At 54.9% G+C, this 60,948-nt stretch overlaps 1 protein-coding gene across 2 annotated transcripts; it reads right to left on the bottom strand.

The window, feature by feature from the left end:
* Positions 1-463: 463 nt before the first annotated feature.
* NFAM1 (NFAT activating protein with ITAM motif 1) lies at positions 464-39,859 on the bottom strand. Of its 2 annotated transcripts, XR_005987702.1 has the most exons (7): positions 39,699-39,859; positions 23,415-23,744; positions 21,893-22,005; positions 13,452-13,550; positions 4,214-4,300; positions 1,597-2,869; positions 464-612 (listed from the first exon to the last, which is right to left on the bottom strand). XR_005987702.1 is itself a non-coding variant. In XM_041754258.1 (6 exons), exons 1-6 carry the CDS (start codon positions 39,796-39,798, stop codon positions 2,810-2,812), a joined length of 789 nt encoding a protein of 262 aa, XP_041610192.1. In that variant the 5' UTR covers positions 39,799-39,859; the 3' UTR covers positions 870-2,809. The 2 variants fall into 2 exon arrangements, 1 of the variants encoding a protein (XP_041610192.1); XM_041754258.1 differs by lacking the exon at positions 464-612 and having other exon boundaries at positions 870-2,869.
* Positions 39,860-60,948: the final 21,089 nt, after the last annotated feature.

Raw genomic sequence — 60,948 nt, 5'->3', positions numbered from 1 at the left:
AACCAAGGCTGAGGAGGGCATGGCTGCTGGGGGTGGGTTGGGGTTCAAGGGAGGCCAGCAGCCACCCAGCCCCGAAGGGCTTCTCTCCTCCTCCTCCCTTACTGCCGCCTGCACCCCCTGCCGCCATCAGCCACCCCTTGTCTCCCTACCAGCCCATCGGGCTCTCAGTCCCAGAGGTGAAGGGACAGAGGGGCCCAGTCTTCCTTGCTCCACACAGGGAGCCCCAGGATATTCCTTCCCCACCCTCCCTCATGTCAAAGGCCCCCCAGGGTCCCACCCTTCCACCTTGACCTTCCTCCTCCTCCCTGCCTCTCTGCTTGCTCCTTGGAGACCCCTTCAGCACCCTCCCAGTCTTGCCTCGAACCAGACACAGCCACTATGCTGGCAAAGGCTGTGTGTACAGAAGGGGGTCAGGTCACTCCTGAAGGGCCTCATAGGTCTCGGGGAGGAGTTAGGATTTTATTCCAAGTGAAGTGGGAACTGTTGAACGTGAGGAAGGACACGATTCTATGTAGGGTTTTCGGTTTTTTTAAGGACTATTTGAGAGAGAGAGAGAGCAAGTGAGTGCACAAGAGAGGGGCGGCAGGAGACAGAAAAAGAAACTTTAGCAGACTCTGTGCTGAGTGTGGAGCCTGACACAGGGCTCTATCCCATGACCCTGAGATCACAACCCTGAGATCAGGACACTGAGATCTCAACCTGAGCCGAAACCAAGATTCAGATGCTTAACTGACTGTGCCACCCAAGCACTCCGATCCCATATAGGTTTTTTTCTCTTTTTAAAAACAGATTTTATTTATTTATTTTTTAAGATTTTATTTATTCATGAAAGACACAGAGAGAGAGGCAGAGACACAGGCAGAGGGAGAAGCAGGCTCCCCGCATAGAGCCCTTATGTGGGACTCCATCCCAGGACCCCAGGATCATGCCCTGAGCCGCAGGCAGATGCTCAACCACTGAGCCAGCCAGGTGTCCCCCACCACCACCCCCTATAGGTTTTATCTGGATCCCTTAGGCAACTTTGCAGAGAAGAGGCAGTGGGGGCAGGGCAAGGGGATGTGGTCCCTTCAGGCTTCCCTTGAGGCTGAGTGATGCCCAGCGGAGCCCCAGGGGCTGGCGTCCTGAGGCCAGGACAAAGAGGCCCAAGCCCAGCAGGTAGCCTCCTCTTGGTCTTGCTGGCTTTCATTTCCTCTGGGGAGGCTCCCCGCACCCTGAGCAGCACAGACCACCTCACCCCTACCACAATCCTGGCCTCTGCTTCGGGCTGTTGGGGAGTCAGGAGCGTGGAAGGCAGTTTTGCTCCAGGCACAGGCAAGGAATTCAGTTGACTCCAGCCTCTGGGGGAGCAGGGCCCACTCCACTCAGCCTTATAATCCAGCTCAGAGCCCTCCTTGCTGTGTGCTCACAGGCCAGGCTCAGAACCAAGCTGGGAGGCTGTGGGCTGTCCTGTCCTGGGTGGCCAGGGAGGCTGGGTGCCTCTTAGCAGAGGGGCTGGGATTTCCTTTGGATGTCAGGCTATTGCTCCCCCCACCCCAACCCCCAGCCTATCTGCCCTGAGGGAGGGGCCTGGCCCACAGACAAGTGGCTGCCCACGACCTAGTGGCCCAGTACTGCTCAGGGGTGAGGGTCGGGCCTGTGCCTTGGGCCCCTCACTGTCCCGGGGACACGTCTGTGTGTGAGGGCCCCTCAAGGACTTGGCGGCAGCCTGGGTGGTACAAATGAGATCCTGGAAAGCAACAGAGATGGAGGAGAGCAGAGCCCCACAGCCTGGATGATTCCCCCACCCTTAGCCCCTGTCTGTGAAATGGGCTCCAGCAGAGATGCTGAGAGGAAGAAATGAGCAGTGGGAGCCTCAGAAATGGCTCTGTGTGAGCACTGAGGGCCCGAGCTCCTACACCATCCAGGGAGCCCCAGGCACCAGGCCCTGCAGCTCGACCATTTGAGGAGAGGTCCTCAAAGCCCTGGGACAGGTGCAAAATGTGAACAAATAGAGGAGATGAGTGGGATCCAGGGAGGCCAGACTGAGGCTCTGGAGAACTGGCCCTGGTGGAGAAGGTGGGTGCAGGGGGAGGGAGGAGGAGCTGAGGCCTGGAGGGTGGGGAAGGGCTGCAGAGGTGACAAAGCAGTTGGCACAGGGATGCAGAGGGCCAGGCTGATTGGGCAAAAACCATCCTTGTTGGGGGATGGAGAGCTTAGGAGGTTCAGCTCCTGTGTGGCCAGCATCTCCCCCTCCCCAGCCTCAGGACCTCCCCTCAGCCACCTCTCTGATCTCTAGCTCTGTCCTCGAGCCAGGCCCAGCCACCTCTGCACAGTTCCCATCCTCCCCACCCCCATACGCCCCTGCCCCCAGCTCCTTTCTCCACCTCACATGGCTGCCTTGCGCCTCCGGCCTGGCTGGGCAGGGAGCACTTGCATGGTTGGTCCCTGTTTGTCCCCGCTGGTGCTCGTGCTCACAGCACTGACCAGGGTGCCTTGCCGGGAGCCTCCTGAGGAGCTCCGTCTGGGGTGCAGGCTGGTGCCAAGAGAGCCCATGGATCCTGAGAAGGTGAGGAGGGCCTGGGAAGGGGCGGTGTCCTAGAGACCTGTGAAGGCTGAGCTAGGCCTGGCAGACGGAGGAAGAGTCCGGGCAGAGGCCAGATGCAAGGTGCTCAGTGGGTAGGCCTGGCACACAGAATGGGGGGCTGGGAGCACCATGGATGCGGGGGCGAGGCGATGGGGCCTTGCTCCTGGGTTGGCAGGCCAGTCCTTGGAGGGAGGCCCTGTGGGGCCGCTGATCCGGGGCCAGACTTAGGGGCCAGTGGAGCTCGTCCTAGAGGTTTTCATAGACGAGATTAAATTCGCTGTCATCCAAAAATCTATTCAGTTTTTCCTGGGAAAAGAAAGAAAACACAATAGGAAGAGAACAAAGTTGAACTGATACAGTTTCAGGCAGAGGCGAACAGACAGCTTCCTGCATGGCTTTCAGAGGGAGGCCTGTCCTTGTCCCCAGGGCCACCCTGCCAGCCATTTCTCCCTCCATTCCAACCACCCTCACTCCTGCCCTCCAGCCTCCCCGGGCCTCCCCACATGCTCTTCCCTCTGTTTGGGGTGCTCTCCCCTCCCCACCTGCCCCCCAACGACATCCTACTCACCCTGTAGGGTTTGGCCCAGCGTGCCTGAGAGCTCCTTCCCCTGCCCCTAGTCTGGTGCCTCCCCACAGCACCCCCCTCACAGGGGCCTGCAAACGCCCTGTTTGTCGGGTCAGCGCCTGGCCCTGCAGGCCTGAGGCTCCCAGAGGGCAGGGCCACGTCCAGCTGTCCTGACCAGCACTCAGGGCCTGCCACAGAGTGGTCACTGCCTAGGCTGGCCCAGACGTCCTTGGGGGGCTCAGCACGGGGAAGCCCTGCTTCCAGTCAGAGTATAGTTCGGGGCTGAGTATAGAAAGGGCTTTGAGGAAAGGAGAGACCACTAACAATGCCAGCCTGGGTCCCCTGGGCTGGGGAAGGCCAACCCCCTCACTTCCTGACGCTTCTTCCAAGGTGTCCACAAACCCACCCATCACCCCCATGGGCTCCGGTACCGGTTTCATAACCCCTTGCATTTTATGATGCCCAAAGCTCTGGTGTAGATGTTAACCTGGAACTCATTTGAAATCAGGGCAGCTGGTTTTGCAGGAACGTGTCACTCATCCACTTTACAGATGAGCAAACTGAGGTTTAAGAGGGAATCATAATCGAGTGATATGCCTCAGCCCCCGTCATGATAAAAACAGAGCTCTGACCAGGCCAGGCCACGCTGGCCCAGCCCAGACTCTAGCTTCCAGCTTTAGCCCATGTCAGCCTGGGGACAGCTAGAAGCCTAACACCCCTGGCCTAATTGGCCAGCGTAGACACGTTCACATTGCACAAGTGCCTACTGGGTCCCAGTACTGATTCCCATGGTGAATCCATGAGCTGAGGGCTGTTAGGCCCCTCGGTTTACAGAGGAGCGGACTCAGGCTCGGAGTTGAGCCCCTCAGCCCAGGGCTACACAGCCAGTAAGGGATTGGAGCCGCACTTCAAACCCTCCAGTCCTCCTAACTACTAGGCCATCTGCTCTAGAGAAGAGGGCTCTGATTGAGCTGCAAGTGGCTCACTCCCTTGGCCTAGTTACCCCCCATTTTACAGACAAGGAGAAGGGTGGATAAATAAGAAGAGGAGTCAAGCATGCTCCCCACCCTCACACCCCTACATACCTGGGAGAGAAGGCTCTGGGTGGGGGGCAGGCTCCTGGCCTCGTTCTGGATGCACGAGTACACTTCAGTGTCTCTATGCTGTAGGACCTGCAGGAGAGGGCAATGGTTAGAGAACAATGAACTGAGGGTCAGGGGCTGGGTCCCAGCAGCTAGGCTTCTCTGACATGATCACTCCTGCCTGCGGGTGCCCAGGGAACAGTCAGAGCCCTTTGGGGTGTAGCCTGTGACGGGACGGCCATGCACAGCCACGCCACTGCACCTTTGCACCTGCTCTTCTCTCATGCAGAGCCACCTTGCCCCTTCCCACTTGTTCAAGGCGACTCCTCCCTGTGCTCATCCCATCTTGAGGCTCTATTAGGGTCTTATGCTTAGCTCAGGTGGGCCCTCTCCAGGCTTCCACCTGGCAAGCAAGAGGAGGGACCTAAGCTCACACCCATAGTCTCTGCCTGTCCTGAGGCCTCAGGAACCTGGCTGCCAGCAGCCCCAGGACAACCCATGGCCGTGGCTCCAATAGGATGGCCTCCTGGCATGTGTCCTTATCCCTCGGGTCCAAAGCTTCTGACCCTGTGAGAATCTTGGCCACCCATCCTCCCCTCTAGGACTCCTTAGACACCCCCACCTCGGCCTGTGCTCATAGATGGCTTAGGCACCCGCTAGGGTCACCTACCTCTCCAATCAAGCTATACCTGGTTTGCCTCTGGGTCACCGAACTTACAGCTTGCTTGGCACACTTGAGACAATGGCACCATACGATCTATGAGGTCCTTGCTCACCAGGCTGTGTGTCTTGGGGCCACACTCACTCTTGGCCCAGCTATAAGCAGCCTGATCAGAGGCCTCAGGTGGTAGAAAGAACCAGGCTTTGAAATCAGACCAGACTAAGTTCAGCTGTCAGCTCTGACAGGCCAGCCTGGCAGGCAGCCCCTGAACCTCTCTCTCTCTGTTTCCCCATCTGTGAGATGGGAATAATTATATTTATCTTGTCTGTTCGAAGCATGATTAAATGAGATATTGCCAAGCACAGGGCTTGGCAAACAGTAGGTGCTTAATAACTGCGGAATGATCATCAGTTGAATGATCATCAAGGGAGGCTTGTTGCCTCCCTCCCCTGTCTGCCATCGCAGCCTGGCCCCTCCTTCAGACTCTGTGGGGCCCCTGGGTCCCACGAGAGGAACAAACGCTGCTCTTTGGAGTTGCCAGAGCAGAGCCACCAACAGCCTAAGCAAGAGGCAGGAACCTTCCCTACCCGCGTGTACATGTCATATGGATGCCGGCTGGTTGCCAAGGAGGTGGTTTCCCTGGCAACAGGCAAGCAGGGGTTGCCGAGGCAGGCTGGAGAGACAGGTGGTGCTCAGAGGCAAGGGGGGGTTGGGGAGGGGCGGAGGGAGGTGCTGAGAGGTAGCGGTGCATGAAAACCCGGGTAATAAACCATTGGCGCTTGGGCGACCCGCACTTCAAGGGCATCACACACAGAGATGGCTCAGCAGCCCTGGGGCTCAGCTAAGGTGCCCTGAGTCAGAAAGAGGGTGGGTCTTGGGAGAGGGGCTCTGACCTCCCTCGGGGCAGGGAAGGGGGCAGGACCGCCCTAGGGAGAAGCCCCATCTTCAGTGGAAGGCAACTTTCAGGGCCTGATCTGGCCTGTTGGGTGTCCGTGCCCACCCAGAGCACCTGCACCCAGAATAGGCATCCATTACTTGGTGGCCCTGCACCCCCAGCCCCTGTTCACCCAGACCTGGAGACAGCCCCTCCAAGCTGGATCTTTCAGGTCACAGAGGGGATGAAGGGGCCTCCTTGCTAACATCCCAGCGGGGGAGCCAGTCTGGGGTCCCACAGGTGGTTCCCTTCTCCCTCATGTCCCGCTCACAGGGGCTGCCTGTCACATTAGCCCAGAGAGGCTCAAAGATGCCTCAGGTCACACAGCCTCTCACTGGTGGAGCAGGAGTGAAATTCAGCCTCCTGCCCAGCCCTGCGTGCTCCCACTGGACCAGCAGCAGCTCGGAGACTTCTGAACTAGTGACAAGCACCCGGCCCTGGGACCCCGCAGGCCTCTGAACCACACTGGGGGTTGGCTGTGCTGAGGCCCAGCAGCTGTGAGACTGAGGCAGGGGAGGTGCAGAAGCTGGGGCCCATTAGCAGCTGCAGAGTGAAGCCTTTGACAAGGCCTGACCCGCTGGGCTGCATTTGCATTCAGGGTGTGACCTGCATCACTGGGCTGTGACAGGCCTGGCGGCCTTGTCAACAGGACACCCTCTGAGGCTCTGCATGGCCCTCCTGGCTTTCTGCGGTGGTGATGGGAACTACCTCCCTCAGGGTGTGCTTGCTGGGCGAAGACTGCCCTGGCCTTTGAATGGGCTGCTGTGGGCTGGGCTGGATGGGGCTGGGCTCTATCAGGCTGTGCTGGGCTGTGCTGGGCCGTGCTGGGCTGTGCTGAGCTGGGCTGGGCCATGCTGGGCTGGGCTGTGCTGGGCTGTGCTGCGCTATGCTGGGCTATGCTGGGCTGGAGTGTGCTGTGCTGGGCTGGGCTGTGCTGGGGTGTGCTGGGCTATACTGGGCTGGGCCGGGCTGTGCTGTGCTGGGCTCAAGCTGTCTGTCAGGGACCCAGGCCCCCCAAGACCTTCACCTCGAGCTGCTCCATGGGTGACAGCGCTGTTACCCACGTAGTTGTCGGCCCTGCAGAGGTGTGAAGTCAGTGGCAAAGCCTCCCCCCAGCCCAGCCCAAGCCAAAGCTTGGCCCAAGCTGCCTTGGGCCAAGACCTAATCTGGGGGTTCTAGACAGTGGTCCCCCTGTAAGACCCCCCCTCCCTGTGACCAAGGAAACACAAGAGCTGTCCTCTCATGCACCTCTGCATGTAGAGACTTGTACAATGTACTCTGGGGGAGGATGGGTGCGATATGGGGTGTTGTTCAGAAAGGAGTGGCACCCAGTGGAGAAGTACCTCTGTGCAGGGTAAGGTCGAGGTGTGTCTGAAGCAAGCTGCCCCCGCGGGGACAGCATTTGGGGAGGCAGGTTCTGGGGAAGCCCTCTGATGAAGGCTGCTCCGGCCAGGTGAAGAGCTGCCAGTGGGGAGCCCCCGCAGGTTCCTCAGTGGGAAGCCACGGCAGCGGTGGCGTGTTAGTGAAGGCACCCTGCTGCAGGGAGCAGGAATAGGGCAGCAGAACAGGCAAGGCTGGAGCAGAGCTGAGGGGATGTGTCCAAATGCCTCCGAGGGAAAGTGACACCACAAAGCTGATGCCCTACAGGTGCCCCGGGTGCCCACTCTGTGCCTGGCACTGAGCCCCATGGAAACCCCAGCATCTGGAAGGTAAGAATGGTCCTCTGCTTGTCCGTGTGGCACTTAATGCTATGTGAGCAGGGTGCCTGGGTGGCTCAGCGGTTGAGCGCCTGCCTTTGGCTCAGCGTGTGATCCTGGGGGTCCCGGGATCGAGTCCCACGTCGGGCTCCCTGCATGGAGCCTGCTTCTCCCTCTGCCTGTGTCTCTGCCTCTCTCTCTCTGTGTCTCATGAATAAATAAATAAAATCTTTTTAAAAAGTACTGTGTGAGCAAACCACAATTATGAAAGGAAGAGGTGGCCATATGGGCCATGAGGGACAGGGGGAGGGAGAGAGGGAAGTTGGGGTCATGGAGTGGGTGGGAAGCTTGCAAATTTGAAAGGAAGGTCAGGAAAGACCTCATTGTGAAGGTGCCATCCCAACAAAGTGAGGAGGAGTGAGGGGTGGGCCCCACGGACAGCACACACAGGACACTATGAGCAGAGGGCATCGCCAACACCAAGGCCTGCTGTGGTGAGGGCATGCCTGGTGTCTGGGGACAGCAAGGAAGCCAGTGTGATCAGAGCAAGTGGATGACAGGGCGAGATGCGGGGGTGCGGGTGCGGCTGGTGGAGGCCCTGTGGGGGCTCTGACGTTGACTGAGGGAGGCAGGAACCTTCAGAGGGTATGCAGTAGTTGTGAGGATGTGCTTCACAGAGCTCCAGCTCCAGAGACCAGTAGTGACCAGGGGTCCCAGCTGCTGGGCTGTGGAACCCATCATCATGGGCACATGGAGGCCCTAGGCCCCAGCCAGGGGGTGCCAGCACAGCCTGCCATCCTGGGAGACAGAAGTCTCCCCTGGCCTTGCCCAGCCTTCCCTACACTGTGTGGCATCCAGGCTTCCTCTCTGCCATCCTTCCCACTTTCCTCACTCAGGACCAGCTCTGCATTGGTGTGACGCTCGCCCAGCCTTCCCCATCTCCTCTCGTAGGTTGATTTCCCCAATAAGACCATTTCAGGCTCACCCCAGCTTAGTGCTGCTTCTCAAAGGCCTGGACACAGCAAAGGCCTCTGAACAGAGGGAATGTAATCTGTGCTCGAGTAAGGTCACTCTGGCTGCTGGCCAAGGGCAAGGATAATAATAGGCCAGCTGAGGGGCACCTGCATGGTGTAGTCATTTAAGCTTCTGACTCTTGATTTGGGCTCAGGTCTCGATCTCTGGGTTGTGAGATTGAGCCCCATGTCAGGCTCCGTGTTCAGCACGGTCTGCTAAGGTTTCTCTGCCCCTCTTCTCTCTCTCTCTCTCTCTCAAATAAATCAATTAATCTTAAAAAAAAAAAAATAGGCCAGCTGATCAGAAACCAATTATAGGATCCAAGGCAAGAAATAGTGGTGGCTCCCACCAGCTTTAGCACTGGAGGGATGCGGAGCAGTGGGGAGGGATTCCAGATTTGCTTTGAAACAAGAAGTGCTGACAGAGCAGATATGAGTAGTGATAGACAGAGGGAAGGAAAGGACAACTTCAAATGCTCGGCCTGAGCAATTAGAAGGATGGCACAGTCAGTCACTGCAATGAAGACTAGGAGTAGAGGCTCCCCAGTGGGTAAAGAATTAGAGCTGGTCTCAGAGAGAAGCCAGTGACCCAGATGGAATGACTCTGGTGTTCAGAGGAGGTGTCCGGCCTAGAGATAGAAACATGGGAGTTGTCAGCATGTAGATGGTCTCAAACCCTGAGGTTGAATGAGATCTCCCAGGGAGAAGATGAAGATCAGAGAGGAAGGGTCCCAGGACTGCACTCCATTGTGAAGAGGTCAGGGTTCTACTGGTTCTTAAGGAGGAATCAGTTGAAGGAAGCCAAGGAGGCCTGATGGTAAATCGGGTGCACGAGGTCAGTAGGGTGTGGAATGTTCCGGAAGCAAGTAAAGAAAGTATGTCAAGGTGGAGTGAAAGCCTGCTAGTGTCAGATGCTGCTGATTCATCAAAGAAGATGAGGGCCAGGAAGTGACCATTGGATTTAACAATGTGGAGGTCGATGGTGACCTTGAGAAAGATTTTGATAATTACATGGGCAGAAAGCCCAACTGAGTGGATCAGAAAGGAGAGAGGAAGCCTGAAGACTGAGAGTTGTGATATCTGTTATGATTTGTGGAGAAAGGGTAGGGTCACAGGAGAGGGACTTGGGCTCAAGAAATATAGGATGGGGGCAGCCCGGGTGGCTCAGAGGTTTAGTGCCGTCTTCAGCCCAGGGCATGATCCCCAGGATCGAGTCCCACGTCGGGCTCCCTGCATGGAGCCTGCTTCTCCCTCTGCCTGTGTCTCTGCCTCTCTCTCTCTGTCTCTCATGAATAAATAAATAAAATCTTAAAAAAGAAAAAAAAAGAAATATAGGATGGAAGAAATTGTAGCATGTTTGCAAGCTGTAAATGCAATATTCTGTTGTTAAGCCCTATTTTAGGGATTATAGAACCAAGACTCGGAAAGTTTAAGGAACAGAACCCGTGAGCAAAAGAACTAGGCTTTGAACTCCAGTCTCTCTGACACACTCCAAATCCATGCCCCTTAATAAATCACTTTTAAAAAACAAATTGGCAGTGACACAGTTTTCTTTTTTGTGTCACAATATGTCATGAGTATTTCCCCACATGAATAAAAAGTAAAATTTGACACAATTAAGAGGAGAGATATACAAATCTACAGTTATATGGACAGATTTAACTCACTTCTCTTAATATCTGATAGACCAAAAACAAAAAAATCAATAAAGGAATGAAATATTTTAAACAACATGATCAACAAACTTGACCTAGGGACGCCTGGGTGGCTCAGTGGTTGAGCATCTGCCTTCAGCTCAGGGCATGATCCCAGGGTCCTGAGATTGAGGCCCACATCGGGCTCCTCTGTAGGTAGCCTGCCTCTCCCTCTGCCTGTGTCTCTGCCTCTCTGTGTGTGTGTCGCTCATGAATAAATAAATAACATCTTTAAAAACAAAAAACAAACTTGACCTAATTGAAGTTTGCCTGGGTGGCTCAGTCAGTTAAGCATATGCCTTGGGCTCAGGTCATGATCCCAGGGTCCTGGGATAGAGCCCCACATAGACTCTCTGCTCAGTGGGGAGCCTGCTTCTCCCTCTGCCCCTGGCCCTGCCCCTCTCCAGGCTTATGTTCCCCCTCCCTTTCTGTCTCTCAAATAAATAAAAACCTAATAATAATAATAAAAAGCTTGACCTAATTGACATATATAGAACACTTAAGTCAGCCACACACAATGCAAGTTCTTTGCAAACGCACATGGGATACACGCTGAGCCATAAGCAAATTTTAAGAGACTTCAAAGGATTAAAATCATACAGAATACATTTTCTGATCACAGTGGAGTTAGCAAGAAATAAAAAACAGAACAATGGCTAAAAAAGTAATTAAACATTTTAAAATGAAGCAAAATACTGTAAACAACCCATAGGGCAAAGAGGAATTCTCGATAGAAAATTTAAACTGAAAGATAATGAAAAGGCCACATATCAAAACTTACGGGATATAGCTAAAGCCGTACTTAAAAGGGAAGTTCATAGCCTTTAATTCATAGATTCGAAAAGAAGATTCAAAATCAATGACCTAAGTATCCATCCAAAAAAAGTAGAGGAGGAATGTACAAAAATCCTTTTCCAGAGGCTGGGAAAAAGATGAGGATGACCGCTGTCACCATTCCTACTCACCATCACACTGGAGGTCTGAGACAGTGAGAGAGGAAGAAAAAAGAAATAAAAGTATGAGGGCCAAAAAGAAGAAGTGGGACTTCCATTATTCACGCATGACATGAGTAGACTGCGTTCATAGAAAATCCCAAGGGATTTGCAAAGACCTCTTAGAATTTTTTTTTTTAATTTTTATTATTTATTTATTTATGATAGTCACACAGAGAGAGAGAGAGGCAGAGACACAGGCAGAGGGAGAAGCAGGCTCCATGCACCGGGAGCCCAACGTGGGATTCGATCCTGGATCTTCAGGATCGTGCCCTGGGCCAAAGGCAGGCGCCAAACCACTGCACCACCCAGGGATCCCAAGACCTCTTAGAATTAATAAATGTATCCAACAAGGCCATGATATAAAGTCAATATACAAAAACCAATCATATTTCTACACACAGGCAATAGACAGTGAGAAAATAAAATTGATCTGGGGACAGCACCTGTATCCCCAATCCCTAATAGGAAGATCGATGACCTCCCAGGTGTGAAGTCCTATCACAGTGCCTGGCACATCGTAGGCCCTCGACAAATGCTCCTAACATCATCATCGCTGTCGTGAATGTCATTCTTATCTGCCTCCCTTCACGCCGCCTTTCCTGTCCCGAGATCTCTTGAAGCCACCCTGCAACCCTGCAGGGGCCGTTGGGCCTCTTCCCCACACTCCAGAGGAGTCCGGCCGAGCCTCAGAGAAGTCTAAACACTGGAAGGAAAGATGTTCCATGCAGAAGGCAGTCTCTCCCATTAAAAGTGCTCTTGTAGGATATTTATTCATGTAGAAAGATGTTCATGAGATATTGTAACATGAACAAAAATAGCTGCACTACTCCAATAAAAAAAAGTACGTGTGAGTGCGTGTATGGGTCTCTTTGTGTGTATTTATAGAAAAAAGACTGGAAGGTATAGAAGTTAATGTTACTAGTATTTATCCTGGAAGAAGATAGGCTCAGGATGATGGTTATTTTCTATATATATATATATATATATATATTATATTTAGAGAGAGAGAGATCTCATGTGTGTCTGTGTGTGTGTGTGTGGAGAGAGAGAGAGAGAGAGATGTTTTTATCCAACAGCTGACACGAGAATTCTTCACAGGGAGAGTACCATGAGTTGCTGGGAGAGAAGAGAGAATATGAGGAAGTCTGGGGCCACGTGGGAAGCCGTGGCTGGTAGAAATTCCCAGGGGTGGAGGGGAAGGCTGGCAGAGGGCTGGCAGTGTTATGCTCTATTTGGAGTTGTTGGTGCTATAGGGACATTCTCCTTGGCTCGTCCCCATCTGTCCCCATCCTCAGTAAGCGAGGCCATATTCTGAATGCCCTCTGTGTGGACTCAAGTTTCACGTGTGTCTGGGTGGTGGGGACAGGGACAGGGACACGTACAGGCAGTACCCTCCTGGAGGGGCAGCCCTCGAACATGCCCCCAGGGAACCCATGCAGGCCCCCCACCCCCTCAAGGCTTCACAGCTCCCAGGTGCACAGCCAAGGTCCTAACCTGGTGGCTCTAGATCTCTCAGAGTTAAGACCCCAGTTGACACTGGGTGGCATTTATTCTTCACTTGCTCTCAATGACATGTTACTTGCGGAACTGAAATGGAGCTGAAAAAAAATGTTTGTCACCCTCCCAGCTGCTGGGCAGAGGGGCTGCGGCCTGACGGGGGGCGGGGTTGGGGGGGGGCTCACACTCAGCGCAGGCACGAGGCCGAGCCTCCTCCAGGTAAATAGGAAGACAGGTAGAGCGACAGGAATGCATATGGCCCGGTCCCCTGTCTCTGTTTGAGTTCAAGAACATAGAACAATGTCTGGGGAGGTGGGGTAGGGAGGTGTGAAGAATGGAGAAGCATGGACTGTTCAGGGCATGTGATGGTGCCTGACCTTTTCCTCTTTCTGTGATTCTTGTTGCTGTGCTGCTGCTTGTGTAATAAAAACAGGAAGGAGTTGGTCGGATAAAGGAAATGTCTTCACTCCTGGCCACCGCGTGCCCTCACAGCCCCTTGTCCCAGAAGTGGACGGGCGAGCTGGGGAGGGGAGCCCGGGGGCACCTCACAACTCCATCCGTGCCAGGGCCCGGGGGCCACACGCGTGTTCATGTTCACAGCAGTTCCCCCAGGTGGGAATGCTTGTGCCCGGTTTACAGACCAGGAAGCCCCGAGGCTCAGAGCTCACATGGCCGGCACCTCCCGAGCTGGGGAGCCCGCCCCTGCGTCACGCCTGAGAGAGGCAGAGAGAGGCCCAGGCCTCCACTCACTGTGTAGACGGACTCCTCCGGAGGCTGCTCCTGGCGGGCGGCGGCGCTCGGGGCTGGGCCCTTCAGGGCGGGGTGCTTCCGGGGAGCCTGCATCTGTCTCTGTGAGGAAGGGAGTCAGGGCTGTCAGGGCCCGGGGTGCGCGGCCCCCCACCTCACAGACCCCACCGGGGCAGAGAAGAGCAGATTGTCAGGAGGCCACCCAGGATCTCCTGCCCACCTTCCACCCGAGGAGACCTGGCAAATGCCTCCGGGACCCGCACCAAGCCACCCATCTGCCTGCACAGACCAGAAACGGTGAAGACCCCCCACGAGGCACTGCCCAGGGACACAGGGCCAGGGTGACAGGGACCCTGGCTGCAGAGCTGACTGCGTGGGTGGTCCTGAGCAAGTGCCAGCCAGACCAGATGTCCGTCCACTCTGCCCCTGCCCCTCTCTGGGCCTCTATTCCTTCAGCGAGAACCCTCCTCTGCGAGATTGTCACAAGGACCCAGGGAGGTAACTACTCAGGGCTAAGTGCTTGGCACTCAGGTGGCACTAGGTGGCCATTGGCCGACCAACACACACTTGTCAGCCCCCTCTTTTTGGCCAGGTGCTGTGAAGGGGTGGACATGTCCCTGCCTTCCTGGAACTGAGGACCTCGTGGGGAGACAGATGATGAACACAGTTCTCCTAAGGCGTGGTTTGTGCGCTGACCAACAGGACACAGCCTCTGGCACGCTCTGGGGGACAGATGCCTTGTCTGGCAGAAAGCGGTATTTAAAATCTGAAAGCCAAGGCGCCTGGGTGGCTCAGTGGTTGAGCGTCTGTCTTCGGCTCAGGGCATGATCCCGGGTCAGGGGATCGAGTCCCCCATCAAGCACCTTGTGCAGAGCCTGCTTCTCCCTCTGCCTGTGTCTCTGCCTCTCTCTGTTTCTCATGAACGATTAAATAAAATATTTTAAAATAAATAAATAGGGACGCCTGGGTGGCTCAGCAGTTGAGCATCTGCCTTCAGCCCAGGGCATGATCCCGGGGTCCTGGGATCGAGTCCCACATTAGGCTCCCCGCAGGGAGCCTCCCTCTGTCTGTGTCTCTGCCTCTCTCTGTGTGTGTCTCTCATGAATAAATAAATAGATAAATCTTTAAAAATAAATAAATTAAATTAATTGATTAATAAATAATCTGAAGGCCGGGGCGCCTAGGTGTCTCAGTCGGTGAGGCATCTGCCTTTGGCTCAGATCATGATCCTGGGGTTCCAGCCCCATATTGGGCTCCCTGCTAGGCGGGGAGCCTGCTTCTCCCTCTCCCTCTTCCTGCTGCTCCCCCTGCTTGTGCTCTCTCTCTGTCAAACAAAATAAAATGAAAATAAAATAAAATAAAATATAAAATAAAATAAAATAAAATAAAATAAAATAAAATAAAATAGTAAAACCTAAAGGCTGAGAAACTCCTCTGGCAGGATGGGAGGGGAGGCAGAGGGAAGAGCGTTGCCAAGGCCCGAAGGTCTGGAGAAACGTAGAGACAGTCAGTGTGGCCAGAGAGAGGAGAAGCCACCCGGATGGGCAGGGCTGAGCCAACAGTGTGGACGGTGGAAAGGATCTGAGTGCATCAGACAGGAGGTGCGGGAATTGGCAAGCAGGGTCAAGAAGCTCATGCTGGCCGCTGTGAGCAAGGCTGGTGGTCGCAGAGGCAGGGGTGCTGGGCCTGTGGGCAGACACGGGCCTCGGGGGGACAGGGGGACGGGCGGTAACCGGTGCAGCAGCTCCTTCCCAGACAGGGGGAGGCCATCCGGACACCCCCCTCTTCTCAGGCACCACACTGGCCACTGTGGAGGACAGCAGCCTCATCTTGGGGCAGGGGCTAATTAAAAATCCTGGCCGCCTGCCCATCCCCAGCCCGTTTACTCAGGATTAGCTCTCCAGAGCTACTTAACTGGCAGGCAGGAGCCAGAACCACCCAGTCACAGCCTGACGGTGGCTCAGGAGAGGGAGCCAAGGTGGGGGGCTCTCTCTGAATGCATTACGTGCCCTGTCTCCTGTGCTTCTGAACAAGCCTGCGAGACAAGTCTTCATGTCACCTCTGTTCCACACGTGAGGACTAGAAGGCTCAGAAAGGGCAGGAGACCTGCCTGAGGCAACAGAGCCAGCAGTGGCAGAGGTAGGATTTGAACCCAGGTCTGTCTGATTCACCAAGATGCCGACCCAACTGTATCTGGAAGGTTTGTTTTGTTTGAACGTGTGGGTCTCATAGATAGTTAGACAGGTGCTGGCATCTGTGTGGCCCTTTACAGTTTATTAAAAAACCCTGAGACTTGCTCTTAGTCTCACTTAATTCTCTTTATGGCCTGAGGAAGTAGACTCTACAGAGGGGTAAACTGAGGCCTGTCCAGCTAGTCAATGACTGCCTTTGGATGGAACCCAGATGCCCTGTTCCAAATCTAGTGGCCCGCCCCTGCACCACCTGCTTCCTGAGGCATCTGTCCCATCAGAGGCTGTGGCTGGCCTCCAGACAGCTGGGGGGCTGGTGCCTCTCCCCTCGCTGAGCCTGTTGGTCTGGACGCCGTCAAGGCTGGTGGGTGTGAGCTCCTGGGACCCGCGGTGAACAAGACCCAGGCCTGTCCTTGTGGTGCTCCTGCTGACACTGGTAGGGCTGCCAGGGATGTGGGAAGGAGCCCCACGACTGCCAGGGGCTGGAGCAGACTCCTGAGGGCTTGCCCTGCCTCCCAAAGACAGGGGAAGAGCTCAAGAAAGTTGTCACAGGCCACGGGGACAAGGCCCGGGATGGCGTCAGGACAGGAATATCACACGTTGGGGACACGTGCCAGGATGGCCCATCAGAAAGTGGCCAGTGTAAGTAAAAGATGAAAGCAGGTGAGCCGGGAGCCTGGCAAGGGCACTGCCACAGAAGGCAAGGCGGGACCCACAGTGTCTTCCCTCAGAGCGCAGGGAAGCTGTCAGTTTGGGGAGTGGGCTGCGAGCTGGGAGGGCTGCTAAGAGGAGGAGGCAAGAGATCTCCAGGAGTGGTGCGGGGGGTGGGGGGGGTGCAAAGAGGCCTGGGCTGTGGCACACAGGGGGTGCCCCCCTCAAAAAATCAGATGGGTGCACTTTGTGATGGGCGAGGATCCAGCCCTGCCCTCCCTGGCTACCTCGTTCCCTGCCATCAACATTTGCCCTTCCAGCTGTGACTTTCAAATGAATAAACCAATCAATGTGGCCACCAGCAGCTCAGGAAACCTGCAGAGCCTCAGTTTCCCCCTCTGTAAAATGGGAGCAATACTGTCACCTCGCCCACCTCACAGCCTGCCCCCCCCCCACTCCTCTTCCAAGGACTCAGCGCTCACTTACTAAGCCATTCCTCCCACAAGTGCTTAGCGTGTGTCAGGCTCCCTGCATCCCCCCCCACCCCTGCCCTCAAGGACTTAAGGAGGGGGGAAACAGTGACAAAGACATAAGCACAGAGCTTATGGGCAGCAGAGCTGGAAGGGACAGAGTGGGAGCAGGGACACCTGCATGCGGGTGAGGGGAGTGGGGCAGGGGAGAGTGCTGTATCCTTCACCAACTGGGGGCAGGGCGGTGGGGGCGTTGGGAGGGAGCCAAGCTCAGCTCTGAGGATTTTGGCCTGACCCTCTGGGGGCCTGGCACCCTTCGCCTGGGCAGGGCGGACTCGGATGCTAAAGACAGTGGGTTCCCAGGACAGTGGGTGCGGGTGCCCATAGGTCTCCCAGGGTGGAGGTGGTCTGGGGCTCAGGGATAGGCCTCGGCAGTGTCGGGAGGCGGGGGTGGGGGTGGGGGGGTGAGGAGCGTCACCCCAGGAGCAGAACAATCACTGGGGAGTATAAGCAGAGTGGGGGGGCGCTCCGAGGAAGGGACTCAGACCTGTGATGGCCAGAGGCCACCACGAGGCAGGTGACCAGCACAGGGCTGCCTAGGGGTCCTGCAGGCAAGGAAGTAAGTGTGCAGGGGAGGAGGGTGCCCTTAGGGAATGAGCACGGGTCAGCAATCAAGGTCGGAGGCTGCCGCCCTGGGAAGCTGAGCCCTCTGGCCTTCTCCCACACAGGAACCATCTGCTGTTTCTGTGCCAGCAGCTCCCGGCTTCGATTCATTTACCCGCAGCCGCTGGTGCCTCTAGGGCCCTCCTTGCCTCCTCCTCCTCCTCCCTGGCCTCCTCTCAGTCCCCAGGGCTGACTGCCTGGCCTGGTCACCGGCGTGGGGGGGGTGCACACTCTGTTCCTGCACCTCATTCAAACCATGCTGGCAAGGGGCGCCTGGGTGGCTCAGGGGTTGAGCGGCTGTCTTTGGCTCAGGTCATGATCCCGGGGTCCTGGGATAGAGTCCCTGCATTGGGCTCCCCATGGGGAGCCTGCTTCTCCCTCTGCCTCTCTCTCTCTCTGTGTCTCTCATGAATAAATAAATAAAATCTTATAAAAACAAAAACAAAAAGCATGCTGGCGAGCAAAGGGAAGGGCTGCTAGGGGCTTTCTGATGCTGGAGCATCATCCACAGGGTCCACATCCCAAATTCAGATCCGGTTCCAGGGAGCTCTGGGCACTTCTCCAGCTTCTGAGTTCCCTCTCCAAGGCCCCGCTCCCTCACCCTCGCTTCCTCTCCCAGGTGCCCAGAGGGAGATGGGAAGTGTCTAGGCTTGTCCTCCCGCCCTGGGTCAGGCACCCAGCTGGTGCCTCATAAATGCTCTTTTCCACCTTTTCCAGGTGGGGGTGGAGCGGGGATCCACCCTTATCCCCATTTCTGGAGGAGGAAAGCAAGGCTCAGAGAGAGCTGTAGCTCTATGAGAGGGCAGGGGCTGCATCTGTCTTGCTTTCCACGGTGTCTGGCACGTAGCCCGGTGCCTGGCATGTACTAGATACTCAGGAGCTATTCCTGGAAGGAGAGAGGCCAGGAGTCGTGGAAGTCCCGCAGCAGGGGGGGTGCTGGGCTCGGAAGTCTGGCTGGGGCTATCACCCCCTCCCCTCCTCCTCGCCAGACTTTCCTGAGCACCTACTCTGTGCCAGGTGCCTCCCTGGCCTTGCAGGACCCCAAGATCCAGTCATTACAATCCTGTTTTTGAGGAGCAGTGGAGGCTTCATGCCCACGGAAGACACCTAGCCTGTGTGGGGGGTCCACGGACCGAGTATGGGTCCTTCATGACCCCTGCCCGAAGCACAGTCCCTGTGTCCACACCCAAGTTCCAGTAGCTGCTCCGCAGATGTTCACTGAGTGACAAATCATGCTGGTAGCTGTCCCACCTGCTACCAGCATGGGATGAGCAGTGGGGTGGGGGTGGGGGATATATTGGGAGGTGAGAGCCAAGCTGGGCACATAGTAGGTGCTCAGTATGTGTTGGTTGAGGTGGGCCCAGGGGCGAGTGGGCTCTGTCCTCAGCCCGGGATTCAAGGGAGGCCCAGTGAAGCATTTCCCATCATCTTCTGTTTTCGCTGTTGAGTGGTCCCTGTGACTAGGCCAGAGGCAGGGGGCCAGGGGCCCTGCGGAGGGGGCACGGCCCCCCCAGGACCTCAGAGCAGAGCCTGCTCCTGGGCAGAGCAGAGTGGACTCCTTCTGCAGCTTGTCAGCAGGATGAGCGGGTCACGCCAAGTTCACGCCCCACATCTGTGGCGTCCCAAGGCAGATCACAGGACAGGAGAGGAACTAGAGGGGTACTGGGCTTGTCACCAGGCTCCGGTTCACAGATGGCAGCAAGGCAACCTCCGGAGTTCCACGGCAGATCAAGGGGTCACGTTCACCTTCTTTTCTCACCTTGGAGCCTTTTCTGGAGGCGTGATTATGTCTCCAGCCTCGAGGCAAGGTGGGGAATGGAGGCCCAGGTTCAAGTCTCAGGCCTGCGTGTCCTGGCCATGTGTGTGGCTCAGCCAAGTCCTTGGCCCTCTGACCGTGGGCTGCCTCTGCCATCCTTCTATCCTACAGGCGTCTCCCTGACACCCACCTCAGCGGGTCCTGAGCTGGAGGCACCTACCTGGAGTCCCTCCCCCGCAGCCCGTGGGCTCTAGCGCTGTGTCGCCTCCTCAGCAACTCTCAGCAGCCCCACCTTCAGCCTCTAACCTGCCTTGCTTGCCACCTCCCCAGAAGCTGCCCTCGTCCCAGCCTTGGTCACCTCCGCCTGAACTAATGTAGCTCCTCATGGAGTCTCCCTTCCCCACTCTCACAGTGGCGAGAGGGTCCACGGAGATCAGATCCTATCTCACTCCTCCCCACGGCCTACAGGACCACCCACTCAGAGTACAACCAGCCAATGCCCCTCCCCTCCCTCCTCTGTTCCCTGAGCTCAGGCCGCACCCCCAACCCCCATACGGGACTCTCTGCAGCTCCAGCCTCAGAGCCCATGCCTGCTGTTCCCCTGCTGGGCACACTCTTCCAGACGTCTGCCAGCTCCCCTCCTTCCAGGTGCAGTGTGGGGAGGCCTTTCCTGACTTTATTTTAAAAGATTTTTATTGGGACGCCTGGGTGGCTCAGCAGTTGAGCATCTGCCTTTGGCTCAGGACTTGACCCCGGGGTCCCAGGATCGAGTCCCACATCAGGCTTCCTGCGTTGAGCCTGCTTCCTCCCTCTGCCTGTGTCTCTGCTTCTCTCTGTGTCTCTCATGAATAAATAAATAAAATCTTTTTTAAAAAAAACGATTTTTATTTATTTATTCATGAGAGGCCCGTGTCTTCGCCGTACTTACTGTCTAGCATGGAGGGCCGGCATCGAACAAGAAACCACAGCCATGGGTGACAACGAGGCAGAGACATAGGCAGAGGGAGAAGCAGGCTCCCCGTGAGGAGCCCGATGTGGGACTCGATCCCAGGACCTCGGGACAATGACCTGAGCCAAAGGCAGATGCTCAACTGCTGAGCCACCCAGGTGCCCCCTTTCCTGACTCTTAATTAAAGACACTAAGCTCCCCCATTCCCTCTCTCACTCCTCTCTTAGCATTATTGTATTTTCCCCTCAACACTGACCACGTCCGTTATGCTAATTATTCATAAGTTTGTTTATGGTCTGTCTCCCCTCAACTGGAATACAAATTTGACGAAGGCAGGAATTTCTTGGGGATCAATTTTAGTCATTGTTGGAACCCCAAAGCCTAACAGGGCCTGGAATTTAGTAGGTCCTCAATATGTGTTTAATGAGTGAACACATGAATTCACATCTAAGTTGGGAGGCTTCCTTGGGTGTAGATAGGGACCAGCCCTTTGGGTGCAAGGGCTGAGCTTTTCTTGACCCAAGGAACCCCCGTGGTGGTATGGAGCCTCTCCCACACTCAGGGCCTTCATTGACTGAGCTGATCCCCAGGTTTAGCCCCTAAGGCTGGCAAGGAGCAGAGAAGCTCTTGGTCTCTAGATGGTGGAGCACTGGCCCAAGTGGGTCTGACTGAAGCCTCCGAGGACCCAGGACAGGGACTCCTGGGGTGCTCAGTGGTTGTGCATCTGCCTTCAGCTCAGGGCTTGATCCTGGGGTCCTGGGATCGAGTCCTACATCGGGCCCCTGACCTGGAGCCTGCTTCTCCCTCTGCCTATGTCTCTGCCTCTCTCTCTCTGTCTCTCATGAATAAATAAAATCTTTAAAGAAAAAATAGTCTAAAAATAAATAAATAAAGGAGCCAGGACAGAGGGCCCTAATGGTAGCTTGGAGCCGTGCTGGTCATCTTCCCCCCCCAGAGCCAGGCAGAACCTGGCACCCCCCTGGGCAATGCATTCTTCCACCCAACATTTACTGAGCGCCGACCGTGCCTGGGCATGCACGGAGCCATGGAAACAAGCTCAGCGTGTCCTCTGTCTTCGCGGCACTTACTGTCTGGCGTGAGGGCCGGCATCGAACAAGAAACCACAGGTGTGGGTGACAATGAGAGTGACAAGAGCCCACTGTAGAGACAACTCTCCCTGCATTGGTGCCACCGCAGCCGAGCAGGAATCAGCCAAGTGTAGAGCCGGACCCATCCACCTGTGTTCCAGCCCTGATTCTGACTGTGCTTGCTGTGTGACCTTGGGCAAGTCACCACCTCTCTGGGCCTTGCTTTCCAGTGTTGTAAAATGGGAAGAAACCTCCCTCACGGAGTCACGGTGGGACACGGAGGAGAGCACGTAGCAGGGTGCCTGGTAGATAGTGGCTCTTAGGAAATGCTTCTTCCTCTCTTCTGGGCTGCTGGGGATCCAGAAAGCCCTAGCCAGGGGCTCCTAATCTGAAGGGCCAGTAATGGGGCTTGAGCCTTCCATTGAGTACTCATGAGGACCCATGACCTGGAAAAGGCTGAAAAGCCCTGATTTTGTGCAACAAGATCCAAAGACCCTGGGGAGTGGCAAGCTGGTGACACAGGCCCCACTATGGGGATGGCCGAGGGTGTAAGAGGAACACCTGTCGCAGGCCCCCTCACCAAGGCCCACGGGACACCCCTCCGCTACCCAGGAGGTACCCCGAAGCCACAGTGAATGAGGTGGAGGGGCAGCACTGCTGTGCATGTGCATCCCCTACCTTCTTCCAGAGCAGCAGAGCTGTGACCAGGATGCTCAGCGCAGTCAGGAGGCCAGTGAAGCAAAGGAGCAGGAGCTTCTGGGGGTTCTGTGGAGGTCCTCGGTACCCTGTGTCTAGGGGGGATGGCAGGGAAGCAGAGGGTTAATCACCTGAGAAAGGCTGGGGTGCTCCCCACCCTGCCAAACCCTAGGCCCCTAATTCCTACGTTCTCCTTTAGCCAGGACTCCACCTACAACACGGAACCCCCCAAACCCCCACCTTTACCAAGCTCCTCATTCCCAAGCTCGCTTTTGGTGAAACCCTTTTCTGTGTTAGCTGTCTTGATTCTTTTTCTTTTTTAAAATTTTATTTATTTATTCACGAGAGACACAGAGAGAGGCAGAGACACAGGCAGAAGGAGAAGCAGGCTCCATGCAGGGAGCCCGATGCAGGACTCGATCCCAGGACCCCAGGATCACGCCCTGAGCTGAAGGCAGGCGCTTCACCGCTGGGCCACTCAGGGGTCCCTGCTGTCTTGATTCTTGTTTGAGGCAAGGACCATAGCTTTTGCTTCTGAAGTGTCCCTACCTTGGGCTGAATCAGCCCCCTGAGAGCTGCCTGTGGGACCCTGGGCGAGTCACGTCATCTCTCGGGGCCTTCTGTTTTCGGCACGTGAAATGGTGGTCACACGCGCAGGTGTGCTGAGGGTGGGGGGGATGGGTTTGGACTGGGCCTCGCGGGTGGCTGGCCTGTACCAGGGGTAGGTGAAAGGCACAGCCCGGCCCCTCCCCTTGAGCCATCCATCCTTTTATCCCTCCCCCCGCCCCCCCTCCTCCATCCATCCATCCATCTGGCTGACAAAAAACTGCAGAGTGCCAGCCACGTGCCAGGCACATCCATGTCTGTTATTTATCAAACATTTCCTATTACCAGACAGCAGCCCCTGCCCGCAGGATCTCATTCTCCCCATAAAAGCCATGAAGCCCAGGCCCACAGCACACCCTGGCCAGCCCAGCTCAGTGGTGTTCCCAAACCCCAACCCCTACTGGTGGGAAGCACAGGGGCAGGTCACAGCATCATGGCTTTGCTGATGATAACTTTTTACAGTCATCGCTCCTTTGGGGATGTGATAAAACTAGGAACCTTTCCCAGACATATGTACATGAGCCAAGTGTTCGCTCGCGGGCTGCTGCAGACACACATGTGCACGAGCCCAATTGTGTACTCACTGCCCGCCCCCCCCCCCCCACACACACACACACGGTGCTGGAGGGACGCTGAGCCCGAGGGGCTGGTTGACTCCTCTCAGGCACCTGCCAGAGGGGGCCAGACACAGATCTGTATCCCAGGCCTCTGCCCTTCCCAGATCAAGGTAGACGTCGGCACACCTACACCACCAGCGGCCCCCCGAGGACAACGTTCTGTTCTGCCAAAGCTGGCAGATGAGGCAGGCATTGCCCATTTTAAGATTCTGTGCCCCAAATGCTGCTGTGAGAAAGCTCTGGGCCCTTAGCCCTGGGAGGAGCCCCACGGGAAGCCTCACCTCTGACCAGAATGAAGACGCCGTCGCTGATTCTGTGGACGTTTGGCCAGTTCACGCAGCAGTAGTAGGTGCCCGTGGCTGACGCGTTGGGCAGCTTGAGGGTGACCTGGCATTGCAAGGTGTATGTCTGGTTCTCCTTGCCCTGGGTGGGTGGGCAGTTCACCTGCTTGTTGAGGCTCCTCTGGCTCTTGAGGTCCACGTGAAAGTACCAGACTGTGAAGTCCTTGAATTCTGGGGTGTACGAGTAGGTGATTTTGCAGTTGAAGGAAACGGCCTTGTTGGCCAGGGAGACCAAGATGGGGTCACCACTGTGGGTCACTGACTGCCCTCCTGCAGGGGAAGGAAAAGGAAAGAGTGGGAGCTTACCCTCCAGGATGCTAGAGGCCCTTCTGCTGCCTTCTGAGGCCCTCAGCTCACACTCACACCTTTCATGCAGTCACTGAGTGCAGGTGTTGGGCCAGGTGCTTTACACATAGAACTTGCCATCTCCCAACACACCCAAGGCAGATGTGTCAGAGCTCCACTTCACAGAGAGGAAGAGTCCGAGGGTCAGGCAGGTCAAGCTGCTAGCTTTCAATCTCTCAGCAGGTACGGAGGAGAGCTACAACCCTGCCCAAGGCGGGCAGACTCCAGACCCTACACTCCTCACCGCTCTTCTGCTCAAAGGCCAAGAAGCCACGTTGGATAAAAGCACCAGTTTGAGAAGACCCAAAGCTGCTGAAGGATGAGAAGTAAAGAGCAAGGAGGCCGGAGACAAAATAAAGGAACCCTTCCTGGCAGGACGAACTCCCTGGCAGTAGACACACAGAGGGGAGCCATGGCTCTCCCCAGCCTGAGGGAGGAGGCACGGCAGGCATCAGCAGACACAAACCTTGCCCCGGATCTGAGGTCGGAGAAGACTTTGTCAACACAGAGGTAGCCGTTTGGGGCATAACCAGAACATTCGATGACCGTTACAAAGGCACGTCTGTGGGAGCCTCCTTCCTCTCTGGACACCTGGACACCTGGACACCCGTCCTCATCACAGGCCCCTGGGAAACCCATTTGAAAGCCCCACAGCAAGGCAGCCTGGGTCGCTCAGCGGTTTAGTGCCACCTTCAGCCCAGGGCGTGATCCTGGAGACCAGGGATCAAGTCCCACGTCGGGCTCCCTGCATGGAGCCTGCTTCTCTCTCTGCCTGTGTCTCTGCCTCTTTGTCTCTGTGTCTCTCATAAATAATAAAATCTTAAAGAAAGAAAGAAAGAAAGAAAGAAAGAAAGAAAGAAAGAAAGAAAGAAAAAGAAAGCAAGCCCCACAGCAGCCCCTGCCGGGCCGGGCCTCCACCCTCCTGCGGACTCCCGAGGCGCAGTCGGACTCCAGGCCTGAGTCAGCGGCGGCCACCTCTTACCCCCAGACTTCAGCCCACAGGCCCCCCTCAGCCTACTCGGGCCTTGTCCCCTGCCACCTTCCTGCTCCCGCGGCCGAACAGCAGACAGGTCTAAATTGAGGTCAGCAGCAGGCAGCCAAGAACACGCCGGCCAGGTTGTTAATCGGGAGGAGATCATGCATTTGAGATGCTCAGAGGGAGCTGCTAGATTTATCTTGTTGGGGAAGGGGAGGCGTGGGTCCCCCTGCCCATGATGCAAGGCCAGCATAAGGCCAGGCTGGACTCTCCTCTGGGCTCCTCTGTTGAGCACTGGGTCCCCAGGGAAGGTGAGGTCAGGTCCTCTGGAAGACTTGGGGACAGGACAGAGGTGACCCTCTAAGCCAGTCAATCCCCTGAAGCTCCAGCCACTGATATTTTGAGATTCCTGTCCAGTAACTAAAGAGATTGCCCCTCCTCCAAAGAACTAAAGGCGGTGACAGTTCCAGGGAATCGGCCGGATGTCCCAGCAGACCGGCTTCCTTGTACTGCATTAATATGATGATGCTGGGACGCCTGGGGGGCTCAGTGGTTGAGCGTCTGCCTTTGGCTCAGGTCGTGATCCCAGAGTCCTGGGATCGAGTCCTGCATCGGGGTCCCCGCAGGGAGCCTGCTTCTCCCTCTGCCTGTGTCTCTGTGTGTCTCTCTCTCTGTGTGTCCCCCATGAATAAATAAATAAAATCTTTAATAGTAATAATAATAGGACGATATTCACACATGGAGAAGCCACTGAGCTGGCACCCGCGGCCCTCCTCCTGTGGTGGGTGGGACAAGAAGGAGTTCACAGGTGCTTTGTGTCTCTGGGCTCTACTGCAGGGTGGCTGTTGTGGCTTAGCTATGACAACACATTCGATCTGTCGTCAAAACAAGGAGCAGTGACTCAAGGCTGAGGTTTGCCTGAGATGCGGCAGCCAGGGCTGGGATGCGGCGGGTGGAGAAAGGGGTGGTTGTGTGACCCCAAGTAAGGACGAGGGGCCAGAGGGCTGAGATGGACGTTATTTGCCCTGCCCAGCAAGGCCGCCTCCTTCCCTGCCTCCCCAAAGTGGCTACTTCCCCCTCTGCCTCCACTCCTGCAGGCCCCTCTGCCTGGGCCTCCCACCTCTTCACCTGGCCACCACCTACCTAGTCCCCCAGACTCAGCTCAGGAAGCATTCTGACTTCTAGCCACATTCTCTGGTGTGGCTGTCCAGGCGGCCCGGACAAGCGGAGCCAGGCCGGTGCTTCCAGCTGGGGGTCAAGAGGATGGAACTGGACCAAAGCCACCAAGAAAGTGACCCACCAGGGCTGGCACGGAGGCCTCTCCACCTCCCCTGGGGCCTCCTGCTTCTCTCCTCCGTGTGTCTAGGAGGCCTGGGGAGGCTGGACACCATCAGGACTGCAAGGCTACCTTCCTGTTTGTCCTGGCAGGAAGATACCCATCCAATTGTCTGAAAATAATTCTCTGCATTATGGGGTGCCTGAGTGGCTCGTGCTGAAGCATCTGTCTTCACCTCAGGTCATGATCTTGGGGGTCCTGGGGTGGAGGCCACTGTCAGGCTCCCTGCTCGGTGGGGAGTCTGCTTCTCCCTCTGCCCCTCCTGCTCATGCTCTCTCTCTCTCTCTCTCAAATAAATAAGCAAAATCTTTTTTAAAAATTTTCTGCATTTGAGGTATCTTTCTAGAAAATAATGGAATGTGTCAGTGTGATTAAGCCAATCTTTACAATTTGGGGGGAGACGTATAAAATTAGATGACTATTGTTCTGTGTTCTTCCAGGATTCAGTATTTTAAGGTCAGAGGGTTAGGATCATGATGACAGTATGTGGCCCTGGCTCGGATCTGCCCTGGAGGAGAGCCTGAGACCTCAGGAGAAACCACAGACTCCAAGAGTGAGGAGGGAAGCAGTCTCTGTCGATCTGGAAGAACAACCAGTCTGGGGACAGCAGGTGAAAAATGAGAGGGAAGGAGGCCTGCCGTGGCTGACAGGAGCCTGGGTTCGGGCCCGATGCTGCAGCCCATTGTCTCCACTGCCCCTTCTTTTTTGGAGGGTGTTAGCACCCCGGAGCTGGGACCGCTGCAGCCCAGCTCCCACTCCCCTCCTAGACCGTGCCTCCAACACACCCACTCTGGGGTGCAGGCTACTCCAGCTGGCTGCTAAGCTGGTCCCCCCGCCCCATTAAGGCTCAGTGCTATAGACAGATCCACAGTAACTCCCGTGTCCACAAATGGTTTTCAGCTACCATTTGTTGAACCCCCAACAAACATTTAAGGAGTTCCAGTTAGGTCACAGGCTCCATCCCAGGCCTGGAGGGGCCCCCTGCCCTGGCATCATGGAAGCAGAGGGAGCCAGGGGTGGGAGGGCTCATGGGGAGGGTACTACTAATCCTGTCTGGATGTGTGGGAGGAGGACCTGTGGGAGGAGGGACATGCTGGTGACCTGGAGCTCTGGAGGTCACCAGGGAAAGGAAAGCAGGCACATGCATGGATGGCAGGGCTAGAAATGGCCCGAGGATAGAAGGGAAAGAAAATACATAAAAAACATACTCTGGCTGGGCACAACACAAGCCCTCTGTCAACCAACCACCACAATAATCCTTTGAGACAACATTTGCAGCCCCGTTTTGCAGACAAAAGACCCAAGAGGGTCTTAGAGGCCCAGCGGCCCAGAGCTCCCAAGTGGTGGAGTGGGATCTGAGCCCAGCCCTGCCTGTGCTGAGAATGTAAAACCAGCCCCCAGGGCTAGCAGCTCAGACTTAGGCGAGTGTGGCCTGGCACAGGGCTGGGAGCCTTCACAGTGACACCAAGCACCGTAGACGTCAGCTGCTGAAGACAGGGGTTTGTGGGATTCCTGGCACAAGCCACATCTTTTCGCAGTTGGTGGCCGGGTGGCCACATGACAGAGAGCAAGGGTCACTTGACCTGCCTTTTGTGCCTAGTTCTCACCCCAGACCCAGAGGGGCTTCAGCAGGACCCTTCCCAAGCTTGCAGTGTGTCCCCTGAATGCACAGTGGCTGGTACCCATCTTGCACCTGGTGGTGGTTGTATCACACTCTGTCTCTTGTTCAGGCAAAGGGAGTATGTCCCCCATGGAACAAGGTGGGCCAGCACGGAGTGAGCTGGCTGGGGATCCTCTTAGATTCTGCTCATGGGCCTCCAAGAGGGATACACAGCCCAGGGAGGAGGACCAGGGGGATTTGGATTCCTAGAGGGAGGCAGAGCCACAGGAGCCCGGATGGCACACCCCAGTGACCCACGAGAGGGGGTCCACTGAAAGCCCTGCAAGGACCCAGAGCACAGGGCCAGCTGTCCACAGCACCTGACCAGCAGGGCTCCCTTGCCCTCTCCCTGCTCCTTCCCAGTCCCCTGTCTCCACCCAGCTGACACAGGGAAGGACCGGGAGGGGGCGGGGGGAAGAAGAGAAGAGGCCCCTCACCTCTTCCTCTCACACAGGTCCCAGATGCCACCTTCAGCATGCATCCAGTTCAGCCTTTGGGGGAGCATCTGGGTGCCCAGAGGTTGAAGGTCTGCCTTCAGCTCAGGGCGTGATCCTGGGGTCCTGGGATCGAGTCCCGCATTGGGGTCCCTGCAGGGAGCCTGCTTCTCCCTCTGCCTACGTCTCTGCCTCTCTCTCTGTGTCTCTCCTTAATTATTAAATAATTAAAAAATCTTTAAAAAAAAAAAAAAGTTCAGCCTTTTGGCTGTTCCTCTGGTTAGAGAAAGGAGAACCAGGACTTGGTTTTGACTGTGAGTGACCCCAGGGCAGAGTGCCTGGAATAGGCCAGGGTGGCTGGGCTTTCCCCCAGGTGCCGGGGCACAGGCCCCAATATGAAAGGCCTAAAGGGCCCCAGGAGGAACACAAAGTTGCTCTGCGGATAATTCTCCAGGAGGCGGGTGGGGTCTCGGTGCAGCCTGGGCCGGGACAGGCACAGGGGAGAAAATGCAGCTGGGAGCCTGGCTTGTTTTCTGCAGGGAGATGGTTCATTCAGTTCACGAGCTCCCTGCCTGACAGGGAGAGGGCCTGGAGGTGGCTGAGGGCAGGGCGGAGGAGGGGATGCGGGCAGGTAGATCCCCCACCTGCCCATGTAACTGCTCTTTCCTGGGGCAGAAGGAGAGAAAGGAGGAGCCGGAGGAGGGGCAGGGAGAGTCCCAAGGCTGGGGGTGGGGATGGGGGTGGAGCCTGGGCCTGCGTGTGGATGTGGAGGGTGGTGCTGGGCAGAGAAGAGGGCCCCCCTGGTGAGTGCAGTCCAGGAGGGGAGGGCAGGAAGGGGAGGAGCAGGCCCAGCCAGAGGACCCTCGTTCCTCAGGGCCACCACCCCAGGCCAGCCCTGCCCCCGAGCTTGTGACACCTAGGGCATCCCCAAGCCCGCAGTCCCCACCCCTCCCCACTGCAAGCACAGATGGTTCCCCCTGGGCAGCGCAGGCTATGCTGCTTTGCAGGAGAGTGTTTTTAGAGAGTGTGTCTTCCATCCCTCACTTCTCAGCAGCTCCAAAGACTGCTACAAAGCCTGGGACCCCGCCAGATATATGGGGGTGAGGGGTGCCTGGGAAAAGCTTAGTTTCTACTTTTTTGAAAATTTATTTATTCTTTATTCAGAGAGAGGCAGAGACACAGGCAGAGGGAGAAGCAGGCTTCCTGCAAGAAGCCCGATGCGGGAATCGATCCCAGGACCCTGGGATCATGCCCTGAGCCGAAGGCAGATGCTCAACCGCTGAGCCACCCAGGTGTCCCAAAAGCCTAGTTTCTTGAGGCATCAGGCCTGGGTTTGGATCCCTGCTCTGCCACCCAAACGCTGTGCAAACTTGGGCAGGTGGCTTTCTATCTCTGAAGCTTGATGTCTCCCCAGAAAAATGGGAGAACAACAAAGCCAACCTTACACGGTTGGCATGGGACTAAAAGGAGCCAGGAACAGTCAGAGGCTGCCACAGGGCCAGGCTGCCTTTCCCCAGTGACAAGAAAGAGGCAAGGGAGTCGGATGAGTCCTGCGTCCTCACTGAGTCTGGAAAGGCAAATGTCCCACATAAGTGACAGCCCTGCAGTGCAGGGCACATGCAGCATGGAGTGGCCTCCAAACATGACAGCCTGTCTACCACCTTGGGCCCTGTCCCGGCCTGGACACAGGGGAGTGGGTGACCCCCTGGGGCACAGACCCTGGGCCTGGTCCTCAAGGCTACCCTAGCAGGTGTTCAGTGTGTAAGTACAGGAGCTCTGAGCCCAGAGGACCGTCCCCCCAGCAGCCTCCACTGTTCTTCCCCCATCCTGCTTGGAAAAGATTCCGTCTACCACCTGCTGGCACCAGATCCTTCCCTTTCTGGTTCTTCTTTTGAATCTGTGGCCATTTGAATGGTGCTCTTGAGAAGTGGCTGGGGGTGCCCCACTCCCACCCTGGCCCAGGGACCACATGCCGAGTCCCTGGGGGGAGAGATTCACAACCAAAGAACTTGCCTGGATGTAGGAAGGATGCCCACCCCGTCTGCCCTCCCCACACCCTACACAACGCACCCCCCGTCCACCTGCCAGCTCCAGAATCCAGGCTTCTCTCCGCGCAGCCAGAGACCTGCCTGGCACTGCTCCCGAGGGAACCACAAACACCTTGCTGACCTTGCTGGGTGCCCACCAGAGGAGACCCAGGAAGGAGTCTGAAATCAATTTACATGGTGAGGACAAGCAGTTCAAAAAAATAGAACAGGAAGCATTTTGTGCGTAATAAGGGCACTTTTTGTGACCTTCTGGCTCTAGTTACAGTCATACAACCAGGTTCAGACAGGGTCATACTATAACATGCATCCCTTAACTTTGGATCACCTTTTTAAAAAAATTGCAAGTCCCTGGATTGGAAGATCCAGTCTATGCCTCCAGCTCCCCTTCACCCACTACCTGGCAGATGCCAGGCCTGCCAGGCTCTGCAGCCTTTGCCTACGTTATTCCCGCTGCTCAGAAAGCCCTCCTGTTCCCTTCCTCTCCCAGGACTGTGGGATCCCCCTCTACATCTGAAGGACTCCTTTCCTTCCTGAGCCACTCCAGGGTACATGGGTCCCCCTGCCCTGAATAGACTCTCAGGTGTTGCTGTTAAGCCACGTGATGATAAGCACTGATATCTCTGGGACACATACCCCTTTTACAGATGAGAAAACTGAGGCTCTGAGAAAGGAAGAGGTTTGCCCAGAAGCACAGCCAGTCAGTGGCGAAGATGTGATTTTAAGCTGGGTCCCGTTGGGTCCTTACCCCCATGCTCTTAACCCCTGCTCTGTGGCATGATTTTTAAATCTGAAAGCAAGAAAAAGAAAACATTTCTCAAATGAAAGAGCTGCACCCCTTTAAAGGGAGCTAGAAATTCAGAAGCCAGGAACTCCTGGGTGGCTCAGCGGTTGAGCATCTGCCTTTGGCTCAGGTCATGATCCTGGGGTCCTGGGATCAAGTCCTGCATCAGGCTCCCTGCATGGAGTCTGCTTCTCTCTCTGCCTGTGTCTCTGCTCCTCTCTCTGCATCTCTCATGAATAAATAAAATATTTTTTAAAAAATTCAGCAGCCATTTCCCTAGATTTGGGTCATCTAATAGGCAGACAGGTCCAGCAGCATATGGTATCTTCAGACCAAGGTACTCATCAGAACTGACCCTTCAGCTTAAGGGGGAACAGCTTCGAGGAGGGCCTGTGGCTCCCAGAGCAGAAGCAAGTGGCCACACGAGCCCTCTACAGACCCGTCCCTTGGCAGCACCAGCCAAGTGTCCAAAGGGCCAGCCATGTCCCCCCTTCACCGCAGCGACGACACCCCCCACACCCAGAATCTGGCCCTCCCTCCCACCCCCTGCACTCCCCTGGGCTGCCCTGGCCTCCTCGCAGCCCCTGTGACCCACCAACTTGGGGCCCAGGCTTGGGCCCCAGGTCTCCCCTCTGCCTGGAACGCCAGCCCGCCTGGGGCCCGGAGCATGAGCATCGGCATCCTCAGCCAAGGGTGTGAGAGTCCACACGTGCCGATCAAAGGTATCCATTCCAACTCGGGTCGATTCTAAAGGAAAGCACTTTGATTCCCCAGCTGCAGAAGAAAGCAGTTCCCACGGTCTTTATTTTAGGCATGGAGTTTTGCCCTCCAATTTAATTCTGGCATTTCTCAGAGCCATGCCTTTTTTTTTTTTAGGCCCATCTGAAGAAGGGCTGCTGGGGAGACAGAGATGTGGGGTGCTGGTTTTATCACAGGGCTCCGGCCTGTGCCTGAGCGTGAATCCCAGGTGCCACAGAAGACCAGGTGAGTCCTTCAGGACACACACATCAAACACAACGGCGCGTGGCCAAGTGGCTGATTAGGGAAAAGCGTGTTGCAGGCGTCGGAAGGCAACCTTTGAACAGAGAGTGTGTGTTATGAGGCTTTTAGCACCGATGCCCTCGGAACGCTGCCATCAGGCTGGCTGTCACATCTTTCAACACCTCTGAATTACACAGATGCAGAGGGACGCGGCCTGCCTCGGGGGCCATGGCCACAGCCTTCCCGCGCTCCGTTCTAGAGCCTCCAGACTCTGGGCCCCGGGTGCACTGTGACCACGCAGAGACACGAACCAAGTGCAGAAATGTCAAACGTTTGGTCCAGAAACGTAGAAGCTTCTTGGGCTTTGATTGGCATTCGTAAAGCAGCCTCCTTCGACGGGTTTGAAAAGGCAAGTTTCTTGAACTCTGCAACACGCTTGAGGCTGTGGTCTGCAGGAGACTCAGTTTCTCCCTTTATGACCTCCTCTGCCCTCAAGAAGGGTGTCAGGATGGGATGGAGATGGTGATAGCACCAAAGAGGCCGAGTGGGGGGCCCTGTCCTCGTCCCTGGATGGGTGTGGAAGAAGCAGAGCAAGGGGGTAGACCCCACCAGGGCACCCAAAGTCCTGCCAGGGAGGGCCGTCCTGCCACTGGGCAGAGCTCTCTGACGAAGCTGAAGGTGGGGAGACAAAGGGAAGTCTCAGAGTCTGCAGAAACCCAGAGGAGGGGAACCAACCCCGCTGGGCGGGGGCAGAGGTTTCCAGGAGGGGCCAAAGACTCTTGGACTGGGTCTTTGTTTGTTTATTTATTTATTTATTTATTTGTTTGTTTGTTTTTAAGATTTTATTTACTAATTCAAGAGAGACACAGACAGAGAGGCAGAGACACAGGCAGAGGGAGAAGCAGACTCCCTGCAGAGACCCTGATGTGGGACTGGATCCCGGGACCCTGAATCACGCCCTGAGCCAAAGGCAGACGCTCAGCCAACTGAGCCAGCCAGGTGTCCCTGGTCAACAATTCTTTGTGTAAGTGAACCATGCTCACTATAGAAGTTCTAGACACCACAGCAAAGGATCAAGAACACTGAAATTGCCTGCGGTCCTGCCACCCTGACATCGCAGGTGTGGACCTTGGGATGAGTTTCCCACATCTCACTGTACCTAGCTGGACTTTGATACAAGACTAGCAGGCAGCCGGGGGGGGGGGTGCAGAGAGGGGGTTTCAAGCACAAAAAGCTCTCAATGAAGCTTCTAGAAGTCTTGAAACAAGACTCCTGTTGCCATTGGTAGTTGAGGGACTCAAAAGGCACAAGGGGAGTTCTAAGGGTGGTGGTGGGGCGGCTCTGGGAGGTGGGAGGATGGGGAGGGGCCCAGTGTTGTCCTGGAAACCCGGGGGGAGCCTCGGTGGACAGAATGCCAGGCAGGGAATTGACAGGATTACATGTGTGTTAGAAAGATAACAAGAAGGGGGCACCTGGGTGGCTCAGGCGGTTAAGCGACCGACTCTTGATTTCAGCTCAGATCATGATCTCAGAGTGGTGAGATGGAGCCCCATGTCGGGCGCCCCACTGGGTGTGATGCCTGCTTAAGATTCCCTCTCTCCCTCTGCCCCTCCCCACCTCTACAAAAAGAAAGATAACAAGCGAGATACTGTAGAGTTCCAGTCTTTATCTGCCTAACACCCTGGCATTAGGGACTCATTCTGGGGCTTGGGACCCCTCCCCCTCTGGCCTCCTTTTCAAATATAAATGCTTCTAGGTGTCAACACACTAACTCCTCCTGTAGCCGCCTTCGCCAGATCACTTTTATCCTGATTTCTCCTAAATCTCTCTCTCCCCAAAGATCCAGCACCCTCCAGGCACAAAATCACTCACTGGCCCCCATCCTCCCACAGTCTCTGCCGTGCCAGCCCTGTCCTTGCCTCCTGTCAGCCTCCTCCCTCCCTTAGCAAGAGGAAGTCAGCAAACACCTGGAGGCTAAGCTTTGGCTCCTTTCTGGCCTTGACCCTCACATGCAGGCACCTCCTTTGACCTTTTCTCCTCCCCCCAGAGCTCCCCGGCCAGCACCTTCTCTTTGCCCATTCTCTGGCTTTTCACACAGAGCCCACTTCTCAAGGTTGAGTACTGGTTCCCTGGTGCTGTCCACACCCTTACCTGCCCAGGTGAGCGCTGTCATGCCCTTCATACCTCTAAGCTCCTGACTCTCAGAACCACAGGTGAGGGCAGTCCCGGTGGCTTGGTTTAGCGGTTTAGCACCGCCTTCGGCGCGTAGGGCAGGATCCTGGAGTCCCGGGATCGAATCCCATTGTCCAGCTCCCTGCATGGAGCCTGCTTCTTCCTCTGCCTGTGTCTGTCTCTCTCTCTCTATGTCTCTCATGAATAAATAAATAAAATCTTAAAAAAAAAAAAAAAAAAGAACCAAAGGTGAACGCCCCAGCAGACAGGCCGGGTTTGTCAGGGACCAGGAGAGTGGGCACCACAGAAAAGATAGCAGAGTTTGACCTTGACCAACAGGTTGGAGTCACCAGGTGAGCAAGTGAGAGGACCCCTTCCAGGAAAAGGGAGCAACAGGATAAAAGGCTTAGGGGCAGGCAGTCATCCAGCATGGCTCCAAAGTGGGGTGTGGGAGTCCCTCGAGGCAGGGGCCTGGAGGAGAGCATAGCTTGGGGCCTGGGAGTGGGAGGGGGTCTTATCTAAACCCACTGCAGCAAGGGGCCAGCTGATGGCAGCAAAACAGTCTGCTGTCGTGCTCCAGGGACCCATGAGGGATTGTCCATGTGCAAAAGGTTGTCTGGTTCAAAAAGGGAGTTACTGATTCAAAGAGCACGGACGCTGGGGCACCTGTATGGCTCAGTAGGTTAAGCAGCCAACTCTTGATTTCAGCTCATGATCTCAGGGTCATGAGATGGAGCCCCCGGGGTCAGGGTCCTTGCTCAGTGGGGAGTCTGCTGGAGATTCTCTCTCTCCCTCCCTCCCCCTGCCCCTTCCCCTGCTCAAGTGTGTGCACACACTCTGTCTCTCATAAATAAATCTTCAAAGGGCAGGTACCCTTTTAAGTTTTTAAATTTTGAGATGAGTTGCCAGGTGGCCTTCAGAAATATGCCTTGGAGAAAAAAAAAAAAAGAAATATGCCTTGGACCCTATAACCAGCGCTGCAGGCAATGCCTCTGCTGACTCTGGGAAGCTAGCCTGCCTTGCCTTAGGTTGTGCTCACGTGGTGCCCCCTTCCCTGGCCCACCAGCAGCAAACACAGATCTGGCCCGGAGCCTCAAAGGGGCTCTGGGTTCTGACCTCATTCTCTTCCCCACAGTCCACACAGTTGAGCAGATGCACACCAGGTTCATCACACCTCCTTTAGAGGCATTCTGTCCCCAAGGTTGAGGGGCCTGGTGCCAGGTCCGAGGGCTACTGCTGGTTCTGGATGTGCCTTCCTGATACCCCTGGCAAGAGGCCTGCATAGCTATGTGTTGAGTGTCCTGACAGTGGGAGCTGGTGACCCGGCCAAGTTGCCCACAACTCAAGCCCAGGTCCTACCCTCTTGGAACTCCTCCTGGGGTTGTCTGTGGCTGAGGAGCTGAGTCCATCCCACTCTCTTTGGTATCTCCTGGGCATATCTCTGGGTGCCAGGCATCGTGCTAGGAGTTGAGAAATTGAACCAAGAAATTGAACCCTGCATTTCCAGCCCGCCGAAGCTCTCAGTCCCCACAGGGAGGCAGACAGCCTGGGAAGAAGCAGCCTTCGTGGGAACACGTGCCCCCAGAGGCATCGGACACATGTGGGCCACAGACATGAAGCACCTGAGATGTCAATCGTCGCTAAAGAAATTGCAGTATTTCCATTCACAGGGACACTCCGCAGCAGGGGTTGACACACGCGTTCCATAAAGGGCCAGGTAGTAAATATTTCACACTTTGCAGGTCATATGGTCTCTCTCACAACTACTCAACTCTGCCGATGTCGGTGACAGCAGTCATAGATGATGTATGAATGAATGAGCGTGGCTTTGTTCCAATAAAACTTTATTTAGGGACCCTGGCATGTGAATATTGTATAATTTCCACGTGTTGTGAAATAATCCTCTTTTGATGTTCATCCAACCATTAAAAAAAAAAATCTAAAAACCGCGCCTAGCTCCAAGGCCATTCCAAAAGGCAGAAGGCTGGATTCAGCCCTGGGGCCGCCGTTTATGATCCCTGCTCATGAGCAACGAAAATATACAAACTAGCCACACTGTCACCTGGATGGATCTTTAAAAAAAAAAAAAAATCACTCTGAGTGAAAGAAGCAGGTCACAAAGGAATACACCGCATCGCTCTGATGACACAAAGTTCAAAACCAGGCAAGATTAATCCCTATCGTTCAGGGACACGTACAGGATAAAACCATAAAGAGACGCCAGGAAGCAATTGCCCTAAGAGTCGGAATGGGAGAGAGGGGTGTCCACGGGGCGGCCACGGGGCCGAGGGCTCCAGAACCCTGCAGCATTCTCCGGGTGGCAGTCACACGGGACTTTGTTTTCTGATATTTATTGTACTTTGCTGTATAGGTACGATAGCTGACAGCTTACAAAGAGGAAGCAATAACAATAGGGCCAACCAGAAGAGCATCCGAACCCCTACCTGACAGGCATTTATAATCCACCTGGAAGATAGCCCAGTGGGATTCGCATCCCACTGCTCCCGAGAGACCCTCCTCTCCCGACAACGTGGGACTGAACCTCTCCCCTCCCCTCCCCCGGCTCTGCCTTCTGACCTCCCAGTCTTTATTCACGCTGCGCCTGCCACCCACCTACCTGCTCCCCTCCTCCCTCTCTCCGCTCCCAGGCCCCCGCGAACACTCCCCCTGCCCCACCTCCAGCGGAGAGGTGCTTCTCTCCGCCTGCCTCCAAAGCTCTTTATTGGGATTAGACAAAGATGAAAAGCAGAGGCCAATCCTGGCAGAGGCTCGGAGCTGCGGGAAAGAAGGCGGGAGGCTCCTGAACATCTTTTGGACAACAAAGAAAGCTGTGACACCTGAGTCCGGAGCAAGGGGGCAGGGAGCAAATCTGCATTGGTAACTCTCTCCTTGGGTCAAGTTGGGTCACGTTCTCTGGGTGAGCCTCAGCCTTTGCACCAGGCTGAGAGTAAGGGTTGTTCACCTCCGGGTCCCCTCAACCCCCCAGGGCCTAGAACCCGTCCTCCTCAGTGGATATTTGAGAAATAAATACAGCCCGGAGTTCTGGGAAGGCCAAGTTCTGACATCTGCTGAGGATGCAGAGGCTCAGAAAGGTTAAGGGACTTGTCCGAGGTCACACAGCAGGCAGTGGAAGAAGGTAGGACCTGAGCCTGGTCCCGCCGGGCCCCAAAGCCCTTGCCCTGTAGAAGCACGGCTCGAGCAGATGCACAGCGGAGTCTGGGGTTCGGATGACTCACCTCTGGGAGTGAGCAGTTGCCCACGAGACCACAAGTGGCTGCGAGACCCTTTGAGCAAAGTAGAATTTGCGGAGAGCTCGAAACACTGGAGGGGAGCGGGCCTGAGACCCGGCTCACGACAGGAGGAGGAGGATTGGGAGCAAGGGCAGTCCTGGGACACCATCCCACAGTGCGCCAGAGGCCACCGGCAAGGTCACCGGGACCCCAGATTGGCTCTGCTAGGCTGGCAGGTAGCTGACATTCTCTGAGCCCCATCCACGTGCCCGAACCACTAAGTCTCAGGGGGTGACACAGGGAGGTCCTACTACTGCACCCATTTAACAGAGGAGGCAGTTGAGGCGCAGAGACATCAGGAAACTGCCCAGGCCCCTGCGGTGAACATCAGCGCCTAGATGGAAAGGCAAGCTGATTATGCCCTGGCGTATGTACCCAACGCGCATCAGGGAAGCGGCACGCTAGCCCTCGGCTTCAGGGACAGACAGACAGACTGAGTCAGGGCAGGGGCAGGACCAGGAGTGACTGTGCTCTCTGCCGTTCCAGGAGGTTCCAGGGGACCCTGAGGGTTTTTCACCTCTTGTGAAAGAGCAGACTTTCTCTTTTGTACAACCTTTGCTGCAATACTGGGGGGGGGGGGGGGGAGGATCCTGCTGTTTTATTTACAGTTAAGACGGTTACAAAAGCTCCTCTTAGCGCAGTGTCCCCGCAAAGTGTGGTCCTCCTGCTGTTACCCAGGTATGCTGGGTCCCTTCTGGGGAGGAGGGGCCACACCAAAAGAAATGATACTAATTTGAGGGAAATTAAGTTGGAAATGACCCAGTTGGATGCACTATCACCAACAAGCTGCATTTCCTCGGGCCATCACTGGCCATCTCTGGGAGGGGGCAAGAGGGGGCGAAAGCTGTGCAAGATGAAAGGGGATGGTGTCACAAGGGGCCCAGCCCAGGAGACTGCAGTAGGGACCACAGTCAGCTCTTGCCTCCCTGGGGGAGGGAAATTTTTCTATGAGGGATGTTCTTTTTTTTTTTTTTTTAAGATTTTATTTATTTATTCATGAGAGACACACAGAGAAAGGCAGAGACACAGGCAGAGGGAGAAGCAGACTCCTCGCAGGGAGACCAATGCAGGACTCGATACCCCGACCCAGGATCACTACCTGAGCCAAAAGTAGATGCTCAGCCCTCAATTGCTGAGCCACCCAGGCATCACATGAGGAATGTTCTCTACAAAGAAAGCCAGAGAGGAGCCCTGGGGCCCACTGCCAAGGGTCCTGGCTTAGGATTCAGGCTGACTCAGGTCTAAACCTGACCTCCACTCATTGTCTAGATCTTTACTGTTTATGGTATTAAATGAAAGGCAGAGGATGAAGCAGAGTTGGGAGCCCTCCTGGAAGCCTCAGAGAAGACCACGTGAATAGGAAGAAAAACATCTAGGCTGCACAGCAGGGTGGGGTGGGGGATCCAAGGAACCCCAGAGGGTCAGGGCTGCCCAGGGAGAGACTGAGCTGCAGGGAGGGACCCCAGTGAGGGCAGCCCCAGTGAGGCAAACCCCTGGGGGTGTCCCCCCAACCTGCTCAGCCAGGGATCTGGATGGACTTGCCCCAAGGCACATGCCCCCAGGCCTGGCTTGGATCCAGGCCACCCAGTTTCTGAGCGGATCTGGAACCAGGGAAGGGGGTGCAGCATTGGCCCTGGAGAAAGGCATAAGCTCCTGTTATAAAATAACACAAGGTGGCCTCTGGGTGTACTTCAGGAAGTGGAGACTGGCACCCCTTCTGGCAATAGTGACAATTTTGTGTCCCAGGGCACAATGCTTCTGTTGGCCAGCCCTCGGCCACCCCTCGTCTCCCTGGTTAGCACGGGGAACGAGGCCGAGGCTGACCCTGCCGCTTGGCAGGGACAACGCGGTGACTCCACCATCAGATTCCTTGGGGGCAAGCTGTCCCTCCCCACCGGCCCCACACCTATCCTGACGCCCACCCCCCATACCGTGTTGAAGGCCCAGAGGTCAGGCTGCAGGAGGAGGGCTGTTAACACAGCCTGGAGGGGGGAGCACTGTCCCCACCCCTGTAAAAGCCACCTTGGCGAGGCATTAGCTAAACATCTCCTGGCTCCCCGAAGGCTTCCCCTGTGAAGTCTGCAATGTTCAAACACAACCAGCAAATCTCCCGAGACAGGTCCCCAGGAATTAGCTGCACCGGCAGATGAAAGCCGCTCTGATGTGCGAGCCAGAGAGCTGGTGGGAAGGAGGCAGCGTACCTGTGAGCTGCAGGGTCCAGGGGAACAGCAGCAAACCCAGGATCCAGGGGCCCCAGGAGGCGGCCGGTGGGGCCCACCGCCGCGGAGGCCGGCTCTCCATCGGGGCCTCCTGTTCAGCCTTCCTCTTTCCTCTGGTCCTCGGGAGGGGAAGGCCTGCCCGCGGCCTGCCCGCAGCTGCAGTTCCCCTTTGAGTTCCCACAAAGCTCCTCCCTGGCCTCGCTTCTGCTTCCTCGGGCCTCACTCGGTCTGCTCCCCTTAATGACCTTGGACTTTCTGAGCAGGCAGTGGGCACAGGTCACCAGGTGAGGAATCCGGGATTTCCTTTTTTTTTTTAATCCGGGGTTTTCTGCTCCACCCTGTGTGGTGTGCTGCTCCCGTCCTGGGTGCCCTTCTAGCTGGTGGCCCATCCGGTAGACACTAGTGACCGAGGGGATGCAGGAGTCCCACGAGTAACTCTAGGGCTTGGTTTAGCTGCTCACATCTGAAACTTTTTTTTTTTTTTTTAAGATTTTGGTTATTTATTCATGAGAGGCAGAGACAGAGGCAGAGACAGAGGCAGAGGGAGAAGCAGGCTCCCTGCGGGGAGGGAGCTTGATCCCAGGACCCCAGGATCATGCCCTGAGCCAAAGGCCACCCAGTCGTCCCACATCTGAAACTTTTAAAACTGTGTTCACATCACACAGATGTCCCCTCAGGAAGCATCCAGGAGTCCCTGGATATTGTGCCCGCCGGAGGGCAGGGTTCGGGGTGGGGGGTAGAGGTTGGGAGGGTCAGGTAGGCAGGTGCGTGATGGACAAAGGGGCAGGCAGTCAGGGTGAGGACAGGAGCCTCAGGGCCCCAACCCTGGCTGTGGCCAGGTGGCCAGCTGCCCTCCTTAGACCAGTGGGGGCCCCGTGGGCGCAGCACAGAGCCCCAGCACTTGCCTCCTCTCTCACCCACCTGAAATGTCCTTCCTTCCTGAAGCTTCCCTCAGTCTGAGCTCACCCCTCCCCCATCAGCAGACAACTGAATTGCTTCCCCAGCCGGTGGAACCACAGTCTCCTTCCTCGCCCCCGCCCTTCCTCACACCCCCCCCACCCGCAGACACTGACAACAGGTAGGATAAGGCGTGGCCACTTCCCCCCTGCTCCCAGCACCCTGGGCTGTTACCCTCGGCATTCTAGAGCCCAGCCCGGGCTAGCTGGGTGAGGTTGGGGGCACAGACATTTGCCCGCATGCCCCTGAGCAGCCCAGGGAAGGGGGCGCGGAGGTGGAGGGGATCCCGGCCCCGCAGAAGAGGCTGGGGTGAATGTGGTTGAGTTTGGGTGTGTGCCAGCACTTCACCGCCCCTCTCCAGCAGAACCCATTAACCCTCGAGATGAATGAGATTATCCCAATTTGACGACAGACAAAACCGTGCCCCCAAGAGGCTGCGCAACTTGCTCAAGATCAGGGCAGGTGCGTGGGGCCAGCATCCAAGGCTGGGCTGTGCGAAGCCTGCTCCTTTCTCCCCGCCTCCACGGGAGCCCCACTCGTGGCGGGGTACCTTCTCCCCTCGTCAGCTTTGCATGTACACCCTTAAGGGTGTTGGGTCGGATGTTTCCTCCGACCAGCAGCATGGGGGTGGGGTGTGGGGTGGAGGTCGGGAGTTGGGGACTGCGCCCCCAGGTGAGGAGGACGCAGAAACGCGAGCCACCTCCTACCGGCTAGGGGGCAGCGGGGACCCCAGTGGTTTTGACTGCTGATCCATCACAGTGATACATGATCGCATATGTCACAGTGAGACACAGATAATCTGCTTCACGCTGCTTCCGACCTCCGGGGGGAGCAGGTTGTCTAAGCACCTCGATGCCATGGTGATAGACGTCATGTTAATACCTCTGTGCACGGAGGGAGCGTTATAAAGGCATTGGTCTGTGCCTCGAGGAGTCTCTTTACGACTTGGCACCGGGAGGCATTGGAGGGCCCAGCGGCTCCCTACCGTGCAGGTGCTGCTCTCTCTGCCCACCCCAAACACAGAGCCCTCAGCCCCCAAACAACTGCACCCTCTTGGTCTGCACCCCGGGGCCCTGGTTGCTGCGCAGCCTCGGGGTGTGGGTCTGGCGTGTGTTCTCCTGTCTGCTCAGGGTGGTCTCCGTCACCTTCACCTCCTCCTGGCTCCTCCTGGCTCAGCACAGTGTGGGCGCCTAGTATGTGCATAATAAATATCAGTGGATAGACGGGTGGATGAGTGGAGTGGGTGGGTGGGTGGATGGGTGGGTGGTGGGTGGGTGGATGGATGGGTGGATGGGTGGGTGGATGGGTGGGTGGGTAGATGAGTGGGTGGGTGGGTGGATGGGTGGGTAGGTGGGTGGGTGGATGGGTGGATGATGGGTGTTTGGGTGGGTAGATGGGTGGGTGGATGGGTGGGTAGGTGGGTGAATGGATGGGTGGATGGATGAATGTATGGGTGGGTAGATGGGTGGATGGGTGAGTGGGTAGATGCGTGGGTGGATGGATGGGCATGTGGGTGGATGGATGGGTCAGTGGGTGGGTGGATCATGGTGGGTTAAGCTTAAGGTGGGGTGGAGTGCCTTCCTCTCAGGCTGGCCGTGAAGGTGGGTGCCCAACATGGAACCTGGCACAGAGCAGGCTCCCAACAGGCGGCAGGGGGATGGATGGCTGCTCCTGGCGAGAGGCAGGGACCGGCCTTGGGCAGGGAGCTGGTGGGCTGGGGCCATCCTGTCAGGCCTTCAGGAACCAGGTGATGGAAATGAAACCACAGCACATGGAGAAACCTCGTTTTCACCAACACTTTCCACCTGCTCTCGCTCACGGGGCCGCTGCAGAGTCAACCTGCTAGATTTGGATCTGATGGCCTTTCCTCCCCCGAGCTCTTGGTGGGGACTTTGGGTTAGCAGGACAGGAGGGGCAGGGGACGTGGGCTCTGGTGGCATCCCTGGTGGGTGGCCGTGGCCTCCACAGTTGAGTTTGCAGGTGAGGTCCTTACACTTCAGCGCTTGTGCTCATCCAGACATCTGTGAGTCCATCCATCTGTCCCTTCACATTCTGCTGAGTATCTCTCCAGCACTGGGCAGTGGCCTCTCAGACAGATGCAGAAGTAAGAGACACAAGCTTCGAGGAGCCCATGTTTGGGTGAGAAGTGATCATTCCAGCACAACGAGGCAATAACGTGGGAGTTCAGGCCAGCTACTCAACTCCAAACGCTGTTCAACACACTTCTAATCTATAAATCAACTCAGTCCTCACTGCAGTCCCATAGGTAGGTACTACAGCCAACTCCATTTTACAGATGAGGACACCAAGGCACAGGGAAGTTAAAATAATTTTTAAAAATATTTTTAAATTTATTCATGGAGACAAAGAGAGGCAGAGACCTAGACAGAGGGAGAAGCAGGCTCCCTGTGGGGAGTTCAATGTGGGACTCTCTCCCAGGACGCTGGGATCACGCCCTGAGCCAAAGGCAGCCACTCGACCACTGAGCCACTCAGAGACCTCAAAATAAAATTTACCTGGCCCCCCTGGGTGGTTCAGGTAGTTAAGCATCTGACTCTTGGCTTCAACTCAGGCCATCATCTCAGGGTTGTGAGATCGAGGCCTCATGTCAGCTCCATGCACTCAGCATGGAGGCTGTTTTGAGATTCTCTCTCCCTCTCCTGTCCCTCCCACTCATGCTGTGTCTCTCTCTCTCAAGTAAATAAATCTTCTTAAAAATTATAAATCAAAAAAATAAAATTTGCCTAAAGTCACAAAGCTAAGAAATATGTCTAGCGGTAGTGACTCTGAAGATAACCCCTGGCTCTTGGGGCCCCATCCACTCCTCCATCCCACCTTTAACAGCAGAAGTGTGTACAGAGCCAAGAGTAAGGCACGAGAAGAGGCTATTTGCTCAGGGAGAAGAGAGGAGGGAGTGCCAAGGAGGGCTTCCTGGAGGAGGTGACAGCCCCAAAGGAGGAGGAAATGGGAGAGCACAGATGCCCCTGCAGTCCGGAGGCGCCTTATCCACACGAAGACTACAGCTTTCAAACTGGACCAAAACTCCTGGTCTTTGTTTTCAGTTAGTTCCCACGCACACCTATTAAGTGCCTACTGTGTGCCAGGCAGTGGAAGCACAGGATATAAGTCATAGTTTTGCCTTTGAGTCGCTCCCCATCTCGAGAAGAAAACAATCCCCGGATGGGAATTTCCAGCCGCCCCAGGTGAGCAAAGGTGGGCGAGGAAGTGACAGTGAGGCCCCTGGCCTGGCCCCGCTTCGGTTCCCGTGCTCAGGAGCTGCCTGTATTCTCTCGGTTTCCTCCTCAGGCCAAATTGTGAGTGCGGGGGACACAGCAGCAGTGCTGGGGGGGCAGCCTCCCTCCCCTCCTGGAGCCACCCGGGGTGCCTTTGGGGTCCTCCTTTCTGCACCATGTAGAGGCCTGAGGCTGGGGGGCAGTGACCCTGCTTCTGGAGTCGACCTGACCATGACCACTAAGTCAGGGACGTGATTCTGCCCGAGAGCCGGCTGTGACTCAGTCGAGGGGACCCTTCTGAGCGTGAGCTGGGCTGGCCCACAGTAGACCGGCCTCCTTCCTTGGAGAAAATGAGCTCTACGTTACCAGAGGTGTGCAAACCTGTCTGGAGGCCATTCTCCCTGCACCCCACTCAGAGCCTCCTGTCCTGCTTGCACAGTTGACGGGGCCCCTCTCCAAAGTGCCTGCCCAGTTCAACCCAGTATTTTTGCTTGCTTATTAAGTATTTGTTCTATACCAGACATGGTTCTAAAGGCTTTTCATGTATTGACTACTTCAGGCCTCACAGAAACCTCGTGCGTGTAGGCATTTTTATTGCCCCTATTTTACAGATGAAGAAACTGAAGATCAGAGAGTGTAAGCCACTTGCCCAAGTAGGCAGTGGAACAAGGAGAGGGGCCCCATGATCACACTTTTAATCATTACGTTCTTTTGCAAAATTCACTTGATTCCCCAGTAGGGCTGGTATTATAACCCTCATCTCATAGATTTAGTGGCAGAGAAAAATCGTGCAAATGGCCTGCTTGACGTCACAGAGGGGATCAGAGGCCAGGGTTCTCCTAATGGACACATGCCCCGAGTGAGACAAGACCCTCCCTGCGGATTCTGTTGGGGGAAGGCAGCAAGGAGGCCTGCCCCCTCCTCGGTCCCTGCCACTCGGAAAATAATCCTGAAGATCTGGGAAAACACCCAAAACACAAAGATGGCATCATTTTTCAATATTTATTCCACGTTCACCATATGCCGAGGCCTTGTTAGGCCTTGTTAGGCTGATACAACTGTGTCCTCAGGAGAAATAAGCACCGACCAAGAGGCTAATCATTGCAGGTCCTCAGGTGTCAGGCAGGGAGCCTTGAAGGTCTTGTACTAGTGGTACCACCCCTGTCCCCACAGGCCACGGACTGCCCAGGGGGTTGTCCTATGCCAATGGTGCCACCTGGTGGTTCCCCCAAGGTGTCTTTCCCTGTCCCTTCCTTTCCTCTAGGGGGTCTCGGGCTTCCAGAGGCTGCCACCCAGCAGGCTCAGGCCAGGGCTAGAGAGGCCACAGGAGAGGGTGGCAGGAGCAGAGGGGGCAAGGGTAAGGGGGGACCAGCGGGACTGGGCAGGGGGCAGGGGGCCTGTGGGATTGGAGGGCAGAGCCAGCTGGCTGGCCCAGCAATGCCCTTCCCGGGCTGGGGAGCGCCCCGCTCCTTTCCCACAAGCCGCTTTGCTGGGAACACTTTATAAAACCCACCTGGGGGAGATTTCATTGAATCCAGTTATTGGCCACCAGGCAAACTAGTCGCAGGGTTTTGCAGTGACAACCAGAGACTTTCTGAGCAGGGCTCCCACAGTGAGTTCAGCCAATTAAGGAAACAATTAGCCTCCCCTGAGGCTAATTCATGCACTGTCACCCCACACAGTTCTATGGTTTTATGAGCCAGAGGGCCTCAGTGTCCTGTGGGCAGAGGGGTGTGTGTGTGGCAGCCAGTAATTATGCGGATTTCTGGCCCCACCCCAGAGATTCAGCTCTGAGAGGCCAGGGGATCTGTATTTTAACAGCCCGTGGTTCTCACACTGGAAAAAATGCCTGAAGCTCTTGCAAGGCACATTCCCAAGGGGTTGTGGGCAGGGCCGTGGCAGCCTTCCAGGAGGCCTGCTCTGAAGGGGCCAGGAGGAGCCCTTCAAAGAGATTTGATCCTCCCTCCTTCCCTCTCCTCCTCCCCCTCTCTTGGAAGGCCAGCAGGTGTCCTGGGAATGTAGACCGAGCCCCCTCCGTGTGCCTCCCCGCCTTACCTTCTAAGCCAGTGGGGACAGTCTCTTCATCTACCCTGTATGGGTTTGATGAGAGCACTTTGCAAAGAATGGGATGTTGGTTGAAAGTAGCAGTTCTGCCTTAAAGAGGCTCTCATTGAGCCTCTTTCTAGGATAGGTCTCTATGTGGCGCTTGGGGGACCGGCAGAGAGCATCGGGGATCCAGCAAGGGGAGATGGGGTGGGTCCAGACATCCAGGGTGTGGGTTATGGATGAGGAACTCTGTGGAGGGCAACAGGTCTGGGAGGGGCAGTGGGGGAACATGGGGGGAGGGTGGGGAGTGGGAGGAGGGGCAGGAGAGGAGGACCCCAGGGGAGTCCTGTCTTGGAGCTGGCCTCTGCTGGGGCTCCAGAGATGGGGTCAGGGGGCAGGGTAGGGGCAGGAGCATCTCCGGGAACCCTCCCACCAGCGTGGTCTGATTCCCTGAGAAAGCTGCTGCCTCTCCCACTCTCCCTCTCCTCTCAGCCCAGAAGGTTCTCTTCCTCCCATTCCTCTTTAGTGCACCATGCTAGGCCATTTCCCTCAAATACCCCATGCCTGGGGAGACTGAGTCACAGGCAGAAGGTCCTCAGTCCACAGACAGCAAAGAACCCAGGCCAGCACCTCTAATTCTTACAGGATCTAGAAGTGCCTGCAATGACCCACCAGAAACTTTGGGTCACTCCTTCCTTCCTTTCTTTCTTTCTTTCTTGCTTTCTTTTTCTCTCTAGGATTTTTATTTATTTATTCATGAGAGAGAGAGAGAGGCAGAGACACAGGCAGAGGGAGAAGCAGGCTCCCCACAGGAAGCCCAATGCAGAACTCGATCCCAGGACCCTGGGATCACGACCTGAGCCGAAGGCAGATGCTCAACCGCTGAACCACCCAGGCATCCCTGGATCACTCTTTCATTCATTCATTTAACAAACCCTCTTGGGGGCATTGCTCCGGATCATCCTATCCTGGATGCCCTCCATCTGGGGCAGAGCCTGACACTCATAGAGCTGAGTCACAACCCAGTGGGATCCCAGTGTGAAGGGGACACGAGCCCAGACCAGGCTGAGCCTGCCACGGAAGCCAAGGCCACAGCATTCACAAAGGCTCAATGAGAAGCTTCGAGGACTAGGAGAGAATGAGCCAGTCAGAGGGACTGGGGTGTCAGGTCCTGAGCAGCTGAGGTGGAGAGGGGCCTGGAGGGCCTCCCTCCTCCCCATCCTTGGCTGAAACCACCTGTGCTCCCCAGTGACGCTGGTCAGATGATTTAAACTATTTATTTTTCTGTTAAAAAATAACTGGTGGTGCAACAAGTATCAATTTGTTCTGTTTTCATTCTGCATGTACGGATTTTCAGCCGCATCTGAGTTGAGCCACTTTCTGGCCGTTGGCAGAAGCCTGGCATCATTCGTGATAGAGTTTCTGAGTGCAGAGATTTTTCTCTGGAAGACAGCTCATTTGGAAGTTGAGACATTCCTTGCGTTCGCTGGGGTGAAAATCCCATTCTGTACAGAACACCCAGCAATCCTCAGGAGATGCTGCTGTCTTTCTAGGCCCAGAAGTCTCCAGAGGACTCGTGGATCAACAGTAATCACAGGCTGCTCTGCATCCAGATAGAAGGAGGAAGAGAAAACATCAGGCGAGTGTAGACTCTGGGCTCGCTGTGCCGTGACATTTCCTGTAGGTCTCATCAGACATAGAAGCCCAGGGGGTGTCCGGAAGATGTCCCTCCCCCGCAAGCTCCTCCCTGGGGAAAGCACCCCATCCCCACCCAGGGCCAGAGGAAAGTATTTTCAGGGCTTTTTTCATCAGACTTGGGAGAAAGTCTTTCTAGGCAGCAGCCCTGCCTGGCAGGGAGTCCAAACCCGAGTCACTCCTTCCCTGCACTGCTGTCCATTCCTTTTCCTTCTTTTCCTCCCATATCTGTCCTCTGGTCTTTGTGTCAGCACCTTCTGGAGACACACAGAGGACTCGGCCATCCTTGAGCTGCCCATGGGTCGGAGCTGGGCTCCTTGCTCCATGCAGCTGACCTCAGAGTAGGCCCTTTGCCACCTGGACCCACATAGGGGTCCCATCACTCCTCACCCACAGCTTCCGGTGACACCATCGCCCATGGGGTGTCCAACCAGTGGCCCCTGGGCCTGGCCTGTGTCTGGAAGCAAGGGTGGGGTGGGGAGAAGCAGCTCAAGGAGGAACTGTTAAGTCATCTTCACCAGACGCTGGGCTAGCTCCCTCCCCTCCACCTCCTTGCCCGGTCAGCTCTATCCTATCCACCTCTTGCGGATGAGGAAACAGGCTCAGAAGACTTGAAGTCCCTTTTCTAAAGTCACACAGCCCGAGAAGGCAGAGCAGGGCCTTTGAACTCAGTTTGCCAGCAAGTGCTACCTTTGGGGGCTGTCTGCACTCCCTGGCTAGGTGGTGAGTTCCTCGCAGGCTCCCCCACCCCCTCACCTGCCCCCCTGCAACAGCTCTCCCTTCCCAGGCAATGACACAATGACACCTCCACTTCTCAGGCGCTAAGGCCCCATATGGGTACCTCTTGAATGAATGAATGAATGAATGAATGAATGATGAGAAATTGGGAAGAGTCCCTGTGTGAGTTGTTGGAAACGGGCCCCACAGGGAATTCAGATCACATTAATAACCGATAAATGACCTTGGTCGTGACTGGTAGAAAGTGCACGTCAGACTCTGAAAACAGGATCTGGGCTGACTTAAGGAAAAACTGGCTGACTGGGATCCTAAAGTAGCAGCCCTGCCCTGGATGAATGGTCTCCCTTGGGATTTCCCCCCAGGTCCTCTCACTTTCCTTGCCACAGCTGCTGACAGGGTGCATGGCCCCCAGCCTCCCGTTCTGCAGGCCAACACATCCCTAGTCCCGGTGGTTCCTCTCAGCTGGCTTCCAGACCCTTCCCACAGAAGGGGCCTCCAGCCTGCCTGTCCCTGGTGCCAGGGCAGAGGTCAGTGGGCCACACCCCTCCCTCATCCTAGAGATGCCTCCTGAAGTGCCCAGCTTCCTTTGGGCCCCTCATTTCCTCCGAGTTGCTGGTTGACCCTCTGCTGCACCCCTTCCAGGCCCCAGAAAGCTTCTCCTGCCCCCGTCCCCCCCTACCCCCGGATGTGGGTCCTCTTTCCTGGTAATGCATGGTGCTGACTAACATTGGCTTCCCACATGGCAAAGCCCTGCCCTTTCTGGAAGAGGATGGCCTGTTGGGAAGACACTTTTTTTGGAAGATGTCCCCCCCAACAACTCCTGTACCAGCCTGATGCTTTACATCCTCCACTGGCTATTTAGATTTAGAGAAAGGCTTTCTCAGGGGCGCCTGGGTGGCTCAGTTGGTTGGGCATCTGCCTTTGGATCAGGGTCCTGCGATCAAGTCCCACGTCGCGTCTTAAAGAAAGGCTTTCTCAGGCTCGGGACCCACACTGTGAGGAAGCTCGGGGTATAGGCAAGGACAACACTCCCACATTTAGCATGCCCCATGGGAGGAACCGAAACCATCTCTGTGGAACATCAGAGAAAGATCTAGGAATGGGCACCAAGCACTGGCTTCTGTGAAGGATTCAGGAAGACTGTGGGCGCTTCATAGGCGTGATCTCACGGCCTCATGAGGGGCATGACTCACTGTTGGATATGGAAGGGACTCAAGCTGAGAAAACCAGCTGGCCAGGGTCCCGGGGGAGGAAGGGGCAGGACCAAGCACGCATCTAAACCACCTGTTTTCAGCAGAGAAAGTTCTGGGGGCGCCTGGGTGGCTCAGTCGGCGAAGCGTCTGCCTTCGGCTCAGGTCATGATCTCAGGGTCCTGGGACTGAGCGAGCCCTGAGTCGGCTCCCTGCTCAGTGTGGAGTCTGCTTCTTCCTCTCCTCCCTGCTCATGCTCTCTCTCTCAAATAAATAAGTAAAATATTTTTTAAAAAATAAAAAAATAAAAATAAAGAAAGTTGGGATCTGAGGCTTATGCAGTTTTGAGGGGGCTCTCATTGCAAAAATAAAAAAGACCCATAACTGCAAAACCAAAATCAAATATAGCAGTGAATATTAACTTCCCCTTCTAAGGAGAGTAGAACTCGCAAGTTACAAATTCTAAACGGCTGACAAATGCCAGAAACAATCAAGCAACTCGGGATAACAGGATATTTTGTATTAACCTCCTGTCACCTCTGCAACATATTCCCTGTGATCCTGTTCCCTCTGATCCCCTCTTTGTCCGACAAGTATTCTGAGATGTCCCGTTCTGTAAACAGAATACAAACTTTGGCCAAGTTTCCTTCATACGTGACCGAAAAGAATTCCGGGCCTGTTCAATTTTCTCCTGCAGGGACTGACCTCATGGGTCCTTGGGTGGATGGCACTGGGAACCCAGCGCGGCTTGGACGCCTCCTTCGCGGGGGCCTATGATGACTTGTGTCATCTTTCTTCGATGGCGCTATTTCATGTCAATTAAGCAGGAAACGTACATCTTTTTCTATTGTGTCCCCTGGATTCTTTCTTCTCTCTTCTTTATCCATCAGGGCGAGTATTGCTGGAAGCCCTCCATACCCTCAACAGCCCAATAATGACTGTGGGGGTAACTGAGCCACAAAAAAGATCCCAACAGCCCAAGCCAAACACATTTCCAAATCATCCTCCCCCAAATGCCCGGGGCCAGTCCCACACCACCCACCTGGATGAGAGGTGGGAAGGGAGGGAGTCAGATGGAAAGAGGTGTAACTGAGATTACAATGGCTCAACATTTGGGCACCTGGGTAGCTCAATTGGTTAAGCCCAGGGTCCTGGGATTGAGTCCCCGGGGTCCTGGGATCAAGCTGCACGTTGGCTCCCTGCTCAGCAGGGAGTCTGCTTCTCCCTCTGCCCCTCCCTGCCATGTGCAGGCTTGCTCTCATATATAAATAAATAAAATATATTTTTTTTAAAAGCCTCAACACAAAAAAACATATAAAAATGTTATAGAAACGTACGACATTGTGAACACATTGCAATTACATATTCTAATTTGGTGGCAGAAAAAAAAAAAGGATTTGTTTTTACCCAATAGCACTGACTAAGCAGGCACATCCGAGCAAGTGGACCCAAGCCACTCCCTGGCTGTTCCAGAGAAAAGTGTCCAAAAGAGGATGCAGCAGCCTCCTGCTAGTTTTTGATCTCACTCATAAGGCCCAACCTTTGAAACCACCCTGACAGGGAGGGGCGGCCTCTGCCTTATAGGAACCTGAGCCTGAACTTGGAAGCTGGGGACCTGGGTTCAAGGCCCCCAGGCTGCCACTTCCTGAAGGGGCTTGTACAAGTCACGAGGGCCTTCTGAGTGTCACCTCACTCCTGGCTAGGCGTTCCTGGGAGCAGGGCATATTCCCCTGCTGGGCCATAAGGGACCGTGGCTGTGTGTAGGGGGGGTATCCTCCCTCCCTAGTGAGGCGGGCTGGCTCCTGCCTGGGGAATACTGCCCTGAAGGCCTCTGTCAGGGTGGAGCCTGGGGGCTCACCTGCCTCTCCAGGTATGGAGAAGGGATGGTATTTCCGAATCAGCATCCTGAGCCAAATTCCAAGCTGGACTGTGGTTTACCAGCGAGCCGGGCCCCCAGGTGCCCTGGCCTGAGCCTGCCCCTGCATGCCCTGCGTGCTCTGGCTGCCCAGCCCATGCCACCCTAGCAGCCAGGCTCCAAGGGGAGACAGACAGGCCCCATTGCATCCTCCCCTTCAGGCTTGACAGATGATGGGAGACTCCTCCTCCAGCTGAAGAGAACTCCAGCCCACACTTTGCCTCCAACTCAATCACGCAGGACTCGGCCCTTCATCCTGGCATCAAAGTCTGTTTGATCAGCTTTTCATCCATTTTCCAAAAATGTGGGATTTAGGGATGTTCTGAATCTTGCAGGACTAGAAGTGCTGCACCCTGCCGATATATTGGTGTGGCCCCAACCCTGCCGTTGGGTGGAGGCCCTGCTCTGTGCCCGCCCCTCCCGCCCATCCCACACCCCTCAGCCTGAGCCTTTAGGAGGAATTGGGGAGAGGCAGGGGAACCTGTCCTTACTGGGTGAAGATCTAGTGCCCCCTGGAGGTCAGAGAGGACGGGGTGGGTGGGTTGGGGTGATGCAAGACAAGGGACCCTCTCTGTCCTGACATTCTGGATCCAGGGCTGTCCTTGACAGTGAAGGAGACAGTGCTGGTTAAGTGTTCTGCATCCGTGTCTTTAATAATACACTTTCTCGTTTGCTAGCAAATCCCAATTTTACTGAGCTTTTTTTCAACCATTTTCTCCCTTGAGCACAAAACCCTGTTGGGTGGCAGCTCCCTAGGTTTTCAGGGAAGAGAGCGGAAAGCTGAGAATCGGCCAAGTTCATGAGTCACTATCAAGGAGGGCCACAGGCCGTTGGCCAAGTGACAAGAAAAGCCAGGGGCACCTGGGGGGAACCTGCAGGCCTCAGGGCCAGGGAGCCCTGGGTGGCACGGCTCTGGACAACACTCAGGGTGAGGAAGGGTGAGGAAGGAGGCAGAACAGAGCAGGGAAAATACCCAGGACCCAGCGAGGTTTGCTAGGGGGTAGAGCAAAATCAGGGCTGAGAAAGTGCAACACACAAAGACCTATAAAGAAAAGCTAATTGGGGCACCTAAGTGGCTCAGTGGTTGAACGTCTGCCTTCTACCCAGGGCATGATCCCGAGGTCCTGGGATCAAGTTTCGCATCCGGCTCCCGCAGGGACCCTTGTTTCTCCCTCTGTGTCTCTGCCTCTCTCTCTCTGTGCCTCTCATGAATAAATAAATAAAATCTTAAAAAAAAAAAAAAGGCTGATCACCTCCACACTCCCACCTCCCAGTCCCTTCTCCCCAAAAGTATCTATACCCTCAAGCTCACCAGCACCTGTGACTTTTCTGACTCTGCACAGATATGAAGCCACGGCTGGGGATCTGGGATTGTTTGATTTTACTGTCATAGGGCCATCCTTGCTCTTTTTACTGGAATGCATCTTGCTTGGGGCTGCACCTGGCAGGTCAACTAAATCAGGTGGGGAAGACCAGGTGGGGCTATAGAAGAGCAAGGATCTGCTCTGCCCAGCCATGGGGAAGGACAGGAAGAGGCAGAGGGCAGGAGCTGAAAGAAGCCAGAGGGACAAGCTGATGGTGGGGGGCCCCACCCCTGTCCCAGGAATTGACCTCAGGAAGACCAGGGAGGACCAAGAGGACCTGGAGGACCGGAAGTCCCCACCAGAACAAGGAGGCTGTTTCTGGGGGTGGGGGAGGATGCCCGGCAGGCAAAAGCTGCTAGAAGAAGCACTCTACTCGTAAAAGGATGTTTTGTCAGGCACTTTTCTCACCCATAATACCTCCCTCCCTTTCTCAGGGTCAGCTTATTTCAAGGAGACACCACTGGGGAGATTGCTGGGAGGAGGGAGAAGCAATGGGTTTTTTTTTAGGAAGGGTGAATTTGGGATTCTCTGCTGCTGACAACTCTAGCTCAGCTCCCCAAGACACATCAGGGTGACAGCCAAGAATGGGATGGGTGAGCACCAAGGTTCTGGCTTGCCTCTCACAAAGAAAGTCTCACTGAAGCAGCTAAGTTCGGCTGTGTTCCCCAAATGATATGTCCAATACTAACTCCCGTCCCTGTGAACGTGGCCTTATTTGGAAAAAGAGTCCTTGCAGATTTATCTTGAAATGAAATCATCTTGGGTTGAGGGTGGGCCTTGAATCCGATGGTTGCTGTCCTTCTAGGAAGAGAGGGTCACACAGAGAGGCAGGAAAGGCAGATCTGTGACCATGGGGCAGAGGCAGAGGGAGGCAGCCTCGGGCCAAGGAGCCTCGGAGCCCTCAGTGAGAGCAGGACCAGCTGACACCTGGATCCTGAACTCCTAGCTTCCAGAACAGTCTCCTGCTTTCCACCACCCAGGATGGGGGGCTTTGTCATGGTGGCCCTGGGAACCTAATAGGCTGAATAAAGAAACCAAGCAAGCACCAGCAGAGAGAGAGGAAAAAAAGGCAAATTTCCTCAGGAGGAGGCCGGCGAGCAATTTTAAGTACTTCTGAGGAGCAACTCTCTGACAAGCAATGAGCTGTAGGAGGGAAATAAGTAACTTTTTACTCTAGAGCCACATAACCTCACAAAAAGTCTGGCAAACAGAAAAGAGCATGAACCCATTATGCTGTAATAACCCTTGGGACTCTGCAGGCCTGGGATCAAATCCCCGCTCTGTTTTGCCTCTCACGAAGAAAGTCTCCCCGCTCCTTTTTGACTTAGGGGAGGTAAGTCATTTCTCTGAGCCTCAGTTTATTCATCTGTAAAGTGGAGGTGATAATCTGTCCTCCCAAATCAGTTAGGGTTAAATGAGAAAACCACACACGAGTCCCTGGCATATGCCTGGCCACTCACTGAAGTTTAGTAAGATGTGCCCTGATTCCTCGTTCCTTCTCTGATTTAAAAAAAAAAAAAAAAAAAAAAAAAAACCTCCAGAAATGATGAAATGTGATTTGTTTTTAAAATCTCTAAATTTAGGGATGCTTGGGTGGCTCAGCAGTTGAGCGTCTGCCTTCTGCTCAGGGTGTGATCCCAGGGTCCCAGGATCGAGTCCTGGGTCGGGCTCCCTGCATGGAGCTTGCTTCTCCCTCTGCCTGAGTCTCTGCCTCTCTCTCTGTGTCTCTCATGAATAAATAAATAAAATCTTTAAAATAAAATAAAATCCCTAAATTTAGATGTATCACAACTTTCTTCTTCATCTATTTGGAAACAATGGTTTTTTTTTTCTTTTTTAACTTTCTTTTTTTTCTTTAAGATTTATTTGTTTGTTCACGAGAGACACAGGCAGGGAAGAAGCAGGCTCCTTGCAGGGACCCCATGTGAGACTCCATCCCAGAACCCCAGGATCAGGACCTGAGCCGAAGGCAGACACTTCACTAACTGAGCCCCCCAGGCCCCCTGCTTTTTTAACTTTCAAAAATGTACTTTTAAATTTACAGGCAGTAAAATGCACTCTCTTTGGTGCAGTTCTCTGGATTTTGGCAAATGCATAACCACGACCAACCAATTAACCGTCAATGTAAAGAACACTCCATCACCCTCCCAAATTCCCTTCTCTGTCCCTTTGTGGTCAGTCCCTCCCCCAGCCCCTGGCAACCACTGGTCTGTCCTCCTTTTGCCTTTTTCCAGAGTGTCACAGAAGTGGGATCACACAGCACGAGGCCTTTCCAGTCTGGATGCTTTCACTGAGCACAATGCTTCTGAGACACATCCATGCGGTCCTGTGGATTCCTTATTGTGTATGATTCCCTCGTATCGCTGAGTATACCCTGCGCATCACCACGGTTGGTTTGTCCTCTCGCCAGGTGAAGGATGTGGGCTCCCCTCACACTCTGGCGATGATGGACAAGGCTGCTGTAAATATTCACGTCTCGGTTTCTCTGTGAACATGCGTTTTCATTTCTCCTGTGTAAATACCTACAAGTAGGGTCCTGGGTCCCAGTCAGGTTCCAGATGACCTCCAAGTCAGACTTGCTAAAAGGTTTGGTTGAGGGGTGCCCGGGGGGCTCCGTCAGTAAAGTGTCTGCCTTTGGCTCAGGTCATCACCTCAGGGTCCTGGGATCAAGCCCCACATCGGGCTCCCTGCTCAGTGGGGACCCTGCTTCTCCCTACCCCCCTACCCCTCCTCCTGGCTCGTGCTCTCTTGCTCTCTCAAATAAATAAAATCTTAAATATATATATATAAAAGTTTTGGTCAGAGAGAGCCCTTCATCATCAGGTCCGGGTCCCCATCAGCAGCAGTGTGTTGACAAAGGTCAATCACTGAGGAGCGAACGTTCACTGTCCCTTCAGCCTCCTTCCATCCTGTGCCTTTTCCCTCAGAATGTCAAATCATGGTTTGGGTTCATTTCCTTGTATTTCCACTAACACGAAGAAGTGCCCGCCCAAGAGCAGCGAAAGAATGCCAAAGTGGATCAAAACAGCCCAGAAAACGGTTCATGGTCCCCAGGCAGGATGGTCAAATCCCAAGTAACTGGTAATCAACCTTAAAAGCCAAAAAAAATGCCTTTAAAAAAATCATCCTGATTTTTTTAAAGATTTTATTTATTTATTCATGAGAGACGCAGAGAGAGAGGCAGAGACATAGGCAGAGGGAGAAGCACCCCTCTTGGCCTCAGTACCCACAGACCTCCAGGCCACCTGCCCTCGATCCTTGAAGATCTTAGTGCTGGGTCTCCTGTCCCCTTGCACCTGCTTACTTCCTGGTGACCGTGGCATCCGTGCAGATGGTCTTCCGGCCTCACGGCTTTGCCTCCTCTCCTGCGATGGCTGGGTCCTCCTCGCAGCTCAACAACAGGTTCCTGAGGGCACACACTGGACCTGGCAAGTGTGCCCAGATCCTTCAGACCCCCACTCCCCAGCGATTTCAGGCCACCACCTCCCACTATCCATTCCTTGCTTCTAGATTCCTGCCTCCTGACAATCCTTGACCACCTCAGCACTCTCGAACCGTGGACCTACAGCGCTCTCACCTGATTTTCCCTCCTAGACTGTTCTCCCACCCTCATCCCACAGCCTGGGGACCCCCCACCTTGCCTCTGCTTAGGCCCTGCCCTCTGACCTCACTCCTGAACTTGACTGGAGACACACATTTGCACTCACCAGTCTCATTCACAATCACCAGGGCTCATCTGGATGCCCCCCCAACCCCAGGCCACCTTCCTATAACCCACTGCCACCTGGCCCAGTCCCTGCCCTGCTGCTTGGAGAATATTCCCCTCACTACATCCCTCTATTGGTTCAGAGGAGCCTTGGGGCCATCTGTCACATGCATAGTCACCTCCACTGGCAAAATGTCACCAGGATACAGCCCCTTTGTGCCCCCGCCTCCCACCTTTTTTTGAGGCTCCCCATCTCTGCCAGAGGATGGGGTTAAACACAAGCAGGATAACCTCACATCACATCTGCAAACACTTGTGATGGCTCTCTCTCTCTCTCTCTCTCTCTCTCTCTCTCTGCCTTATCTACTTGCCAGCCTCCTTACAGGTTCACCAGCCATAGGCTCCCATCTGAGCCTTACTCTTCCTTCACCTGGAGACTCCCCCATACCCATGAGTGTCCCTCCTGCCACTGTCCCTGGCCTCACCCTCCTAGGGAGGCCTTTCCTAGCCTCCCTGCCTAAAATGCATCCCTCCCTGAACCCAGCATGTCCCTCCCTGCCACGGGTTCCTCCCAGCGGTTCTTGGGGCCTTTTTTCTTAAATCTTCATTGCCCTTATTTTGCGTCCGCCTCCCACACAGCAATGGAAGCTCCATGAGAGCAGAGTTTTCATTTACTCATCGCTGACCCCCGCTGACAACAGCACCCTGCACGCTAGGAGCTCAGTAAGACTCTTTGCTCCTTAGTGCCTGTGCCCACCTGGCACCCCCGCTTGGGTCCAGACCCCACCCCTGCTTGCTGACTCCAGCCCAGGCCTGGATAGGTCCCGCGCTCCCACACCCGCTCCTTCCCCCTTCCCGGCAGTGTGCAAACCTGCAAGCACACTCTCATTTCTCCCTTCTTACAAAACAACAACCACTAACCCCACAAAAGCCTCTCTTGGCTCAGCATCACTTTCCAAGAAGCGTGCCAGGCCTCTGATCTAGAAAATTCCTTGAAAGAATGTCTGTATTGTCTGTGTGCCTTCCCCTCCTCCTGCTCTCTCCAGATCTCTCTGATGGGCTTTCATCCCCTCCTGTCTCTGAAATGCCCTTGGCGAGGTCCAGTGATCTGGGTGCTGGAATCCAGCAGCCCTGTCCCGAGCCTCACCCTGCTTGGCACAGGGATCCCTCTGCCCGGGTTTCCCCTCTCCTGCTGGCTGCTCCTTCTCATCACCCCAACCTCCAAATGGGGGCAGGTCCAAGGCCCATACTCATGCCTGTGATAAATCCCACTGGAGACCTTGGACTCTCAGCCTTAGCCCTCTGGCCAGGACCTTGCCCTGACTCTGGACTCGAATGCCCAGCGTCCCACTCAAAACCTCTACTTGGGGGGCCCCTGGATGGTTTAGTGGTTGAGCATCTGCCTTTGACTCAGGGTGTGATCCTGGGGTCCTGGGATGGAGTCCCACATCGAGATCCCCACCGGGAGCCTACTTCTCCCTCTGCCTGTGTCTCTGCCTCTTTCTCTCTATTTCTCTCATGAATAAATAAATAAAATCTTAAAAAAAACACCTCCACTCAGGGTCCAGTGGGCTCCTCCAACCTTCCACTGCCAAGCCCCCTGCCATGCCCCTCCCTCACCAACCTGCTCCTCCCCACCACCACACTATGCCCCAGGGCAGCAAAGGATGAGGTCGTCCATCCCGGCCAGCCCAGACACTTTGGGGTCTCAGCCTCACACTTTCCTCCAGACCTCCCAGCCACACCACCCTCCTCACTGGGTTGGAACATACCAGATATCACCTTGCACCAGCAGTTCTGGAATATTCTCTCCTCCACCCCCATCTATAACTGCACAGCTTGCTCCCACCCCCTCCTCATGTATTTCCTTCCTGACAGCTGTCACTATCTCTCACACTATATATTTGATTGATTGATTGATCGGTTGATTGATTGACTGCCTGTCGCCCCCAACTAGAAAGTGCCAGAATGCCGTCTCCTTTGTTCAGTACCAGAACAGAATCTAGTACATAATAAATTCTTACAAAGATGTACTGGATGAAAAAAAATGACTACAATTGTACTTGAGAATTTAATGTAAATGATTAAAAAGTTTAAACGCCAGGCATCTCGGCAGGGTGTGTGGAAAGGGCAGTTTTGTCTTTTCAGATTCACTCAGAAGTTAGAGCACCAGCAAACACCATCCAGCTGCGACCCTCTGCATCCTTGGCAGGGATGGCGGGGACCAATGGTTCTGAGGGAAATCTAGACCTGAACATAAATCACAGAAAAATCGAGACTCGAGTGGGAGCTCTGCCAAGTCAGGTACTTTGAGATGTGTGATCTGGGTTGAAATCCCAAGATGCTGTTTTTGAAGTGGCCGATGCACACCCCAGAATGGGCCCTGAGAGCATCTGCATGGCCCTTGCGGATACCCCCCCCCCCACCAGACCCAGCTTGGCCACCTGCTGGCTCTGGCATGCTGCGTGAATTGCCTACCCCATCCAGATGCCTCATTTTTCTCATCTATGAAGCAAGGACAGTAATGCTTCCCTCATGAGACTGTTGTGTTTGTTAAAGAGGTAAAGCATAGGTAGTAGGCACTTTCTAGAAGGCTCTCTGTAATCCTCCTGCTTCTTCCATTCACAGCCTCGTGTCATGCCTCCCTGTGTGTATGGGCTGGATTTACTACCTACTTCTGGTCAACAGAACATGGTGTTACTTCTGAGACCAGGCTACAAACAACGGTGACTTGCTGACCCTCTTTCCCTCCCCTTCTTCCCCTCCCTCCCCGTCTCCTGCTCACTTACTTACTCTGATTCTATATTGTGACCTGCCCTATGGAGAGGCCCACACAGTGAGAAACCGAGGACAGCCTCCAGCCACCAGTCTGCCAGGAACTGAATCCTGCCAACAACCACATGAGTGAGCTTGGCCATGGGTCCTTCCCCAGCCAAGCCTGGAGATGACCACAGCCTTGGCGGCACCTTGATTGTGGCCTCATGGGACACCCAGAGCCAGAAGACCCAACTAAACTATGCCCAGACCAAAAAAAAAAATTTTTTTAATAAAATAAAATAAAATGTGCCCAGACCACTGACCCACAGAAACCACGAGATAATAAATGTCTGTTGCTTTAAACTAAGGTTTTGGGTTTTTTATTTGTTACTCAGCAATACAGCATAGAAAATGCTCAGCACGGAGTGCCTGGCTGGCTCTGTTCGTAGAACGTGTGACTCTTAATCTCACAGTTGTGAGTTTGAACCCCACATTGGGTGTAGAGATTACTTAAAAAAAACCTTGGGGTGCCTGGGTGGGTCAGTCAGTTAAGCATCTGACTCTTTATCTCAGCTCGGGTCTTGATCTCACAGTTGCGAGTTCAAGTCCCGTGTTGGGTTCCACACTGGGCCTGGAGCCCACTTAAAAAAAATTAAAATCTTTAAAAATAAATAAATAAATAAATAATAAACAAAATGCTCTGTACAATGCCTGGTCCATGCACACATTCGGTAAGTGACCAGTGATGACCATTCTGTGTATACAAAGGGAATCCAAAACACATAGAATATAAACCTAGTCACCAGGCTCTTGACATGGTCTTTTAACAATGAACCTGTATCCTTTGCCACTTAATAAAGCCATAAAACAGATGTATTGAGCCCAGAGGAGAAAAATGTACATTGTATGCTACTGTTTAAGAAGGAGAAGCCATCCAGGTATATAAAAGTATTTGTTCTTATTAAACAAAGAAAGGAAAACCTGAAAGCCAAGATCACACAGAGAGCAAGAGAGAGAACACTATAGAGAGGATGAGGTTGAGCTAGACTTCTCTAAAGACACTTCCTTTTTTTTTTTTTTTAAAGATTTTATTTATTTATTCATGAGAGACACAGAGAGTGAGAGAGAGGCAGGGACACAGGCAGAGAGAGAAGCAGGCTCCATGCAGGGAGCCCGATGCGGGACTCGATCCTGGGTCTCCAGGATCAGGCCCTGGGCTGAAGGCGGTGCTAAACTGCTGAGCCCCCCGGGCTGCCTAAAAACACTTTCTTTTGTTGTTTTGACTTTGAAACCATGTAAATGGTTATTCAATTATAAACAAAAATTCAATTGAAATGAAAATTATTCCTAAAGAACAGAAGCAAAATGAAACAAATAGAAATAACTGTATATATAGGTGGTTCAACCTCTCAGATGGGAACTATTTCAAAAGTAAATAATTTTACTATATCTCCCAGAATAAGGTACCCTAAATATTTTTTTTAAAGAGCAAATAAGGGATGCCTGGGTGGCTCAGTGGCTGAGCATCTGCCTTGGGCTCAAGGCGTGATCCTGGGATCCAGGATCGAGTCCCACATAGGGCTTCTTGCAGGGAGCCTGCTTCTCCCTCTACTGTGTCTCTGCCTCTCTCT

This window comes from Vulpes lagopus, chromosome 5 (assembly GCF_018345385.1).
Source record: "Vulpes lagopus strain Blue_001 chromosome 5, ASM1834538v1, whole genome shotgun sequence".
In the NCBI taxonomy this organism is placed as follows: domain Eukaryota; kingdom Metazoa; phylum Chordata; class Mammalia; order Carnivora; family Canidae; genus Vulpes; species Vulpes lagopus.
Note: the sequence above shows the minus strand (reverse complement) of the source record. Positions and strands in the feature narration are given on the sequence as shown.

Coding starts and splice junctions, on each gene's coding strand:
- NFAM1 (XM_041754258.1), bottom strand. CDS start 39,798: ATGGAGAGCCGGCCTCCGCGGCGGTGGGCCCCACCGGCCGCCTCCTGG. Junction 4,301..13,451: donor CGGAGGAGTCCGTCTACACA/GTGAGTGGAGGC, acceptor CCTCTCCTGCAG/GTCCTACAGCATAGAGACAC. Junction 2,870..4,213: donor CCCAGAGCCTTCTCTCCCAG/GTATGTAGGGGT, acceptor TTCTTTTCCCAG/GAAAAACTGAATAGATTTTT.